This window comes from Cyprinus carpio, chromosome A1, assembly GCF_018340385.1.
Source record: "Cyprinus carpio isolate SPL01 chromosome A1, ASM1834038v1, whole genome shotgun sequence".
In the NCBI taxonomy this organism is placed as follows: Eukaryota; Metazoa; Chordata; class Actinopteri; order Cypriniformes; family Cyprinidae; genus Cyprinus; species Cyprinus carpio.
The window spans coordinates 20,706,211-20,778,299 of record NC_056572.1 but is presented as its reverse complement, the minus strand read 5'-3'; the positions used below and the strand labels follow the sequence as shown (position 1 = coordinate 20,778,299).

Genomic DNA, 72,089 nt, shown 5'->3' with positions numbered 1-72,089 from the left:
TCTCTTTTTCAGGTCAAATCTGCTTTGTGCATGTGTGTGTGAGAGAGAGAGGGAGAGAGAGACAAAGAGAGAATGAAATCTTATCTATCTGTGCAAGAGTGCTGTTATATTCAGTTTAAATTAGCTTTTTCAGTTTTTTAACAAATAAATTAATTTTGAGTACCTTATGTTTCAGACGAAATGTTTCTGGTGGTATATATCAAAGGTAATATCATATATACTGTATTGGCCTATACCAAGAGTAATGTTTTCATTTGTAATCTATGAGGCATTCTCTGTTTTATATCTAAAATTAAGTCAAATGTTTTTGACATATAAAATCCCCATAGCAAACTTTGTATATGTTTATATGTAAATAATATCTATGTGATTATATGTTTTATATGGTATTATATAGTGCGACCATTTCAGTTGATATTCAGAAGATAGACTGGATTCATTCATTTCCAATTGAGAGCTGCATGGGAGCTTTAAGTTCTGACCCACTGCAGATGTGGATTGTCGAAACTGATTGTTGTTGTTTTTATTTATTTATTTATTTATTGACTAGGAAAGCTACTTTTTACTAGAGACATGCAGTGAAAACATGGTGATGAAAAGGCTTGGTTATTTCTGCAGATGACCTTATTGCATATGCATTTGTTGGAGTTTCCATTCAGATAATTCAGAAAATGTATGGGAGGAGAGTATTTAAATGAATAACGCAAGGTGATTACCAAGATTTGTTGTAGTCAATTTACTGGTATTTGTGTCATTATTTAACATCCAAAATAATATTAACCCATTTTGCGTGGCTACTAGATTACCTGCACCTGATCATCTGCTTTGTTTGTTTGCAATCCTATGCTAATATGTGATGCTCTTGGTAGTTTGCATTGGTCATTATGGAAATGATCTGGGGTTTGATCCCAAAAGCATCATTAGCCAATTATGGGCGCAAGTTCCATCATTATCAGCATAGTTCAACTAGTCTGTGTTTCCCTAAGCCATAATTCCAACGAACATTCCCAAACAGCACCTCAAAGGTGTGTGTTTGGAATGACAACGGTTAAAAAGCATAGTTTCTTGTTTGTATAACATGTGGACTTTAAATCTTTATCTTCAGCAAAATAAGCAAGCTGACATTCAGTACAATGCACATCTTTCATTTCTCTATGGAGAAACTTACCTGCCTACTCACCTAATTCATTTCCTGCATCCGTTCCTTAATATCACGATCCAGATTAGCATCCACCTGCAAAAACAAGAGAACTGTTACCAGCATGTTAAGTCCATTGAATTCAACTCTGTTTCTGATACTTGCCCTTATGCCTCTTAGCTATTCTTCAAACATGTGAATAAATTTACCTCTGAGTCCTGTCTGTCTGTTGTGCTTACAAGGGGAAAAGAGAATTAGCCCTAAGATGCCATGTCCATAATTTATAGTAAAAAATATGGCATTGATTTGATCTTAAACAGATTATTATAACAGAAGTTTTTACTCTACCAATTGCGTGACTTCATTAACCAACGTGGTTGAATGACAAATTTGCTACAATATTGTTTCGGGAAACCGTTGTGACTAGCTAGTTGATTTCTTTGACGATGCATTGTATTTTCAGCAAGTTATGTGTTGTACAGGAAATACACCCCTGGCTGTGTGTTCTTTAATTTGCACATTGTCAGTAAACCACCTGCAGATTTCATCGCTGTGATTATGGAATTGTGGTTTCACACCAATTTGCCCTGTGTAGTAAATCTGGCCCATGTGCTCTTTGTGTGTGTGTTGATCATATGTTATACTTAAATAAAAGTCCAAATTAAATTTGTTCATCATATAAAGAAGCATTCATCAGTATAAAACATATCAGTGGTTCTCAATTCCAGTCCTGGGGTAAGACTGCTCTGCATATTTTGTATGTCTCTCTTGTCTGACGCCCTCGGTTCAGTTCATGGATCTCCCTCCTAACAAGCTGATGATCTCAATCAGGTGCTTTAAATAAGGAAGACATACAAAATGTGCAGACCAGTTGTACCCCAGGAGTGGAATTGAGAACCACCGATGTGTCTCTTTAGAAGACTTGGATTAAACCAGTCACTTGATTCATGTGGTTTTCTTTAATGTTGTCTTTATGTATTGCTTTATGTATTGACTACTTAGACTTTCAATGAATGGATAACATGATGAGAGAATATAAAAAAAATAATAATAATTTTTTACTTATATATTGAAGATAAACGGAAGTCTTATGGCATAAGAGTGAGTGAAATTATGACACTTTTCATTTTTGAGTTAACTGACCCCTTAAAACAAACAGGTAGTCCTATCCCAAATTCACATTACTGATCATGCTAAAAGTTTATATGACAGATAATTAAAAAAATATTATGTTTGTTAGGGACGCATACGTTTTCAGATTGGCTTACATACAGCAAGCAGTTCAAATATTGGTCACTGTGGGACATTCTACTTCCTGTTTCTCAACCCCAGAAAAACGTGGATACTGCAGGATTTGTTAGCAAACCATTTGTGCTGTACAGTTTGTTACACTGGAGAAATAATGAGTAGTCTCTTTAACAGCTATTCACATATACTCATGTGATATTGGAATGCCAATATGCACTGTAGCCTGGCCCTGTGATGGCAGAGTACTGGCACATGGCCAGGAAAATGTGAACCAACCATCTTGCCAGCTTAGATGTAGAATCACCTGGCTTCAGTAATCACAACTGCTATAGAGAATGTAATGTCAAGAGCAGTAGTTGTTAGCAACTGATTGCATTGATATATTGTTTTCTGTCTTTCAGGTTTGTTAAGTCTTTTCAAAGGGAAAAGGAAATAGGGATTAAAGCCCAGGACACACTGCACAATTTTTGGCTGTCCTAGATTAAAGATTGCCATTGTGAAACAATCTTGGCAATTTCTATGATTGTGCCTCCTAATCAGTGGTCCTATGTCGTACAGTGAGGGAGGTTCAAAAACAGCCGTTGTCACAGTCTTGTGCCCAAACATAGCCTACGATAATTTTCTGACAATGTCAGAAATTCAGCATGATCATTACACAGTGTGTTTGCTGCTACTGACCGACCAATAAAAATGCAACATGAAATGCCTTGCTGATTAGTCTCAGCCTCAAATGTGATGCCCACAGACCGTTGGTTGACCATCTGATGCATATGGCACACAATATTGGAAACACATAAGGAATTTCGAAGTCATCATAGGATTGGTTGAAATATACAGGATTTCCAGGAAATGTGTGTGTCATGTTCTTTAATATTCCGCATGGAAACAAAGATGCTGTCGTGTTTACAACTCTGCCGTGCAAAGGTACTCTGATAATTGTTCGATTTTGGTAGGAAATTGGTTATTTTTGTTTTTGGTAAATTATAAACATCCTTTTTATTGTTGTTAAGTATCTTGAGTCAATTTCGTTGTTTTTCTGAAAAAATATTGGGTCGTCTTAACCGTTACTTCGAAAAGCCCCATAGAAACCAAGGCAGAACATGGTATAACACCAGTTACCACTCTTTCACTTTGTTTGGAACGCTCAAAATTAGTTATAACATTCTGTCTTTGTTTACCCGTGCGTCAATATGAAGTTACGGTGGCGGAGAACACCGGCCTGGAGTTATACGGTGTTCTGCTTTTGTTTTACTGTCCATTAAAGTCTACCGCATTTCAATTACGTGATACGTAACTATATACTGTACATACGTAACTTGTTTACTTTCAAACATCTGATCTGTCACTGAAGCACTTTATTAGACAAACAAATTAGATTTGTAATGCAGATTATTCACCAGGCTGTCACTTCTAGTTGGATGTGTGTGAACTCGAATGCCGTAGCATGCATGATCAATCACAGAATCACTAGTACTTACAAATCGAAATTTATCCATATCCTACCTTTTCTTGTAACCGGATAAAATCCATCCATGGCGATGAACGCCATTTGAGATGTTTAATCCACAAGCATTCTAAGCATTCCTGCTTGCTGGCATTCACATTAATTCACAAGTCGCTATTTTAGGTTAGGCTATTTTCATTCAAGTCGATATAAAAGCAATTATGCGATGTCTAGCATTCTTTTATGTTACTGCGCATAGCAAATAAATTGGTTGCAAAACTAACATGTGATTTGGTTGTATCCACTAACATGTGACTTTTGTGTAATTTTTAGTCTGCTTGTTACGGTCAAAAAACAATTAATAGTCACATTTCTATATGCATTAGCCTATATGAGATTATTATCACTAGATCAGAGCCCATTATCACTAGATTTTATACAAGTGTTCCTATAACGATTTTGTAAATGGTGATCAGCAACCAAATATTGGTAATATGGAAGTTACTATCTTTTGCCTTGGCGTGACTTCTCACATTTTGTAGAAAATTCAAAGGCAGAGTACAGTAACTTCAAAATAGGGGTAAAAATAAAGTTTGAGCTCACTATTTTTTTATGTAGATAATTTTCATTACTAAAATATCTACTGTAATTGACAAATTTCCATTGTCCTACCTATAATTAATTTGGCTGGACAAATAAAAACCTTTAAAGTCATTTTTCTAAGTTTCACACTCTAGCGAGTTAAGGTCTTTTGCCTTTGTAGGGCAGAACTGTGACAATTAGCACTTATCAGGATCAACCTTACGCTGGATTTTCAAAAATATGTGAAATATGTAAAGTTCATGGCATAGACTCTTTAAAATAAGTTCAAGAGTTTTACACACCGGTCTGTGATGATGCAGCACATTAAACAACATGGTTGCTTAACCTATCAGTCATATGGCCTCTTGGGCATTCCTTGGCCATTCTGCCATCAGTCTGAAGGTCTGGCTACACAAGACGGTGCTAAAACTTAAAACTGCTTACCTCAAAGTCTTTTCACTTCCTCTTTCACAGCTTCCTCTCTTTTTCAGCACAAATAAAAAGTACATTTTATTCTTCAATAGTAACTTGCATCGTACATTGTGACCATAGTATTAGTGTGCAGTGAGTGCACTGTGACCTCACGTTGTGACCATAGTATGAGTGCACTGTGACCTCACATTGTAACCACAGTGAGCACACATCGTACATTGTGACCATAGTATTAGTGTGACCATAGTATGAGTGCACTGTGACCTCACATTGTGACCATAGTATGAGCACATACTGAGTGTGCTGTGACCTCACATTGTGATTACATCGTGAGTATCTTGATAGCTCATGGTGAGATCACTGTGAGATCAAACTGTTGTTGACTGGGATGTGTGTCAGACAAACACAATTACTGTATACATTTATGTGTGAAGAGCATGCTCTTAAATATATACTGTAGCTTGCCAACAATGTAAGCTACATCAGTCATGTCTGTGAAAGCCTGTAAAAATCTAAAAAGTCCATCATGAAAAGGAATGTTTTAAACATTTAAGCTTATGCTGAAGTGCTGGGTGGCTTGAATTCAAAATTGCACTGCAGGGAATTTAAGGCCCTTGTCAGAGAGAGAAAATAAAGAAATGCAATTTTCTTTTCAGCTGTTGTAGTCTGAATTCTATCTCTAGAGCCCCATGTTCCGAGTTTCTGAATTTTGCATAATGGAAGAGAAATTACAAGATCCTGCCCAGATCTCTGCCTAAATTGTTCCCCGTTCAAACACTGCATGTTTAAACTGGAAGTAAGCTCCAAACTCAATAAACTTGAGGCAAGAACAAGATGATTGAGTTAACAAAGAAAAAAAAAAAAAAAAAACATAATTTAATGGATTTAAAGACAGAGCTCTTCTGCACTTATGCTTGGTTAAACATTCACTATGTTGGTATGTGTATATATAGAATTAGGTCTATTATAATATTCTTAACATACCAATTAACAATTTGGCTTAACCAAATCAACCTAAAAAAAAGAAGGAAACACACACACACACACACACACACACACAAACACACACACACACACACACACACACACAAATGAGTGATAGATACTTTTGTTAGTAAGAATCCAGTAACTGTCCAGCTACTATCGAATGACAATTTAACTAAGAGGAGTTCTGGGTAAAGCTAGCCTTTTTATGACCACCATGTTGCTATGACACTGCTGCACCTTTATTTCTCAGTATACTCCATCCCTATCTCTCTCTCCTTCTCTTTTTATCTACCTCTTGCTCGCTCTTTTAGCTCTCTCAGTGTGAGGGCTGATTTCTAAAAAAAAATAGTCGATTTGATAGTGACAAATACTCAATTGTACCTGGTATAATATTTATCTGAGCACAAGTGAGCAGTGCTGAATACAGATTTAAATTAAGTTTAGCAGTCCTCCAGGCCATCTAACCCAACATCAGTGCCTGACCTCACAAATTCTCTACTGGATGAATAAGCAAACATTTCCACAGAAACACTCCAAAATCTTCTGGAAAGCCTTCCCACAAGTGTGGCAGCTGATATAGCTGCAAAGGGGGACCATCTCCATTTTAATTAATTGCAATGTCATTACAGTACATTTTGATGTCCCCTTTTGTCCATATATTGTATATTATACATTGACAGTACTTCACAGAACGTCTTCAGTATTCCTAAAATCAACATGATGCAACACATTACAACCAATCATATGAAGAATACAGTTTTTGATGTTTTTTATATATATGTAAAACATGTATTTATTTACTTTTTTGCGCTTTATCAATGTTCAGTATTAGTGCAAATTTGACTTACATTTACAAAATGACACATTTTAAATCTCATCAGCCTCTCTTACTAACTGAAGTAAAATAAGTTTCAGTTGAAGTATTAAAAGGACTAAAATAAAAACAAACTAAAACTAAGTAAAAATCTTTAAAAAATAAAATGAATAAAAGCACAACAAAAGCACATGCAATTACTTAAACTTGAAAAATTCAAATGAAAACTACAAACATAAAAATAAAAGCTAATCCAAAATATTAATAAATACTATAAATATAACACTGGTGTAAATTTAGTTAATGTCAAGTCATTCTGAAATGGACGTAGATGGTCATCCTGTACACATTAAAACAATTATTACCATAATATAATGATGCTCTCCAGTCCCAATGTACTCTTACCGGTGACCTTAGCCACCCTTTATTCATCTGGCCTGTTTTCTTCAACGACAACTATCATAAAACATAGACTAATGTACCAGAATTTTAAAAAGGGCACCTTCTGTCAAGGCCTATTTCATTTAATTCAAGTCCTTTCAGCTTTCATTGCATTTCAATTTGATTACTTTTCATTCTGTTTATCAGAAATAGGTTCTCTTTCTGTTTGCTAGACTTTGTTTAGACGAGGTTGCAAGAAATGCATTAGTGTTTATGTTGTTCTCATGCCAGAGAGATCTTCATTTCAGTTGTCAGGTCTTATAGTGGATCTGAAAGCACTGTGTGTGTTAGGCCCATGTTTTATCCTTGATATGTCAAATAAATATGACATCTTACGTTTGTTCCAATTTAGGGAGGCCATAATCTCACAGGAGACTCCTGCTTCCTGTGTAAACGACAATAACAAATTCTCATCAGAACTGTGCATGGGAGAGAGAAGCAAATCTATTCTGTCATATCTGCTGGCTTTTATCTCAAGAGCAGTTGTGTAGCGGGAGGCGAAAGACACTCTGCTGCTATAGTTCAATTAGCACTTGTGGAAGAAGTCACAAATAGCTGTGAATTAGGGTTTGAATGCAACATGGAAAAGCTCCATTCTCTGAAGGTCATACAGAATGTTCTTGATGTGGGGGTGGGGGGGGGGGTCCCAAAAGGAATCATATTTACAAAAAGGATAACATGGCTTAAAGAAAATTAAGTTCTGTAAAAATACAGTAACATGTAAACACATTTACAGAACAACCTGTAGATGTTAGAGTTTTAAACTGTAATTTGAAGTAAAATTTGAACACCCTGTTTTAGTTGGAAAGCTATGCTGCAATTAAATTCCATTTTGTACCTTTAACATGGTGGTATAGAGAAAGCCACGTAAGAATCAAATATTATCTGAATTAGCTTTTCCACAAGCTGAGGTAAATACTAATGTATAATGTCTATGTGTCATACACACAAATACAAAACATCATCATGGCAACACACATTATTGCAGATTAACACACAGGTTTGCCTAGGCTGCAGCCTAGAGTCCCCACGTGTGAATCTACTTCAGTGCGAACAAAAAAGACCCGGCACATTGCAGAACGTCTGACAAAATTAATGTTTTGTATTTTAATAGCCCACGCATTGAAACCGACTCTCTGATGCACTCAAATTAGGCTACATAACATATCTAGATTGTTATTGGTATGTAGGCTATAATAGGTTTTGTAGTTGTCTATAGCCTAGCTCTGTAGCCCGCCCTATGGCCCTGTCTCCAGGTATTCATTAATCATGGAATATTTCCTGAAAGCTGTAGACTTTGTCCTCATCTCTCTGAACCTCTCCTTCTCAACAGTCTCAACAGCAGTTTCAAAGAGGCCAGAGGGTGAGATCGGGACATCATGGAAAAAGCTCTTCTCTTTTTCCTTTATCCAAGATAAAAGTAACCACGGATATCTTTCCATGTCCACCATAGCCTCCATTGAGTAGCTGATGGCAGCACTTTTTTCTACCTACGATTGTAACCAGTAAGGGTGTAACAGTGCACTATCCACTATTGAGTTGATGATGGCTGTTATAGTTAAGATTTTTAACTGTTAGGTTGTTTTTTTTTATAGATGTGTCAGGTGTGCCTTTAACATTGGCTTTGTGTTGGTGTGGTAAAGTTCATGAAGCAAATATACCTTTCCCATAGGCTGTGAGGTGGTCTGGCAAAATTATGCTTGAATAAGACACCTGTGAAGTCACTATGCAACGAAAAAACAGCACAACTTCGACTGAATGAAACTGCAAATTTATTCTCTGACAGCAGAGGCCCATTCTTGGTTGCATCACTCAAAAATACACGCAGCCAGATGATTCAGCCAGAAAGATGCATGGGGCCCTATGAACCATGAAGCCTGGACTAGTTGGCTAGCTAGGGAAAGTCCCTTAGTTTCAGTTCCACCAGTTTACCTACATTGTAACCAGTGGGGTTTAACAGAACATTGGCTAGCTAGGTAAGTTTCAGTTTAGTTTGCACCAATCCTGGGGTTTAAAGAAAGAAAAAGCCATCAAAACATTTCTGAAGATGGTCAGTTCCTCTCAGAAATATATTCATATAAACCCCAAAAACTGGTACAGTATTTTCTCCTCTTCGCAGACTTCATAAAACTTCCACAGAAATTACATTTTGGGAAATGATTGCAATGCAGTTTGTGAGCAATTCTGGGATAGAGATCGGCCATAATTTATTTTAAAGCCGGTCGACCAGTGCATCTCTAGAACCCGAAACTTTCCCACACTGCTGATTTAAAACAAGCAGGCAGTTCTCTGAGTCCTGGCATGCCATCTGAACTCGCCGTTCTTATTTTAGGTTGGTGTGTAGATCGTCGTTCTTCTGCTCTTTTCTATTGTGACAATTAGTGTTGCATTACTGCGCATGTCCACTTCTGGATTGATTGCCTATGGCTACTGTATTCATCGTCTGACCGCATGAACTGAACCGTGATGTTACACCCATAGTAGCCTTGACAGACACAGGGCCTGAACCACAGTGTGCAGATGCTTGACCCCATCCCTTGAGCAAAGGGCCAAATGGGAGTGGAGCTTCTTTACTGTGATTTAATCACAGTGATAAAGTGCATTCAGTACCCTCAAGAGCCATCAGCAGTCATAGGACTGCTGTTTGCCAGTAGAATTTTGCATGTTTCTACACATGCTTCAGACACTGGGCGCATTCCCATAGCATCAACACCATGACATAGCATCCCTCGAAAGGGAACGCTGGTTAAGAAATAAATTAAATGCCATCAAATATGAACTGTCACACAGGGATTTTTTTTTTTCACAGTGTATTATACGATGACTTGTTCTTTTTTATCAAAATGATACATTTAACAACATTTTATTGTTAAATTACATGACATAAGGTTAGATTTATTCATTTTTTAACAGGATTTTACTGTAATTTTCTTTACAATTAAAATTACAGTGTAGCTTGGCTATTCTGCATGACTAAGGTATTAAATTCTAAGTCTATGAGAGACACAAGAAAGAATAACATTTGGTTTCACTGACATTAAACATAACGGTACACATTTTGGTGTGATTTGAGAGCTGTTTGAAAAAAAAAATGTTATCAGTGAATTACTTAAATTTAAATTGCTTAACTTTAAATTTGGCTTCATATGGCTTTAGAAGACTTGGAATATGTGAATTAGTTGTATTAGCTACTTTTATGATGCTTATGTATGGTGCTTTTGGCGACAGTTTAACAACCTTGACTCACCATTCACTTTCAGTGTATTGGAAAGATCAGTGTAAACATTGTGACTAACATCTCCTTTTGATAAAAAAAAAAAAAAAATCATATGGATTTGATGACAAGAGGGTGAGTAAATGATGACAGCCCTTTAATTTTAAACTATTAATTAATCTTCTCTCATCTTTCTTTCTACAAGTCTTCCGTTTGCAACCTGTAGCTATTTGGATGTCAGTATTGTGATTAAAAACCACTTAAGATGCCAGTTTCTCACGCAACATTAGCTCCATATGGACTTACATACACAAGCATTACAGTGTTCTCCCTACAGCCCTTACCCACTAGAGAGAGAGAGAACGAATGAGCGCGGAGAATTCCTCCATCATCAAACAGACGGTTTGTGGCATCATTAACATGTTAATATGAACGTCTCTCTCCCCTCTCGCTTCCTAATTTTCTCACACACATACATTCAGACACAATACAGTTGTAAAGTTATATATCTTAAGATATAATATATTTTAGATAAATTATTTTCTTAGATTTTATATTGGACATCAAGTTGCTTTGTTAGTTGAATATAAGCCACTATAAACATGTTTGTCAACAGAACCACAAAGTAGACTTTTATTCACTGATCTGTATAATGACTGGATTGCTCATTGCATTCTAAACTGCTGTCAGATGGTGAAGCCACCTGAAGTGCTTGAGTAGCCATCTTCCTATTCCCTATACCGGCAGAGAGCATCATTGACTGACAGCCAAAACCCAGACCTAAAATCACCCGATTTCATGCATATCATTCACACAGGATTAGTTTTAAGATATGTGTATGTAAATTATTGGGTGGGTGTGTCAGCTCTGCACTTGCCAACACAGGTAACTGAGCCAACACAAAATATATTGTATTTATGTATGTAATTATGCAGGAAATATTAAACATGAACATATATCTGGTATTAGCATCTGATATTGATTAGAATGTACAATGAATAAACAAATCAATCCTCTGTTACTACAATGCTCTATGTTGTACTGAAATTCAAAACCATGCATCATCTTGGAACTAAAGCTTCATGTCTTTAAGTCTGTACCGTATGCAGTCAGCATTATTTCTCTGAATAAGTGATGATGTATATTTTTTTATGTTCTGACTGAGCAACATCTATTTCCCTCTTATTTCATTCTATGGTGTTGTACTAGCATTTCAGTTTGCATAGGAGCAAAATGTCATGCATGTTTAATTAATTAAATAATTAAACCATTGTTTAAATTGTTGCTGTTGACAAAATCATTATCGAAACATTTGTATTTAGCCTACTGTATGAAAACACTATTAACAGACAATAACCCGACAATAAACAAATAACCACTTACATGCTTAGAACATTTGTATTGTAAGATTGTACAGGTATACTTCAGATATAAAAGTGCTGACTTGTTAGGTGATGTTTTCTCATTAAAAAAAAGTATGATTTCTTATTAATTCAATAGAACTTATGGAAATACTAGGGAATACCAATATGGGGGTGCGGTGGCTTCACTTTTATGACACCATGAGCAATCCAGTTAATTAAGTGAATCGTTAAAGTGGTTTACTATGATTACATAGTGTGTGAGGTTGGCGTGGCAACCAGATACATTGCACACAAATAACTTTTAAAGGCTACGCTAGCAATAGCCTAAACACGTTGAATATAATGCACGATGTGTGTACGTGCTCTGGCATAGTAGACATAGATATATATAAGTAGATGCCTCTTTAGTGACTGTCTCTATGGGGCATGGGTTTAATTTGGTTTGGTCTGTGTATGGTTTTTTACTCTCAAAGCTGTGGAGCCCATTGACTGCCATTATAAGACTTATAGACAGCAACGGTACGAGTTAAAAATCTTTGTTTGTGTTCTGCTGAAGAAAAAAAGTCACCTACATCTTGGATGCCCTGGGGGTAAGCAGATAAACATCAATTTTTCATTTTTGAGTGAACTATCCCTTTAAATATATGCAGACATTCATATGAGGAGTTTTAAACCGCAAATTATTCATTCAGTGACAAATTTTATTTTTGAACATGCTGGCTACATCCATGCACACAAACACTTGATATTTAGCTAATTTTACTGAAAATGGATGACTAAGCAGTTTATATTCTGAAATCTATTTCTAGGTTTTGTTCTGTGTAAATCAAATAAAACGTAAATTGTCCTCCTCCTGACATAAATGCAAGCACTGAGCCGCTATAACAAAGTGTACCCTACTGCATAACACCATGAGATTGTCCAGGTCATCAAGTACAAGCACTGGCATCTTCATCTGACTTTATTTGCTTAGGTTCAGATTTCTCTGCAGATGCTGTATGTTGTAAAACAATATCCCTTCACGCCATGCAACTGGCAGGCAGAATATACCATAAGCTATTATCTGCCAAAAATTTGTCATGGGACAACTTCTTAGACAAATGAGATTGGGGAAGCCATAAGTAAGTTTGATTTTATTTATTTATTTACAAAATAACTGTTCAGAATGTATTAAAATTACTAGATTATGCATATTTACTTTTAAGTTACTTTGAGTTATATTGTGTTATGTTGAAAAAATATTAACACATATTTAGTCAAATCTTCCAATTGTTGGACCCCTTATTTGTTATTATTACTATTATTAATTTCATTTATTTATTACATTTTTCTAGTTTTGTTCATGTTTTTTGACGATGATAGCATGTCATGCATTCTGTCCATGTTGGCAGTTAATTTGGCTATTGCTTCTACCAACTCAGAAATGCACAGGATGCACAGTCAGAAAATGGGAAGCATTTTCTCCTCCCCTTCAAAAGTTGACAAGCCTAACTATCCACAATTACATGGATCATTGCATATTAGCATTTGCATTTTTCTTCCCTCCTGAACTGTCTCAAAACTGCATCTATCTGTAACAGCTGAAAATCATTGCTTTAGATTAGCTTGTACTTTTATTCACATTTATGCATTTGGCAGATTTACTTTATTTTTATTTACATCAGTTCTTGCATTACCTGAAAATCAAACCTATGACTTTGGCATCAGTAGGGTCGTGCTGACATATTTGAGCTACATGAGTGTTATACTATATACAGTATTGTTATACAGGCATAAACGGCACTATGTCCTCCTATTTTTTCTATTTGTATAATCTCATAGCAATTTATAGCAATATACATATATATACATACACATATATATATATATATATATATATATATATATATATATATATATATATATATATGTATATATATATTGTGACGAGTGGGGCGGGACCGAAAGCCGTGGGAAAGGAGCGAGGCCTGTGGAGTTAATGAGAATGCGCGACACCTGTGCCACTCACCGGTCTCGAGTCCCACGGAGGAGCTCCGGAAGGATAAAGGGAGGAGCGACGAATGTGTAAGACGAGAGAGGACTAGGCCTGGGTTTATTCTGGGGTTTGGTTTTGTTTGTGCACGGCAGTCGTCCGTGAGGGGCTGTCGCGCTGTTTTGTGTTTATTTGGTTATTAAAGTTTCATTTAAATGTTCGCCGTTTCCTGCCTACTTCTTCCCGTGCCTATGAAGGTTTTTATTGCATTACACTGGTGTCGAAACCCGGGAGGAAGGAGGGACGCACTGCCGAAGATCCCCCGCTGCTGTGGTGAATTCGCGGTGCCATCAAGCAAAGCGGAGCAGTCTGCCACCAGGGACGCTCGAGGCGGCAGGCTCGAGTGAGTTGCCGGGGGCAAAATTTAAATTCGAGCAGAAAATTTGCCTGATGCGTTCTCATGCAAGGCAATCAGCAAAGAGCTTATTGACACATCCGGACAGTGTTGGGGAAAGTTACTTTTTAAAGTAATGCATTACAATATTGCATTACTTCCTAGAAAAGTAACTAATTAGGTTATTAATTAATTTATGGAAAGTAATGCGTTACATTACTTTTGCGTTTCTTTTTTAAATCTTGGCAGGGCTTGCTTGCTTTGGTTTTAATATAGAAAGTTATATTTTTGGCAAATGTAAAAGCCCTTTCACACCAAAATCCTCAGGCTGAAGGAAATGTTCAACACTCTTCAGCAATAAAAAAAGAACAAATGTTAGTTTATCTTGAGTAATTTTTGCTTATTAGTATGGATGAATTGGATCATCGATGGTCAGTCGCAAAGACACTGGTTAATAAAATGGGGTTAAATATATAAAGGATATTTGAATTATTTAACATATTTCATTATTGCAGGTTTGCAGGTTTGCGTCATATTCTGAGTTGTTTTTAATAATTTTATTAATTGTGAGGAAAACTGAATCTGTTTTTTTTTTTTTTTTTTTTTTTGTGAGTGAGATGAATTCTGATAGGAAAGAAAAACCAAAAGTGAGATCTCTTTAACATCTCAAATATTTCTCCTAGACAGAAATAAGGTTACTTTAAGATGGAATGGAGATTTTTGCTTGAGTCTCCTGCTTCTCAAACTTGTCTCCTGAGACAAAAACTCAAACACTTTAACAGTGGTCTCCTTTAAAGCTTTAAAGAGATCTCAACAACATCACACTGTGCTCTGATATTTCTCCTTAGCTAGAGAATCTGAAGGTCTCACATTTGTCTTCTCCAAAGTTTCAAACAAGATCTCAACAGCATCACACTGTGCTTGGATATTTCTCCTAGTCTAAAGACTCTGGTGGTCTCAATTTTTTTTTCCTCCAAAGTTTCAGACAAGATCTCAACAACATCACATACTGTGCTCAGACATTTCTCCTTAGCTAGAGACACTGATGGTCTCACATTTGTCTTCTCCAAAGTTTCAAACAACATCTCAACCACATCACACACTGTGCTCAGATATTTCTTCTAGTCTAAACACTCTGAATATCTCATATTTGTCTCCTTAAAGCTTTAGAAGAGATCGCAACAACATCACACACTGTGCTCAGATATTTATCCTTCTCTAAAGACTGGTTGTCTCATATTTATCTCCTTTAAAGCTTTAGAATAGATCTCAACAACATCACACGCTGTGCTCAGCTATTTCTCCTAGTCTAAAGTTTCTGGTGGTCTCATATTTGTCTCTTTTAAAGCTTTAGAATAGATCTCAACAACATCACACACTTTGCTCTGATATTTCTCCTTAGCTAGAGACTCTGATGGTCTCACATTTGTCTTCTCCAAAGTTTCAAACAAGATCTCAACAGCATCACATACTGTGCTCAGATATTTCTCCTGGTAGTCTCATATTTGTCTCCTTTAAAGCTTTAGAAGAGATCTCAACAACATCACACAGTGTGCTCAGATTTTACTTTTTAGCTAAATAATCTTGGGGTTTCATATTTGTCTCCTGTAAAGCTTTAGAGGAGATCTAAACAACTTTACAAAGTGTGTTTTATGTTGTGGAGATGTGCATAAGGTGGGGGATCTTAATTTAGAGTTAAAGGCTATATTGAGAGAGAAATTATGCAGAAATAAGGGTAATGTTACTTTTTATAGGAGAATCTTTATGTACGTAGGCACATAATTTGTTTGTACTGGATATCTTAATTAATCAAACCTGATCTACAGAAAATGTAAACCTTGAGCTTTCTTTGGTGAAAGGCACATAAATGTCTTGATTATTAATTGACTAATTTGATTATTAATACATGGTAGAAATGTTTGAGCTAATATTGAGACAGTTGACTTGGTGACATTGTAAAATTATTGAGATCACTTTTGAAATTTAGAGGAGACAAATGTGAGAACTCTCAAGTCTAGTGTAGAAATATCTGAGCACAGTGTGTAATGTTGTTGAGATCTCTTCTAAAGCTTTAAAGGAGACAAATGTGAGAGATCTAGAGTCTGTAGCTAAGGAGAAATATCTGAGCACAGAGTGTAAAGTTGTTGAGATCTCTTCTAATGCTTTAAAGAAGACCATTGTTAGAGTTTTTTGTCTCAGGAACCAAGTTTAAAAAGCAGGAGACTCAAGCAAAAGTTTCCATTCAATCTTAAGGTAACCTCATTTCTGTCGAGGAGAAATATTTGAAACGGTAAATAGATATCTTTTTATTTTATTTTTCTTCCCTCTGGTTAGCTTCAATGTCATTTATCCACACCATTTCAATGAAAGACAATACATGCATTGTCATATTTGAAGTTGTTTTATGTAGACAGTGTTTTATTGCACAGTGATTTAACAGAGGAAACCATGACCTATTACAGTACATGCATGCACAAATGGGCTGTCCAATAAAAAATTTTAATACTAAACAAAGCAAAAAATAAATAAAAAACCCTTGGGACACTAGTTTTACATTTGTTAAAAAAAAAAAAAAAAAGGTATTGCTCTTATACTAAACATCTTGCACTTGTAAGTCCTTTCTAGTGTGTTTGGAAAATGTAGTGTATACAATGCTGGACACTGAAGATACATTTAAACATTTTAACTAGTAACCCTTGATATTCTGAAATGTTTGATGCTATTTAAATGATAATTTTTATTATTTACAATATTAGTAAAGGTTTAACGTTTATCCTAAAATAAAAGTGAAGACATCTTAAGACAAAGCTAATATCTCAATGAGACATATAAGAGAATCACCCCTTAGTATCCTGAGCATAGAGTAACATCTGTCAGAGCCATAGCCTTGTGGGCAGCACATCAATTTACTTCAGACAACATGGGTTTGAATCCCAGCTAAAGGTACGTTCCTGCTCCTGTTTAATTCTCACCTGCCCAATTGTTTCTTGTCTCTACTCCTACTGTCCTGACCATTAAAGGTGAAAAACCCCATTGCAATAAAAAAGCAACAGCAACCTCTGAGCAAAAAAAAAAGTTTTTATAATGGAGTCTTGCAAGAGATTACAGCAAGACAATAAAGAGATCTCCCATGTTTCTCACACGTTTCTCTCCCATTGTCATTTTGGATTCCATTCTTTCAGAACTTTCTCAGTTGTGTCTACTTTTATTTTTTATTTGTATTTTTGGTTTTTAGGTGTGAGATATTGTTGAGACTAAAATGAGAAATAAATGAGAATCACAACTCTCCTGAGGTTAGAAAGAGCAACCACTGAGTAATAAAATATTCCTATAACAGAGTCTTGATAGAGATTGCAGCAAGACAATAAAGAGATATTCTGTTTCTTCCACCACATTCTCTGTTTTCACTCTTATTTTCTCAAATATTTCTCATGTCTCATTTGTGTCTACTTCCTTTTCTCCTAAGGATATTTAGGATAAACATCTGAGACATTGTTGAGACTAAAATCAGAAATACATGAGAATCCCAACTACATCTCCTGAGGTTAGAAAGAGCAACCTCTGAGCAATAAGATATTCCTATAATCTTGATAGAGATTGCAGCAAGACAATAAATATTATATGTAACTCGCGTTACTTATTTGAAAACGTAACTCAGATATCTTCTTGTAAATTAAAAAGTAATGTGTTACTCTACAAGTTACAGTACTTTAATTTTTTTTTTTATCTGATTACGTAACTTCTGTTACTTGTAATTCGTTACCCCCAACACTGGATCCAGATGTAATAGAAAATGGGGGAGCGCATTAATGTAGCTGTCTGGGGAAGACGGTAAAATTCACCGAGTTGTGTGTGCCTCTGTATGGTGCTGTGAACCCAGACACGTCTGCGTTTGGCTTTCGGGCATTTTGGGGACTTCCACAACAGGAAGGTTGATTACTTGTGGGATGTTTCTCACCTCAGTAGTGTGAGTGAAAATAGTTTGAATAGTGAGTGAGGCGAAAAACATCCTGCGCGTAATCTAGAGTGAGTGATACGATGAGCATATTCACTTCGCATTTGGTGCGAACACACCATTAGATATATAATCACTAAGACTCAAAATTTTGCGTTTTTAGAGAGTAATCAGCTTGGTAAAATTTAAAGTAAATCTCTGTGTCTGTGACCAATATTTACTGAGCTTTGATGACTGATTAACCAAATAGTTAAAAAAGTGTCAAAACTTACGATAACTATTAAAAAGAATAGCTGAGCATAAATTAAAAAAAATTTAATTTAGGCATATTGTTTAAATTGTTACTGCCTTGAGTTATTATTTTGGAATAAATGGAAAATGCTTAAAAACACTGACTTGATGAGATTCATATTTGGCTTTAATAAACAAAACATTGATTAGATTGTTAATGTAAAAATATGAAATAGAGGTTTTGTTATTGTTATTTTTTTTCTGGTAGTGTAAGTAATGTTTATTTTACCCAGAACATGTGACTGGGACAGGAATTTACATTTAATAATTTTTTTAACGACGTTGCCTCCTCATCTCAGAACAAATACATTGTCCCATGTTAAATTATATGAAGAACTACTATTTAGAAACTTTTGTTTGTTTGTTTTTCTACTGTGGTCATAACTTGACCACAGGGCACCAAATAAAGTTGGATGTTCACTGGTGTCCCTTCTCAAAAAAGGTTGTTCTTTGGTTGAATTTGAATTTTTTTGTTTAATTTATGTAACCCTCGTTCCCTGAAGGAGGGAATGGAGACGTCACATCGGTGACCGACGATTTGGGAATCTCACCTGAGAGACCAATCTACTTTGAGTAAACTAAACGAGCCAATGCGCATTGCGTTGATTGCATCCAGCTGCTGCTGATCGCATTAAAAAGACAAACCGTAGTCTTTACAAAGACGCACCAGTGAATGCTTTTTAAGGAAAACCGCTCTTTTAAGTGCTGAAGAGCAAAGGGGAGATGGTGCGTGCAACACAAACAGGGCATAGTGCAGCCTGATGTTTGCAACCCACTCGACATGGGAAACCTCCACCACTGTAGCAACGTTCCACCTGCTCTGAAGCTCCCTAGAGCACACTGAACTCGTTCTGTTTCCACAGCAAAGCTTGACAGGAGCAGAATGATATTATCGCTCAGTTCTGATGTAAAAAGCTGAGTATGCATTGTACCTGCTGCCAATTTATACTCGTGCTGCGATCAGCGACAGCAGCTGGATGCAATCATTGCATGCCAATGTGCATTGGGTCGTTTAGTTTACACTCGAAGTAGATTGGTCTCTCTGGCGAGATTCCAATTTGTAGGTCACTGACGTGACGTCGAAAGTGACCAACTGAAAGGGAACTAAAATTGATTTTAACCTTAAGGCCTCTGTGCAGCATTTCAGATGATTCTGTGCTTTTATATACAATAGGTGCATAAGACACACTGTTTTTCTGTATGTAAATTCCCAAAGCAGCCCCAGGTGTTCAGTTTAGCACCTAGACTAAAGATGAAGGCAAGAAACCTACAGTACAATAGCAGTTCTCAACCAGGTGTCCAGTGCCCACTAGGGGGTCACTGCAAACCTTCAAGGGTGCCACAAGTCTTAAAAAAATAATTTAAACTTAGTGAAAATAAATTAAAATCCAGAAAAAAAAAAAAACATTTAAATAAATATGTACATGATTAAAATAATATATCAGATTAGATAAGAGGGCTTTGAATATAGTCTTGGACAAAGAGGGTAATTTTAAAAAGGGGTTAAAAAGTTTGAGAACCACTTACCTAGATGTTGTATGTTTGAATGTGATAGCCTTAAACCATTCCATATTTTTAAATGAAGGATAAAATAATATATATTTATATGCAGCCAGTGTTCTCATTATCATAAACTAAACAAAAGAGGTATACATTGCTATTTATACAAATGAGACACTTAGAAAACTAAACATCTCATCTCACAAGGGACCACTTCTACATCTGTTTTTCATGTGTGAATTAATTATGCTCCATAAATAACCTCCCTGGTTTTACTGAAAACGTGAAAACGTTTGTAGGAAAAGGTAGTTGATATCTTGTCATGAGCAGTATGGGCGACATTAACTGAGGGGTGACCTCCTTGTTTGGCTGGTTTGAGCCCGTCATGCTTTCCTGGTCTCATAGCACTGGGCTCTCTGAATGGCTGTCATTTCTGCTCAATCTATACTTTTTATCTTTATTTAAAGCCCACTATGGAGTGTCCTGCCAAGCCTCAAAACAGATGCCAGGAAGCTTACAAGTTTGTTTTCCTGTTAAGCCATGGTGAGCCTGTCTACGTTTCAGACACTACTGTCGGATTTCAAAAATGTCATTGCTCTTCCTGTAGTTTATTTGGAGGCTTTTTGCAGCAGAAAGCAAAGCCGCTTCAGAAAATTGTGTAGGTGTCAGAATAAATAAAAGCAGTGGTGAGGCATGACAGGGATCCATATCATTCAGTTATTTTGCGTCAAGGAACAAAATTAGTTTCTACTATGCATGGACTTGCTGTCAGAAGAGACAGAGAAAATTAAATGATATTGCTAACTCATATTATTCAATACTTTGTCACATTATTCATATTTATCCATAGGTGAGTCAAAGTTCATTTCTGATGGATATTGAGTCTTACAATTGTAATTGTGTATGATTAGGTTTCAGGTTTAATTTTGGCTATGAAAGATAATATGTGAACCACTTACTGTATGTCCAATTTATTAATAAATGTATAAAATTACTATACTGTATTTTTTTTTGAAGATTTAAATAAAACAACAATTATTGAAGCATGTTTTACAAGAAAATATTATTTCAGAAAATATTAGTTATTATTTTTACCTCAAAAGTTCAAGTTTAATTTAGTGTTACTTGCAGTATCTTTGTAATTATTTGTGAAATATAGTAGCAATTTCTGAGTGGAAATTATGTCTATCGTTTTTTTCCTTTTTCCTTTTTTTGTCTATCCAGAATGGGTAACATGATTTTAAATTTTGCCAGTATGAAACTATAACTGAGTATGGGGGGAAAGTTACTGATAAACATGCATTACCATTCAAACATCTGTAGTTGATAATATTTTCTAAATGTTTTTGAAATTTCAGTAAAGTAAAAACAGTAATATAAAAGAAATATTATAAAAATTAAAAATAATTGTTTTCTATTTTAATATATTTTAAAATGTGATGTACAATGATGGAAAAGGTGGAAAAGTCAAATGATTCTGTAGAAATCATTGTGATATGCTGACCATTACTTGTTAAAAACCATTACAGCTTAAAGGGGTCATATGATGCAATTTCAAGTTTTCCTTTCTCTTTGGAGTGTTACAAGCTGTTCGTGCATAGAAAAGATCCCTAAAGTTGCAAAGACTAAAGTCTCAAATCCAAAGAGATATTCTTTATAAAAGTTAAGACTGGTCCATGCCTCATTTTAAACACGCCACTACATCTCTACGTCACTGTGTGGGAAGATCTGCATAACACTGCCCAAATGTTTACGTAAAGAAATAAGGCGTAACTTTGATTCACGCTGTAGTACTGTTGCCGTCGCCATGTCGTGGAGACACTGTGTTTCGTTGTGAAAGCGAAACTACTTAGTTTGGCCTTCCAAAAGAGAACACAACTAGACAGTTCAACTCTAATATTCAGATGTGTGCAGTGCATTTTATGGAGGACTGTTTCCTGAACCTGGGAGAGTAGCCTACAATGCCGTCTGTGCACAAAGGCTGTTTTTATAAAGTGGGTCAATTCCAACTTTGCAAAGACGCAAAGTCTGGCGCTTCTGACTCACAGCCTGTAAGTACGTTTTCATATTTAAACATTTTGCCACTGATGATTCAAACGTAAGTTTTAAGCAGTGTTGAGTAGCGCTTGTTGCTTGTCGTCTCTCCGATCACAAATGCAGACATGGTTTTATGTTTACCTGGCACAATGCGCAACGGAATGTGTAAAGAGACAGTATAAGTCATTATAATCAGTAATTACGTCCCCACTGGATGCAACAAATGTTTCGTTTGTAATGGGTTTTATTGGTTTAGTCTCGTCGCACCGGGACACAACCTCACAGCATGGTAAGGGGCATAACATTTCCGTCACACGCTTGAGGTATATTATTTTGAGCACTGTATTTCTCTGCAGCTCAGTTTACTTTGTTTTTCTTTTTCTTTCTTGTCTGTTCATACTCTTCACGGGCATAAGTTGTGTTTGCTGAGATGTATGTAGCTCCCTCGGGGCATAGCGCCTAAAAGACCCTAAGCTTCTTAACTTATTGTGATGTTAGAATTTTGTTATTCTTTTTCTTCTTGTGTTGTTCTTTTGTGACCTGCAAGACAGACGAGGGTGCAGGTCATAACAAGATGTTCTCCGGAGAGAAGGTTTTATTTTAGCCAAAAACAACCAAGGTCAGCTAATCACTAAATTAATAACATCACTAAATAGTCTCCTTGTGAAGTGCACCAGCAAAGTACAATCAGAATATTCATGAACTGTGGAGAGGAAAAACAACACACCACTCCACTTGGTAAAACCTGAACCATTTTTAATCTATGTATCTATGCAGAACCTAATGTTCAGCCTGCTTACACATCATCACCATCTGAAATGGCTTTGCTTCAGCAGACCTTGATAAACACATCACAAGCTAAACTAGGACTGAAAAATAAACAAAATTAAGGGTGGGCTGCTAACATGTGCAATCAAGAATAATTAAGTTGGGCTATTTGCTTGAGCATTAATTAGCACTTCGATCATCTTGTTCTTGTTCAGGCTTGTAGACAGAAAAAAAAATCTTTGGCTGTACATTTTACTTTTGACAAGTATGGAAACGCAAAGTGAACAATGATTTTAAACACTGATAATGTTAAAGAGAGTAATCTAATTTAATACCCTATTCCCAGGAATGGCATATGTGTGTGTTTATAAGTGTGTGTGTGTGTGTGTGTGTGTGTGTGTGTGCCATCAAAAACCTCTTGTTATAAAAAAAAAAACAATTATAGCAATTAATTTCAGAAGGGAACTCAATTGAACTTGCAACAATAAATGACTGACAACCCAAATTCTGCTCCTAAGCAGCATAAGCATCGCTGCGTGACCTTGATCATGTGATGCGGGTTGCCCCTCAGGGAAAACCCCTTGGTCCTGAGCCACCACTGCAAAGGTCTCATGTACAGCAGGACAAAAGATATCATGTTGGACGCTGCTGCCATCAGACCCTGCAGTCTCTGGAACTATTACAGTGAGTGACTGGCCTAGCCTCACACTGTTTACGGCTGTAGGAGTAAAATAACACAAGCAGGAGAAAAATGTGCCTGCATCGTTGTTGAAACCCATACAACACCAAGAAAAGTGGTTCTCTGTACTGGAGAAAGCAAACTCTTCTTGGTGTTCAGATTTAACCCCAGCTCATGTGAGTGAGAATGACATCTCAATGCCAAACTACCATCTGCTCTGATTAAGCTAATATCAACCAATTGCTAATGTAATTCAATGTCCTGGAGTCGCAGAGGAACCAGAATTATACCCACACACTGGTGAAAGTGCAGTGTGACGATGCTAGGCTGAAAGGAAGAACCTGAATATTGGAACGTTTTACCCCCAAAAGCAAACATCAGGAACTTCCTCTGTTGTGAAAGGATGGATACGTGTATGTATCTTCTCTGTTGGCAAACCAGTCTTCGGATCTGATTTAAGTCACAGCCTGTTTCAACAACAGCATCTTGAATGTGAACTTTTTGAAAACGATTCAGTCTGCACAGACCTAGAATCGGACGCAACCCCCCTTCATCATGGAATGATGAAGTACTGGATATAGAACCCAGACACCCTCTTGAGAGGAGGAACACATTCTGTGGTCTCCTTGCTCACAAGAATAACTACTCACTGTTCTACTACCAGAGCCTGCCTGCGTTCTGTGGCCTCCTTGTTCCAGTGAGACACATTTGGCAGAAGTTTCCACACTGCCAAGAGGTCTACTAAGGGAACCAGTCTCTCGAGACTGGCCACTGGTGTATTTGGAGTAGTCAGTTCAGCGTCCTGAAGCAGATGACTGGCAGGGAATGTTCTAGTGCCGTACCATTGCCGGGTGTCAGCTGGGAACTTCAGTCAAGTTTTAAGTTTCAGGTTTCAGGTTTATTTATCATGTGTACAATGTCAGTGACAATTTTCACATTGAAATGCTTAGGTTGGTATTAGCGCGCTGTCAATGTGGCTGTCTGTATGCATTCGCTTTGGATGTGTGCGCTTGTCACTGCACACTGAAAACTTCTCACAAGCGCTTGACAATTCTGTCTACTATCCCGTGCGTCTTTTAAGCTCGCCCTTCAGGCAGTCTTATCGTCCCGACCAGGGGCGGCGTTTCTGTATAGCAGAGTATGGCATTCGCCATACCCTAGCCCAGTCAGGTGTGCTGTGGAAAATTATCCAAACTTCATATCTCTGTTATATTTCATTATTATTATTATTATAAATCAATGCTGCTAGCCTTCCTTATGTCTGTCTGAGGGATTTACAAATATTTATCCAATGAACAGCAATTAAAAGAGCTTGTTACTAAAGCTTGTAACGCCATTCTCAAACTGTCGGCGAAACCTCATAACTTCACCCCGCCTCCATTCAGATATCCACTTGTTCGCAATGTAAGGGTAAATAAATAACTGTGATGTTTGAAAAAGTACAGCGTTTTGCTTATTCAAACACTATGTCTATAAAGGTCAATGTTTTTGTGTGTTTGAAGAGAGGAGAAGAGTCTTAGCTTTTGACGTCTAGTTGTAGCCATATACTTTTGTACATTTTAAATATCCTGTGCATATAACGCTTCATCAGTTCATGATATTTTGGCCAAGTGTATTAAGCGACAAGAGAAACTATAGCACCCATATAGCTACAATAAAAGTTATAACCTGTAAGTTGATGAAAGTGTTTAATGCGATGCACTTGCTGCCTCAGATACAGCTGTTCTAATGACAGACAACACACAGATCTCCGCCATTCGCTGGTCAAAAACCAACTCCATTTAATGTTAAGTGCAAGTGTCTGATAAAGCCACAGTACCAACTCTGATGACATTTAAATGTTATCCCTTTCTGTCTTTTTTCCTATATTTCAGTGCTTAATGATGTGCTGTTGGATTTTTTAAAAAAAACTGTGAGTTACACCCCTAATGCTAACAGCAGCAGAGCTAAACATTCCAGATAGTGCACACTTGTACACATCGGGACATTTTATGAATAAACACCGCAAACTTGTACAAACTCCTCAAAGTGTGCCAGGCGAGAGCATGATGGACACAGTCAGCTCTGCTCCCAACACAACCATCATGATGCTTAATGTTTAGTCATTACTTTACAACCAGATAAAAAAGCTTGTGCTTTCTGTTTTTTTTTTTTTTTTTTTTATAATAAACTGTATTGGAAGTATCTTATTCCAATATCGTCAGGTACATCAGCGAGTGAGCAGACTCACTATGTCATTTTGATGGACATAATAAAATATACTTTCAAGAGCCCTTGATACTAAAATACACTTGATACCTGTCAATACTAAAAACAATGAGATGAATATGGTCACCATCATCTAAGAGAAATCAGCAGTTTAACAGAATTTTCTCACCTTCAAGGATATGAAATAAAAAATTCTGACCACATAGCATGACCACAGAGCATCAAGGAGCACTTAGCTCACCTGAATAATTCATTTTAAAACACCTATGGAGCCACATTTATGACTTCTTGTGTCACGTTGCAGGGGTTTGCAGAAGGAAATTAACTATATCAGCAGAAACTTTCTCTAACCTAGGTCACTGGCCCCAAGATGGTTCAATTGCACAGGCCTTTAACCTTTATTTCACATTGAAGTGAATCTCCCAACCAGCAAGTATAAACACATGTTTCTGAAAGCCTTTGTGTGGGTTGACTTCTATCAGGTTTTTTTTTTTTTTTTTTTTTTTTTTTTTTTACGTAGGGATGTGCTTCAAGGATTTCTTTCTATAAATCTCCCGTGTTTTGCTGGATGGGAATGATCTAAAAGCCTTTTGAAAATCAGCATACACGTGTGTCCTTTAGAAAATGGGATAGAAATCTCAGTTTGAGGAGATTTCTCACATGTGTTCAGTTTAGATATACCTTAATATATCACCGCCATGTGGATAAACACCTGTTTCAATGTTTACCCAATACCTGAAGTTAAAGGACTTGTTCTCATTGATCTCTCAATGATCTTATCCTCTAGCTCTAAGCTAGTCCCTCTAACAGCGACTGTAGATTACCATTCACTGACCCTGGATCTGTGATCAAAGCTTCTTATTCTATCTGTGATCTCTGCTGATGAAGGCTCAGTCTGTGTCCAGACCTCTAGAATTCTCCCTCCTTTACTTTTGGTGTGCGATAGGGATCTTAAACACTCCACCAGTGTTCTGCTTTTATCTGACGCGAGCGCTAATGTGCCTCATTACTTGCCTAGCCTGTTCCTCATGCACTGTGGAAGAGCGATGGATGGAAGGAGCAGAAGGAAGGGAGAGGGGGCAGAAAATGAAGGGGGAGAACTACCACAAGCTTTAGAGTAAGAGAATGCTCCTTTGGGGTTTGTTCGAGAAGCTGTGGATTGGTGAACTCAGCAAAGTGTAAAGTATGCACATTTTTCTCTTGCTGCTGTTGTGGTTTTAACAAAATTGTAAAAAAAAAAAAAAATAAAAAAAAAAAAAAAAATCAAGTAAAAAAAAAATTTAAGTAACCACAACAGTGTGCTTTAAAATTATTTAATATAATTGTGTAAAAATGAATTTAGTTGATTACAACAGTGTTGTTTTTTTGTTTGAAATGAAAAATGAAAAAAAAAAAAAAAAGAAAAACATTTAAAATGCATTTAATGCACCTTAATACACCTCATCTTATTTTATTAATATTAAAACGGCTTCACTACTAATATTTGAACAATGGCAGGTCATGTGGTGTGATTACCAAAAACATGTGACACAACCAATATGCATAAATCTACAGAAATCGAAATCAGAAAATGATATCACATAGAAAACTTTTTTCATGACCTGCAGTATTGACTGTGTGTCATTGCCAATATGTCAGATAATCATAAGATAATTTGTAAGACCTTCAAGACAAAGCTTTCATGTGGTACAACTTCCCAAAAACATAAACATATTTATTTATATATAATTAATAATTTGTGATATTTATAAATATATTTTTATCCTGAAAATATATTTTTTAAAAATCTGAAAATAATAAAGATGATAAAAAATAAAATGGTAAAATTTATTTTTTACTACATTACACTGTATGTTTAGAGTCATTAAAACCAACCAACAAGAATAAAAAGACAATCGGCCCAGATGAGTTCCAAACCTCTCCTTCAGTGACTATATGCAAAAGGGAGAGTTTTAGCAACTGCATCACCATAGTTCATGCCATCAAGAGAGTCAGGAGGGGTTGAAGTTGCGATGGGTGTGAGAATGTGTTTCACACTAGAGTGCACAGCAAATAAACATACTGGAATTTGTGTGTGTGTTCACGCAAAGCTGGTTCACAGCTGGCTATGAGAGAGAAATGCAGTGCGGTTTTTCTCCTTGACAGTATGAAATAAGAGATGGGACTGTGGAATACAATATTTATCAGGAGAGACAGCTTTAGTATTTTTTCATAAACACACACATTTTATGTTTGCTTAGTAGGTTCACACAGGTAGCTTTGCTAATGGAGACTCTTAAAAATATTAACTTTTCAATTCAAAACTTGAAGTTTTTGAATATCTTTTCCAAAGTGAAAAGTAGTTCTTGCATATAATATGAAAATTTAATTCATAAATATCATTAAATTATTTTAAAACATGAACTTGCCTTGTCAAACTGTCTGATATTTTAAATGATTTATCAACCATAGTTACAAAGTCCACATGGGTCTTCTCTATGAATTGCTTATGTTGCAGTAAAAGTGTCATTAAAATCTATTATTTCAGTCTTTTAATTAGACCCCCCCCCCCAACGCATTTTGTGTGTGTGGGGGGGGGGGGGTGCACATTTCATAGTTTAGCATAAATAATGTTTATTTCAATTGCAAAAGCTGTCAAAAAGATGTTACACACTTTCACAGTTACACCAGCTGAAGGGACCCAGTCATGTCATTCTCAGCTCAAGATACCTTGATTTAGACAAATCATGGAGGATCTGTTTTTAAAATTGTGCGCCAACAAGGAAAGATGGTGTAGAACCACTGCTCCCCCACATGGCGATTGCATGTACTGTCTCCCTCAAGTCCATGTTTACAGCCTTAGAAGGCCAGGAGTCTCTATTGACTAGTCTTGATTCTCTTTCTTTTACACACACACAGACACACAATGTTAAAAGAGCTCTGTCACGAGCCTTTTGGTGTGTGTTATGGGAGCCCTTCCTGACAGGATGCTTTTGAAAAGCCAAATGTCAAACGCAGAAGTTGTGGACAGGTAAGAAGGTGATTGACACACAAATTCACAAGTGACTAAAATTCACAAAAAAATGGCTCACCGGCAGGGACAAGGTAGTATGAATCCCCATTACTGCCACTTTGTTGACGTAGTGCTCATAGTGCAGAGCCCTTTTTACAACTGGTATATACAGACAGAGATTGTTGCTGTAGTTGACAACTAGCCTTTTCATGCTTATTAGGGTGATGATCTTCTTCCCTTGTCCTGGGTATAATGACCAACGCTGAGCATATACAAAGATAATGATGAAAATATGTTGAAGACATCAAGTTGAAAACCTCATTAGCATAGTCCTTAGATGTGACCTTCAACATGATATGGGGTATAAAGCCTCTCGGTGTATGTGTGGGTGCGCGTGCACCTGTCTTTTTATAGCAAGATTCAATAAAAGCTGCCCATGGTTGGATTTATCTTACGAGCCCTATGATAACAATCAGGATGGTGTACAAAAGCATCAAGGGTGCTGGTCTTTGAGCTGCAGATGCACAGAATGAGTTTGATAAATGCCCTGAGCCCTGCTAAAAAGAGTGTGGCATTCAATGGCTGTCAAATCTATCATTGTGTGGTTAGAGTTCAAATAAGGGTGTGATATTGTAGGTGTGAAGGTTGAAGCAGTACATATACACTTGCAGACACACTCACAGTCCTGAGAAGTTACATAAAAATGTTTTTTCATTGAGAAAAGAAAATATGTCATTTGGCAAAACCATGAGAGCTGATGATTTACTTGTTACCTGGACAACATGGACAAAAAAATATATATATATGTGTTTGGTTCTTTGTGAACAGAGAACCTCTTGACACTGATGATTCATTTGTACTTCTACTTTTACACTGATCAGTTTGTGGTTTGCTCTCATAATATGTGTACTTGCATTGCAGAGACCAGTTAGGGTTATTAGAATTCTATTCTGAAGAATTTCACACAATGGGGCCAAAACAACACAGGCTGCCTGTATAATTGCTTTAAAAAATCCAGTTGACTTTAACAATCAGAGCATGTGAAAAATGATCAGCATGAATGTACTTTTCTTCAGACCCTCTTGAATGATTTAGTAACCATTAACGTAAATCTACTGCCAGTCTACTGTATTTAATTATCTCATAAAGTTAAATAGATTTGGGTGATTATTAATATGATATTATTTATTATGATATTTTTAATTACCAATTATTTTTATTTTAATTTATAGTTTAAGATGTATGTATTTATGTATTTATTTATTTATTTTGTTTTACATTAATGTTTCTTTTTTTAACATTAGGCAGCATTTACTAATACATTGCTTATTGTTAGTTATTGTTTGTTAATGCATGAACTAATTGTAAGGTGCGACTATTTATTTATTTGTTTGTTTGTTAATTTACTATTTCAGTGTTAATATTTTATTTCAGGTTTAGTTTTAGTGATTTTAGTACTGCAACTTCAAAATATGTCAGATGACAAGGCAACATGTCTAATTTTATTTATAATTTTATTTCTATTTATATTTCAGCTTTATTTCAAAATTTAATTTTAATAATTCTAGTTCTAGTTTTATTTAATGATAACAACACTGGTAAATAATGACATTATAATAATTCTAACTATTCCTTTAAGAGGTCTAGTGTGTGTTTACGTGGCAATATTTCCACAGATGTTCAAGTAGGGGTTGTGTGCCCTGCATTAGTCCAAAAATTTAGCCTTGTAAATATGCAAATACTAATGTTAACCCAGAGTTTGTTCAAGCTGTTTGTGAATAGATAAGTTCCCTAAAGTTGCAAAGACTAAAGTCTCAAACCCAAAGAGATATTCTTTATAAAAGTTAAAACTCGTCCACGCCCACCTAAAACGCCGTTTAAACACACCCCCACATCTCTACGTCACTATGTGGGAAGATTTGCAAAACACCGCCCAAATGTTCACGCAAAGCCGCCGCCATGTTGTGGAGATGCTGTGTGTTTCATTGTGAAAGTCAAACTACTTTGTTTGGCCTTCCAAAAGAGAACACAACTAGAAATCAGTGGTTAAGTTGTATTTACAACACTGTTCCAGAACAGTTCAACCCAAATATTCAGATGTGTGCAGCGCATGTTACAAAGGACTAGGACTGTTTCCTGGGAGAGTAGCCTATAATGCCGGTCTTCTGACAAATAATGCTAACTCACAGTCTGTAAGTACGTTTTCATATTTAAATTAATTGCCATGATGCAAATGGGAGTTTTGAGCAGTGTACAGTAGCGCTTGTTGTTTCTCAGATCACAAATGCAGACATGGTTTTATGTTTACACAACGCGATGCAACACAATGCGTAAAAAGATAGTATAAGTCATTATTATCAGTAATTATGTCCCCACTGGATGCAACAAATGCCTCGTTTCTAATGGGTTGTATTGGTTTTGTCTCGTCACACCGGGACACAGCATCACAGTAAGGAGCATAACATTTCCGTCACACTGGTATTCAGCCAATCACAATGCACTGGATAGCTGGCCAGTCAGAGCATACCTCGCTTCTCAGAATGATGAGCTTTGTAGAAATCGATGCATTTCACAAAGGCAGGGCATAGAGGAGAAACAATAATGTACAGCATGTGTAAAATAATGTTTTTTGAACTTTGAACCGCATAAACACATTTCATTACACCAAATACACAAAATAATATATATATATTTTTTTTTAACAACTGCGTGAAAAGCCAAGTTTTGAAGTTAGAGTTAAAGTTAGAGCTGTCTCCCAAGCATAAAGGTCACAAGTAAGAAGCTTTGTTTTAAATCGATCATTTCACAAAATCTATCTCAAGAGGCTCCAAATCTGGAGTGTGAATTCTGATAGCCACCTCTATGGATATTTTATAGGGCATTGATTTGAGTGACGCAGTTACTCTTCCTCTTCTCTAAGTGAAACATTAGAATGCTTCACTAGGCTCTCTCTGTCTGTCTTTCTCTCTCTCCTCTCATTTTCCTCTTTTAGGAAGAATGTTCATTTATAGACTTAAAGTGACAAGCTACACTAAAAATCTAGACAGAGATAAATGACTTTACTATTTTTAAATATTTCAATTGAAGGCGTGACAAACAAATGGCTTGACATGTTTGTATAATGCACACAGAAGATATTGGCTTGCCACCCAAAACAGAGGTGCTTAAAGGGAAAGTTCACCCCAAAATTAAAATTCTGTCATGATTTACTCTCAAGTTGTCTCAAACCTCTATGAGATTCTTCCCATATTATGGAAGTCAATGAGGTCCAGCAACTGTCTGGTTACAAACATTCTGAAAAATATCTTCTTTTACGTTCAGCAGAAGAAGAAAAAACCCATACAGGTTTGGAACAACATAAGGGTGATTAAATTATAACAAGATTTTCATTTTTGGGTGAACTATCCCTTTAAGCAAAGATAAAACTTAAAGCTCTTATGGCATTAATTGTTCCAGGAAAAGCAGATATCAGTAACATCATGCACTGCAAATCTCTTCATGTTGTTTTCTTAACATTCAGTTCAGGCCAATGGTTATGAAAAAACCTAGCACTATAATTCTATAAAAATTTGACTCAAGGTCAAGGCAAGAATTTAGAGATGCATGGATGGATATTTCGGATTAAAGTTGTGATTGATTACAGGCCAGGTTATCTTTACATGTAAATTTATTGTAGGCATACTTTAGGTTTAAATGTGTTATTATGTGTTAGGGCTGAGGTTTGGATTTAACTGATGAATGTGAATAAGATTGAAGTATTTTCAATAAAAGGCCGGAAATAAATTAAAGTACACCATTCATGGCCTTGAGTTGTTGCTTTTAAACAGATCTGTTGAATTTTTCCACATCATTCAAAGATCAATGAATGTATTAAACTTGCAGTGTGAAAGAGCCTTGGGCAATACATGATGTTGCCAGCTTTTAATCAAAGTCAGTGTCATTGTTTGTATGTCTAAAAGCTGCATTCAGTGATTTTTAAATATGTAGACAGAAAAATGTCAACCCTTCATTTTTTAATTTTTCATTTTATCTTTTTTGTTTTATGTCATTATTTGTGTGTGTGTGTGTGTGTGTGTGTGTGTGTGTGTGTGTGTGTGTGTGTGTGTGTGTGTGTGTGTGTGTGTGTGTGTGTGTGCAGTAATTCACACAATAAATGAAAAGGTAACACTGTATTGAAGTGTTCATAATTACATCAAGTAATGCTAACAATTTAGGTATTGGGCTTGACACTGAGATCAATATTATTTTATCCGGTTAACTATTTTTTGACCCTGACTTAACAAAAAAAAACTGTATTGAACTGATATTATTTTTGTGTAGTAACATGTGTACCACTTAGTGTTACTTCCATAAATGTAAGAGAACATTTGTTACTTATCTCATATTAAGAATGTTCAGTGACATATATTGTTAGCTTAATAGTTTGTACAGTTTATTCATAATACAGCATTGCTTTTTTTATTTGCATGTGTGAAATGAACACCCATTTGTAAATGTATTAAATGTTTTGTTCTGTGTAATGAGACAAGAAGTCAATTACCAACAGAAGAGTAAAACCAAATAATCCTACTCCCAAACTCTATTGGTTGAGTGATTTTCCTCTAACCTGTCCTCGACACTGATGTTTCTTTATAATGAATCAGTTGCTTAATCCCAAATCCAAATCTTCTAAAATCCATCAAACGTGCATGTTGTTTTGTGTCTAACCCACTGGAAATAATCCTGTATGTAAACAACATGGAAAACTAAAGCGCTCTGGAAAATGAACAGTAGGATTTGACAGATGTACGGAGAAAGACTCATTAAGACTTACTGTAATTAGATGTAAACAGAGGCTCATCAAAAGAGGTGAGAAGGATGAAAGGATAAAGGATAATTCACACAGAAAGAGCAAAGAATAACTCTCTGGCAGCAGACAGACATTAAAAGATATAAATAAGCCTAAGCTTAATGAAACCTGTGTCAGACAATGTCTCTATGAATCTCTGCAGAGCACCACCGAAGCAGGTTTTGTTCAGTTCCAAATATTGCTGAAAATAGATTGACTTATGTAGCTCATTAGAGCCAGAGCGAGGTATGATGACACTAAGCTCCAAAGGTGGAGAGCTGCAAACACTGAGGAATATTAACATTTTGGATCTTTAGGGATCTTTCACATCTTTTTTAAACTGGTGCAATGGGTTTGTGTTGTAGAAGATATTACACACTGTTTTATTACACACTGTCATGTGTTTATCTGAAATCCAGTATACATATCCCCTTGTGTTTCAATGCAACATTATTAAAGAAATAGATTTATTTGTTGTCCTAAATTTTCTGAACTAAGATACAATTAATACAAATGACTTTTGTTTGTTTGTTTGTTTAAAGTGAGCTTAGAGTTTATAAAGTGCACAGCAAAACTATTTACTGCTAAAGTCATTTACAGATAAGACCTGCATTATAGAAAGTATGCGCAAAAGATCTTCTAGAAAACTTGGCTGCTTTTATGCATGTTTATGTATCAGGACTAATTTGCAGGGATGAGCGAGACAACGCTTTACCCACCCTTCTCTCCAGATGAGCACAGCTGAAAACAGATCATCTGAATTTCTGAAATGCATTCCGGTTTATTTTTGGAATCAAAGATTAATATTTGATCAGGTCAAATACTTCAGACAAGACAACAGGAATATGCAACGGAGCTCAGTGTTTGGGTTATGCATAATTCATTATTTTCAGCGCTCATTTATGACGGCATGGTAGAACAGGAAGGGTGGAAAATAAACAGAGGTGTTCAAATGAGGTGGTGTGTGTTCTGTACGTCTCATGAAATGAATTAAAACTAGGGTAAATATTTGGTGGCTAGTCAGGACTATTTAACAATAGTCATTCACAGATATTTCCTTACTGCATGAAGAATTGCTAAATGCACCATGTAGTACACTGTTACAAAAAACGGGAAAAAGTAAAGACTAGTATCATAATTTTGCATTTTTGCATTTCCATCTGACCCAGAGCCAACATAAATTGTGAAATAATTAATTGACTGGACACCTTGGCCTCAATTACAAATACACCCACGCAGCGTGTCGCTCACTTTTCAGACAAAGTCATCAGATATTCCTAACAGCATAAATTATAATGTATTAGAACAAATGTAACTAAAAATTAGGATATATATATATATATATATATATATATATATATATATATATATATATATATAAATGACAAAGATTATTTCCACAAAAATGTAATCTTTTATTGTTATTATTATTAATTATTATTATTATTTCCACAAAAATAAAAAATATAATATTCTCTCTCTTTCTCTCTCTATCTCTCTCTCTCTCTCTCTTTCTCTCTCTCTCTCTCTCTCCTCGTAACAGCACACATAAGCTTGTGGTATATTATATGCAGCGAAATATACATCTACCTTTAATAAATAGGATTTTACGTAAATACCACATGCCTTGAGGTCCTCTTTCCTATGTTTACAGTCTGAGAATAGAGTACTTTTAAGATTACAGACAAACAGTGTGCTCCAAATGGCATAAATTAAGCACTGCACTAAAGAGGAAGAAGCAGCTATGATTAAATGTTGTTTCAAAGATACGCTCAAAAATAACCACATTAAAGGTCGTTCGAAACAATGTTTATTCTTAAAAATGTTTCTTTCTGGTTCAGCTGGACAATAGTATTGTGCTTTAATAGTTCTTAGTCACCACTGAATAGCCAACCTGAAGTGTGTACTTATTCCTATGAAAAACACAGGAGTGTTTCTCAAGGACACAGCCTTAAAATCCCAATCCTCCAATAGGCCCTATTCAACCTCATTCTTTCGACACGTCCTTCCATGAAGTTTTGAAAAATTATACATGTTTAAATATATTCATTTTGATATCATTATAAATAAATACATTAAATTAATTCACTATCCTGTTATCAAAAGGCAACACAGCAATACATATTGGGGGGAAAAAATGCATGCTGATGCTGTAAACAACCCATGTTTCATGCAGTCAAACTCTACCGCTATTCATTAATTTGCATATGGTTTGCCAAGTGCTACAAATGAACAGCTACTGCAAACACACTCTGGTCCTGTAAACAAAAAATAGTGAAAATCCTTCATCTGTGGTTTTATGAAAGCCTTGTTCATTATTATGAAATTCTAAAAATCTTCACAAATGCCTGGATTTTTGCAGTTTTGTAATTTTTTATAGCTGTTGTTATTATGCTGTAAATCTGTTTGATCTGTTATTCCAATAAAGAAAGAGAAAAACGTATTCATTTATTTAATAACATTACACTTCTTTCCTAACTCCCTCCATTTGATGAACTGAACTAATAAATAATTATTATTTTAAAATAAATAAATTGTACAATTTATTCTAAAATTCTCAAAGTCGGACAGATGACAAAAATTGTGTTATGAATAACCACATTTCAAAGTCATGCAACCTTCAAATGAACAGGGCATGCATGATTGCTTCAGAATGAAACACAGCCAGAATAAGTCTAAGCAGTTATATCTTCACATGGCACAGCACAGAATATGAGGTCAGAGGGTGAAAAAATAAAAAATAACACACATCTGCGAGCAATAAATGTCCGTTTACCGTTCAGCCCCATGGCTGAGAATGCTGCCTAGCTCTTGACCTGACCTGAAAACAGAGTTGAAAGAATGGAGACCTTTACTGAATAAATAATAAATGAAAAGCTGGAACAATAGCACATAATTGTTTTGTGTGGCCGACCTTGTGATCGTGCTGCACATGTGAGAAATGTGAGTTCAAAAATGGTTGCTTGATAGCAGTGCTGAAAGAGAAAGGATGTGTGGGGAGAATAACATTTTTGCTTCTATTGTGCATTAGGAATAGATTTCCAGCTGTAGCGTTCCAACTTCACGTTCATTTGCATTTTCAGAAAGCCTTGCTGAATTGTCATTGATAAACTGAATGAATGAGTAATTCAAACGGTGCTGCAGATGAATGTCATCATTTGTGTCCAATATTGTAGCCCTCAATGCATGGTACATAAAACAATCGTCAGGCTCATTCATTTCTGGCTTCTGCAGTGGACCTTAACTGAGAACAAATCAAGAGCTTTTGTTTTAAAGGAAACTTTCAATGTGACCCTAATTTTTGTATGTACTGTTTCAGGTATTGTAGCTGGATATAAAGTGACGTCAGCTGTTCAAGTTTAAGGTATCCATTTATGGACAACAGTTTATCACAATTTAGAGTGTAAAAAACATCAAAGATTCAAGCTTGAGACTTCCATAGAAGACGTTCAATATGGAAACACGTACTACTCTCTAAGTCACATTCCGATTTACAAAATTATTTATTTATTTCATTTTTTTTTTTTTTTTTTTTCTGGCTCCACCCAGCTATGTGGATCCTTTTTCACATTTACAGAAGTGGAACTCATCATAGTTGTGTGTAAACTATGGCGAAAAGAAGCTGCAATAAATGTCATGTTTTTAAAATAATACCATAAATATATTTGTGTGTGTGTGTGTGTGTGTGTGTGTGTGTGTGTGTGTGTGTGTGTGTGTGTGTGTGTGTGTGTGTGTGTGTGCAGTAATTCAAACAATAAATGAAAAGGTAACACTGTATTGAAGTGTTTTCTCATTTGCCCTAAGAACAAAAGAAAAAGAAAAAAAAGGAATCACAATAAATTGTCATCACAGTCTGTGAAAAGGGTGAAAATAATTAGTTTTCTCCTGGGTGCAAATAGTTTTTTCTGAAATAATTATTTGTTAATAAATAAATGCAAAGTACCATTCTATTGACTAAATTAAATACAGGATTTGTTAATGTTCGCCTATTCAAAATATATCCTAAAGGTAAAGCTGCACATTAAGAATTGAAGATTTCATTTGGAAACTTGAATCAGCGAGAAAGTACAACAGGGATCTGTAAAAAAAAAAAAAAAAAAAAAAAAAAAAAAAAAAAAAAAACACTTACATGTAAAGGAATTTTCAGTGAGCGGGCAGTCAGAATTTAGAGAATAAACATAAAGTGAATGTGCAATAGAAAAGTGTGCTGCTTTTTATTGCCTCTATATTCTTGCTGGCTTAAATGTTCCTATTTGAGGTTGCCAGATAATTTTCTCTCTTTCAATTCCATTCAGTTCAACTTTATTTGTATAGCGCTTTTTACGATACAAATCATTGCAAAGCAACTTTACAGAAAATTAAGTTTCTACAATATTTAGTAGCAGCTTATCAGTGGTGACTGTCAGTTTATGTGCATACGGCAGAAATGTTCAGAAAAATCAATAAAAGAAGTAAACAAACAGACTATTAACACTTTTAACAGCAATTATACAATCAAACTTATAGCAAAATGTGGTAGTTCTGTATGTTGTCTCTGGGTTAGCATCATCTGAGGTCCTCTGAGGGGTTGGCATCGTCTCTTCTCAGGTGTTCTGGATCCAGACTGGAGCTTGTGTAAATCCTAGTTACCACGGGATGTAAATCAAATAGAGACATAATTAGCATAGCTGCTGTTCCAGCCAAGTAAAATTAATTCGTTTAACCCAAGCTAAAGAATAATAATGCGCATTTTATCAGATATAACTGCAGTCCAAAATTATGAGATCCATATTTGAATGCTTGGCCAAAAAGGTGTGTTTTTAATCTAGATTTAAACAGAGGAAGTGTGTCTGAACCCCGAACATTATCAGGAAGCCTATTCCAGAGTTTGGGAGCCAAATGCGAAAAAGCTCTACCTCCTTTAGTGGACTTTGCTATCCTAGGTACTATCAAAAGTCCAGCGTTTTGTGACCTTAGGGAGCGTGATGGGTTGTAGCGTGGTAGAAGACTAGTTAGGTACGCAGGAGCTAAACCATTAAGCGCCTTATAAGTAAGTAATAATATTTTGTAACTGATACTGAACTTAATAGGTAGCCAGTGCAGAGACTGTAAAATTGGGGTAATATGATCATATTTTCTTGACCTGGTAAGGACTCTAGCCTCTGCATTTTACTACCATTTTACTACCTGTAGCCTGTTTATTGAGGATGCAGGACAACCAGCTAGCAGTGTGTTGCTTTTTTATTGTCTAGAGGTCATGAACGCATGAACTAGCTTTTTTCCTCTTTAAATCTTTGTATATAGATTTGGTTTTGAAAGCCGACCCACCTCTATACCTTCTATTCAAGAAAGCAAAACCATTTTTCTTTGGTTTATCCCTTGCCAGACAAAGACTGAATTTAGCCTTGACCCAGGCTTAAATTTGAAACTGATTTCTCCACACAATCCACAGCATCTGCTATGAGACTCCCAATTACAATCTCTCCTTTCCTCTTTCTTTCTTTCTTTCTTTCTAACTTCTTGGAGATATCCAATTTTCCTCCACTTAATGGCCCTTCCTCGCTTTATCTTCTGGGACACACAGAGATCTCACAGATTGTTTGAGGCCTGCAGTATCTCTGTGGCTGATGTCTGTGCAACCAGATACATGAGATGACACACTTAACACCTTGCACCTCTAATCACACTAGGATGATGCCATTAAATTATATTACATATATATTACATTTTCTGGTTTTTGGTGGGATCCTGAACAGGATATACAGTATGTTCATATAGCTCAAATGGTAGAGAAGGGGGTTCTGATAGCCAGGGTTGTGTAAAATTTGCAATTGGACAGGAAGAGAAAATTACTGAATTCAGTTAACTTAATTGTAATTCGAAATTATCATAAAGAGAGTCAACATAGATAATGCATTATGAGACACTGTTCTTTCATCCTGGTCAATAAATGTTAATCAGAATGTCTGTTAACACTACATGCAAAGAAATTAGTTTACATTAAAGTGTAAATAGCCCGTCTTGTTGACAAATACCATTTTGTCCGGGTGACTTTGATTTTAATAAATATGATAATATACACTGAAAATGCTATCATTGCATACTGTTTTACAATGTTCTATAACACACCAAGTATTGTAAATACCTTTAGCATTATTTACTTTAAATAGTATTACTTACACTTAGTGCTAAGAATATATATATAATATATATATATATATATATATATATATAATATATATATATAATATATATATATATATATATATATATATATGTCACATGTAACATCCAGTCTATCACATGATGATTTAGAAATCATTCTAATATTCTGATTTATTATGAGTGTTGGAAACAGTTCTGCTGTCTAATATATTTGATGAATAAAAGGTTAAAAAGAACTGCATTTATTAAAAAAAAAAAAAATAAAATCTAATAATATATATTCTAATAATATATTTTTCTTTACTATCACTTTTTATCAATTTAACACATCCTTGCTGAATAAAAGTAATGATTTTATTTAAAAAAAGGAAAGAAAAAAAAAATTACTGACCCCAAATTACTGACCAGTAGTGTATATTGTTATTACAAAATATTTATATTTTAAAAACATAGCTTCTTTTTTTTTTTTACTTTTTATTCATCAAAGTATCCTAAAAAGTATCGAATGTTCTGAAAAAATGTTAAGCAGCAGAACTGTTTCCAACTTTGATAATGAATCATCATATTAGAATGATTTCTAAAGGATCATGTGATAATGATCCTAAAAATTCAGCTTTGCATCACAGAAATAAATGATAATTTAAAGTATAATAAATTTAAAAACAATTATTTTAAATTGTAATAATATATCACAATATTAATTTTTTCTGTATTTTTGATCAAATAAATGCGGCCTTGATGAGCAGAAGAAACTTCTTTCAAAAACATTAAAAATAGTAATGTTTCCAAACTTTTGACCTGTACTGTATATATATATATGTGTGTGTGTGTGTGTGTGTGTGTGTGTGTGTGTGTGTGTGTGTGTGTGTGTGTGTGTGTGTGTGTGTGTGTGTGTGTGTGTGTGTGTGTGTATGTTACATATTTCATCATATTTCCTAAATTCAATTTAGTGTGTGTAAATTGCACACACACACACACACACACACACACACACACACACATACACACTCACACACACACACACACACACACTAAATTGAATTTAGGAAATATGATGAAATATGTAAACTAGTTATAATTTAATGTGGTACTTTCAAGCATATCTACCCATCCATCTATCCATCATTCTTTCTGTCTGCTAGGTTTTCAGATTTGCTAGGTTTTTTTAATTTTTCAAAACCTTTAAAAAAGGATTTTCTAAGCCAAAATTTCTCATTAAAAATTGCAGTTATATTAATTTATTTGAACTTGAAATTTGAAATTAATTCCAAATTTGAAAAGTGCACTGCATTATAATTTAAGACATATCTCAAGATATAATATATTGCATGTATATATGTGTGTGTGTGTGTGTGTGTGTGTGCTTGCATGCGTGCGTGCGCGCGTGTGTATTTGAGTATGTATGTATACCTTGAACAGTGTCATTTTGCTTAAAAGCTTGAACCAGCATGTGTAATGTAAGACATACATTCAATTTATTAAAAAAAAACAAGGTTGTTAATTCATTCATTCATTCATTCATTCATTCATTAATCTCGTTTTGTGAGAAGTATATTACAATTGTGCTATAAAACTTTCGAATCTGCTTAAGAATGTCAAAACAGTCTATTACGTGCAGCACTGCTTATCCCAAAATGTCAAAATGCATGAAATTAAAAAGGGACTCACATTCATATCTTGTCTGCTGCTCACTGTGAACATATCAGCCCTGTTCATACACTTTGAAATATTACACTCTATGCATCACCTTCTCATCTTTGTGTTCCTGTCACACACTGTCATCTCTTCTTTTTTCTTCTCTGCCGAGGCCCATCACCCTTCTATTGTGTCCTCTCTTTCTCTATCCCCTCTCCTTCATATTTCCTTTCATCCTCGCTGCCCCTTGAGTAGGTTTTCGACTCCATCTAAAGGGGCCATTTGATCTTAGGGGCAGATTTTCACTATCTACAGTATGTGACCTTGCACTGACTTTGTCAGCGACTGTGTGAAAACAAACACCTTGAAGCCCAGTTTATTCATTTGCTGGATGAGAATTAATCACCCTATGATAGGTATAAGCTAGGAAAGTTTAATTAGCTGTGATTAAGCATGACATGGAGTATTAAAAAAAAAAAACTAAATATATATATATATTCAAGCCATTTTAAAGCATAAATATGTCATTTTGATGATCAAAGATGAGTTTTAAGGGATAAAACTAGTGACTGTGGGGTAAGAGTGCTATTGTTCCCAATATCAGGTAATCACAGCTATGCTATTTAGACCAGCATGCATAATTGTGAGTGTGATGATGTTCAGTTCATTAAACATATTACAATATTACCTTTTTGTTTAGTTTTTTCTATTTTTGCTTTGCAAATGAAAAAAAGTTTTAAACAAAACCACAGCAGAATTAAGTTGTGTGTCTCACACAATAACGCACAATAATAAAAAATGTTTGTGAATAAATCTGTTTTTGAACAAATTGGTTGAATGAGTGATTCAATGACTCACTCATAAAGACACATCAGATGCATCAGATAGCCTATGTATACTTCCACAATATATAGCTGGCGAATAACATTATGTGAAAAGAGTAATGATGTCCAGATTCACAGTGTTCATAAAACAGTGGGCAAAATGTACTCAGATGACCTATTATACTCCTGTCAGGGGTGTGAGAGTTTGTGAATGAAAGTAAAAAGAAAATAACCTTCTACCTTTGGACACAGCTCTTCACTTGTTTCATTTTTGAATGAATCAGTGTTTTGAACAAATCAGCTGAGTAAATGATTGAATTGGTGTTTCTCAATCTGAAAATCTGCATCAGTCCTTCTGATGCTTCTAGGCTAGGGTCCTCAGCATTAAATGCTAGAATGAGATCCACATGGCAACAAGGGTGTTTCCGCACCCTTGGCCTCGCACAAAAATAATATTAAAAAATAATTCGTGAAAAAGACTTCATATTAATAATCTTTATATTATCTGACTTTCTAATAATGTAAAACAGTGAATAACAATCATCTGTGGTTTCCCAGTAGAGCGCATTATGGAGAGTTAGAATGTGAGCGTGATAGCAGGTTGCAATGGACACGATCAATGCATCCTTCAAAATATTACAAATTAAGCATGAAAATAAGGCAAGGTATGCAGCTTTATTATATATGCATCCAATTTCCTGCCACCTACTGGTGTAATGATGCAAACTGCTAAAAAAAAAAAAAACAGACAAGCAGAGTGATACAACAGTATAAAATCCCAATGCTGTTGGACTGTATATTAGTAGTCTTCATGCGCACATTGACCAATCAAATTCAAGGAATGGAATGCATTGTTTACAATAAATACAATCGTACTCATACTATTCTTAAAATGAAAAGCAATTTAAACATGCTGGTCAGATTTCAAAACCTCATGCAAGACATTGTAATGTAATCGTAATTTAAATGACAATATCAAGAAGCTGTCCCTTTTCTGTTACAACTCACACATTCATGCTGTGTTTTAAATCTGGAAAATATACACAGAGATGTGCTAACAGGCACACACACTTGCCAGTTTTATTATTCTCTCCTGAGCCATAACTTGTCTTCAGCACATTAAACGTAACCGTAAACAGAAGTAAAGGAGCAAGAAATTTGTGCTGACACCACAATAAACAGCCACAGTGATGGCAGAATGAACATTGTTTTGGGTCTGTTAGAAATAAGTGCTGACTTAAGAATGTACTGGAGGAATTATTCTCCAGGGACTCAACATAAAAGAAAAAAAAGCAATCTGACTACATATGGGGGAATGCACATAAGCATTTATCAAAAAAAAAAAAAGGTCCCACTTTATATTGTGTCACCTGTGTAGTAACTAGAGGTGTACGTGGTATGTAAGCACACATTGGTACATACATCTCTAATGTTTGTGTAACTACACATATGTAACAACCCACTGAATGGTATGTGTAAGTACAAATGTGTAAGAAGACATTGGTAACAACACTTTTTGGTAATGAAAGTACAAATGTGTAACAGGACTAACAGCACTTTTTGGTAAAGATAGGGTTAAACTTTATATTAGATTTATCATGTAATTACTCTGGTGTTACACAGCAGTGGCCACCAGTAAGTTAGGCTTTACATATAAATTGTGGTTGGTGTCCAGAATGTTACACTTTATATTAAGTGGACAGTTCCTGAGGAGTTACCATGTAAATACACTCGAGATCCAACTCCTCCCACATGTGTGTAGTTACAAAAATATTACAGCTGTAGATACTATATAACAATGTGTACTTACACTGTGGTTACATACTATGAACATATCTAGTTACTTTGTAAGTACACATGTATTAGGGACACAATATAAAGTGGGGCCAAAAAAAAAGAAAAGAAAAAAAAAATTGTGAAAGGCATCATTACAGACAGATTTCTGAAGCAGACCTGGAAATAGCTAATAGTATATTGTCTATATTTATGCAAACCATTTTGTAGCAGTAACCTCTAAACAGTTCCCCAGTGGTGTGCTGAAACTCATAGATTGCTTAAACTTAAAACTATTCCGATAGCTGCATCATAAATGGTGCCCTCAGCCCTTGCAATCTTCCTCTGAGGTTAGTAACTAAAGTTGCAATGCTGCTAGCTTAACTAAATTTTATATCACTTGCTCGATATTTTAGTAAATCGCTTAATCTCTACTGGTCTCTCAGAATTGGTGAATCTGATTCATTCTAGTGAATCAGTTCAAATTGATTGCTTGCTTACTGGAAAGTCTCATTCATTTATTGAACCAATATTTGTCCAAATGGTCCTTTATCTCTATATGTAGTATTGGAAAGTCGGATTCATTACAGTGTACTATTGCCAGATTTGTCATGTAAATTAAAATATTTTACTTTTCAAGTTATATGGATCTAATTAAAGGGATAGTTCAGAGTTTGTAGTGTGTAGCTAACTATATATTTCAAACAGTAGCTTTGCCAGGTACATATTCAAAGCAGTTCCCTCAACACAATTCACAAGCACCATTCTGAAATCTTAACTGACAAATGGGATACCCTGCGGCCTTGTGGACTTCAAGAACACATGCGTCAAAGGCCACAAAAACAAAAGTATGCATTAATTGCACTTGGAACAAGGCCTGGGATATTTCATGGGCAGACAATAAGTTTACCCACACACACAACCTCTAGCAGCTCACATGCTGGTGAAGTGATTTTGAACAATGAAAAGGTGATCTACTCAGGGCAAGATCAATTAAACACAAAGGCCCTCTCAATCTTAGCCAAGGTTATGCTTCTCAATAACTAATGATAATGTCTTTATCGCACGGGCTTCACTACATAATACGCTACTTGTTTATTGCAAGACTATAAGAGACATTGAAGTCATTTGAAATCATGAATTAGAGCTAGTCACTCAGTCTAGTAAATGTACTGTGCTCTAATGTTGGGGAAGGCTGTTTAGATCTCACTCTTGTCTACCTGACATTTTATCCATTATGTGTCACCATTTAGGTTATTTGAAATTTTAAAGTTATTTTGCATTATATATTACTGAACAGTAATAATAATTATTATAATTTCACAAGTGGCTGAATAGTAGCTCACTAAAAGTACAATAAAACAGTTGTTAATTGTTAACATGTGTGTGTGTGTGTGTGTGTGTGTGTGTGTGTGTGTGTGTGTGTGTGTGTGTGTGTATACACATTTTATTATTTGTTACATGTATCTACATTATATATATATATAATATATATATATATATCTATTATATATATATATATATTATATATATATATATATATATATATATATTATATGGGGGGGGCTGTAATTTTTAGATACAGTTCCTGAATATATTATTATTTTTATATTAAAATATATAATTTATTAGATTCCATTATTATTTATAATTTTTCAATGGTCATTTAAATGATACCAGATAAAATATTACAAGCTAACTAAAAGGTTACATTTCCTAATGTAAGTAACACCTTTCGAACAGGCGGTGCACAACATCAGCACAAAATGACCAGCTGACGGAAACGTAACACATGACTTTTATTTTGAAACGTCTCAACTCGGAAACTGGGTACACATGTGCTTTGCTGTGTTGCCAAACAAAACTCGTGCCCTGAAATCACGAACTATATGTTGGCTTGTCAACCGCCATTAAATCGTACAAGAAGAAGAAGAAGAAGACGAACTATATGTGAAGTAAGTAACATTAAACGATTTAATAAGGCAGATAATTAATTGCGTGCGCATTTTGACACCTTACTATGTCTTTAGTTCAGCAAACCTGACGCGTCATGAAGATATTTAAAGTGTTACTTTAGTGTTACTTCTTTATATATCAAGGGTACAAGTAATGATGGACTGACCTGTGTGTCTCTCATTCAGAACTATCCAAGCCAAACAACACAGATATAACTTTTAATCTTTTAACTTCTCCAAAGTTAAAATATCTCTCATCAGATTACAGGTATGACGGTGGTGAATTTATCGTTTGCTGCGGCTGGATTTTTAGGAGCATATCATCTGGGGGTAACAGAGGCGTTACTGAGACATGGAGATAAGCTGCTGTCCTCTTTAAAAGCCTGTACTGGAGCTTCAGCTGGTGCTCTAGTGGCCACAATAATGATCACTGCTCCTGATAAACTACAGGTAAAGCCATTCAGTTACATACTGACCTGTAAACACGAGTAAAAGAAAAAAAAAAGGATCAAACTTAATTTTATTATATTTGTAAATGACTTCTTGCTGACAAATAGGAAACACCTGATGGTTTGAAGGATAGTGGCAAAGACTGGTAAATATTAAAAATGATAATTAATATTTTAGGGCTGAAGCGTTGTCAACGTTAACGCATGCAATTACGCACTGATCGCACATTGTATTTATGCACAGGCACAGACATTTCCATACATTCACGTTGTTTCAACACACATTCACAATAATGTTTTGATTTGTCATGTTTATGTTGCTGTGTTTAGTTATATGGAATGGATCTGTGTACTGTAGTAGATATATGCAGTCAGCAGGCGATTGGGTTAGGGTTTTTTTTTTTTTTTTTTTTTTTTGTGGCATCTCCATGTGGTACTCCTAAAGTGACTAGTATCAAACTTAAGGCCATAAAAAGTTTTAAATACGTTAAATGGTATAAGAAATGTCTTAATTATAATTTCAAGAGGTCTTACAGTTGGGGACGGAAAGACAAGAGTTGCCATATGGCTGGATTAACTTCAAAGGCAATGATGTCATTGAACAAATATGATTGCTGCACGTTTCAAGTCAAAACGCAGCGCGGATGTCCTTAATTAAATGTATCTAAAGAGAACCGACTGTCCAGAGAAACGTGTCGTTGGTTATTCCTGACAAAGCAGCGTTTATGAACGCGGAGCTGCTTTGTGTACAGCCGTTACCAGGGAAACCACAATATTTCAGTGCTCCTAAAGCATCACCTCATGGCAGAGAATGAGTTTGCATCTCCAACAAGCCTTTCTTGCTGTTTATGGTCAGATCAATGCAAATATCAACTCATGTTTTTACGCAGCAAACACATAGGATTGTAAATGAGAAAGAAGTTAATCCTTCTGAAAAATCTAAACAATTAAGACAATAATATTTACATTTACATTTACATTTAGTCATTTAGCAGATGCTTTTATCCAAAGCAACTTACAAATGAGGACAATGGAAGCAATCAAAAACAACAAAAGAGCAATGATATATAAGTGCTATAACAAGTCTCAGTTAGCTTAAACGCAGTACACGTAGGAAGGGCTTTTAAATAATATTATAAATAAAAAGAAAACAGATAGAATAGAAAAACAATAGAGCAAGCTAGTGTTAGAGGTCTTTTTTTATAGTAAAAAATTTTTCGGGCTAACAAAAATCTCAAGAGTACCTGCCCAAAGGGCTACCAGGGATTTTTAAATTTTGCAAGCCCTGGGTCCTGTTCGGTATCTCAACTTGACTTCTCTAAAATGTAAAAAAAAAAAAAAAAAAAAACTTTGCTATTGCACTGTACACATACTGTAGAATTCAGAATTTTTTGTTTTCTTTCATATGTGCTTATATGGCCTCCTTGTATCATTTGGTTCTTTGGTATCCTTTTGGAGTTTCTAAGTGTCCTTTTTTGGAAAGACATCTAAATTTATCTTGAAAAAATGCTTGCAAAAAATTAATTTTTGAGAATCACCCTTCAGTCTTTTGGTTTATTTTGCTGGATATAGCAAATGATGACAAATTGAACATTTGAAACAAAATAAATGGTCTATGCTTAATTTCATGAAGTATGCAATTAATCGTGATTAATCACAGAAAAAGGGGATTCATTTGATTAAAAACGTTAATCTATTGACAGCCCTTGTATGTATATATATATATATATATATACACACACACATATATATGTATATGTATGTATATGTATGTATCTATGTGTGTATGTGTAATTATATATATATTATATATGTATAATATATATATATATTTTTTTATTAAAGTGTTTTGAAATATCCTATTAACTAGCAACACCTCATCTTCCTGGAGGTGACAAAAGCAAAACACGAGCGTTAGCACAAAGCAGTGTTTGCAGTAGGTTCAATTTATTAAAGTCTTTGATGTTTATTAAAACATATTTCAGAAATTGCTATAATATTATTTTATTTTCATGGTTAACATGGTTAAAAATGCCTCCTTAAAATAAAGCACAGACATTATTATTATTATTATTATTATTATTATTATTATTATTATTATTGTTATCATTAAAGTTAAAGCTTCCCTCATAATGCTTTAAAAATAGACTGACCTGTATGTTATACAGATTGATGTGTTCCCTGTCAAGCTAACAGATCCACAGAAAATACATATTTCTCACAGTTCCATCACCAGGGCTCATACACACTAACTGACTAAGTTATTTCTTTACCTATATGTTCTGGATTTGTGTTTCCACAGCATTGTAAGGAATTCACCTACAGGTTTGCCAGCAATGTAAGGAGCCAGAGGTTTGGAGCTGTGACACCAGGATATGACTTTATGCTTGAACTGAGGTAAATGCGGCTCTCAGACATAATTTTTTGATCGAACGAAAAATGATTCAGTGGGTTGTTGAAATTAACCCCAGAGGGCTTTTTGTCAACCCTTTTTTTTGCCATGCATAATTTTAATCAGAAAGAGTGTCAGGGTAAGATATTCTACTCAGCTGTCTCTTTCACACAACTTATATTCACCTCATTTGAAATCAAATTCAGTTTCAAAATGGTGTTAAAATATTGCAATAGATTGTACTGAGGCTGGATCAAAATGAAGAATTAACTCAAAATTTCTGTTACTGTTGTCATGCTTTGATGTTTTCCCTTTTATCGATGCAGTGAATTTTAAATAAAATGCATTTGTAAAATAATTAAAGCTCTTCGTGGGTGTCCTGTGTCTTCAAATTGGCATTGTGGCAGCTTTATTTTTAATTGCTGTGAAGCATCAGTCTTGCTGAAGAGAGTGGGTGTTCTTCTGCCTGTATTATTATAGAAATTGAGTTCATCTCACAGATGTATCATATAAACAAACCATATAAACTGAGTATGAAGGCAGAAAAAAAAAAGACAAATTAATTAGTAAATAAGAAAAACTCACTCTTCAAAAAATCATTTAATTATAAAGTCATTGTATGACTTTATTCTGTGGTAGTGCCATAGCAGCAGTAGCTGGTCTTCTTGTGGTAAGCCCTGGCCTGCGCAAAAAAATAGTGGCGCAGGAGGCTTCCACGGCACTCTGGAAGGGCAGTACCTGTGGCCCTTTGTTAAGGATCCCAATTCGTCGGTCATCTGACGTGACGTTGAGAGAGAATGACTGAAAGGGAACGTCTCGGTTACATATTGTAACCCTCGTTCCCTGAAGGAGGGAACAGTGACATCACGTCCTGTCACCACAGCTTCCTTACCACCATTGAGCAGCCGGGTCACTGGCTCGGCTCCTCAGCGAATACCTGAATATCCGCTGCACCTGCTGCCTACTTATACTCACACTGTGATTAGCAGCAGCTGGATGCAATAATTGCATGCCAATATGCATTGGCTTGTTTAGTTTACACTCGAAATGGATTGGTCTCTCTAAGCGAGATCCCAATTCGTTGGGCATCCGACATGACATCTCTGTTCCCTCCTTCAGGGAACAAGGGTTACAATACATTTTCCGATACGTTCCGATACAATACGTTCCAATACGTTAACCGAGACGTTTTCAGTCATGTGACTGGCTCAAAGACCTGGTGGGCAGAACAGCCATAGAACTTCAGCACAAGCTTGTCAATTTTCCATTTGTTTCCATTCCACAGATATTAAGATATTTTGATGACTGGACTTGACTCGAAGATATCTCTAATAACAGTTTACAACAATAATAACAACAGTAATTTTGCCAGAAATGCAAGCAGTAATTTTGTTTTATTTGTTACATTTATAATTTTTATTGCATTACCACTAGTACTTTTACTGCTAATAAAATGGATCTCCAGGGACCCCCAAAAGTATGTGGGCCCTTAGAATCGTCCTAAGTCCTTCACCCCCCTTAGTAGCTCCCCTGGTTAGGGGGATGTTTTCTGCAGCAAGAGTTGGGCCAATTTTTTTTTTATTGAATTAAATCTAAATGCTTTATTTAAAATGTATTCTTTTGTTTTCCAAAGAAGATAAGGTCAAGAGTTTGCAACTATGTGAGGTTGAGCAAATAATGACAATTTAAATTTTCCAGTGAACTATTGCTTTAAAGATGCACTGATCTAGGTCTCATGTACTTTGAAAACAAAGCTTCCAATATGTTCACATTGGAATTCACTGTGTTGCAACCAGCAAATGGCATCCAGTGTTGATTTAGACAGAAAAGAGGAATTACCATTTAAAAGGTGCAGTCATTAATAGGGTAACACAGACCATTTTGATCAGGTCATACAGTTAGAAACTGGCATACATCTAGAAAAAAAAAATACATGAAAGGATGATGCCAAACATATGTAAAAATGTTCCAGGGCCACTAAGGGGACAAATGTTCAATAAGCAGTAAAGTATCTCTATAACAAATCTGCGCAGTGAAGCACAAACTCCATTGATAATTTCCTTCTTTATTGGAGTAATTTTTTAAAGAGAGTTGATTAGGCATGTTCTTGATTAATTGGCCACCATGAGTATTAAGCATTCTTTCCAATATTAAGTTGAAAGTGCTCTTTAAAGAGAGAATGTGTTTGTGTATGGAGGTGTAAACTGATGTGATATACAGAGCTGAGGAAACACCTTGACCTTGAAGTAACTTCATGCAAGTTTTCCAGAACACATTTGTTTGACACATACATGAAATAAATTTTTATTTTTTATTTTTTCATATTCAGCCTCACACAGCTGTTGAGATCTATATGAAAGAACTGTTCCTGGCTCCAGTAGAATGAGGTTTGAATGATCTGAAGATAGTGCCATTCTGATGCTATAATGTGTCACCTCCTTAGTACTTCTGAAATCACAGATACTGCTGGCATGATATAAAACGGTATATTTTTTTTTTCTATTTCTGTTGAAGGAAATAATATCTGTGATGTGCACAAACCTCTGAAGGCTTCTGATAATCTTGACACACCACTTGGAGCGAATAGCAGACTTCATACATTTTGATGAAATATCCTTGGAATGAAACATTGAGTGGATTTCTCTTTCCTTATTTCTCCTGCGTTACCTCAATGGTTTGGCCAGCAGATTGTGTAATTACGATATAATGTTGAGGGAAAAATGGTTTTCACCGAGGTTGTTAATTATGCAGACACAACAAATGAGCATCTGTCCTTTGGTTTTCCTCTAGGGAGGGTATCGAAGAGATTCTCCCGCCCAATGCCCACCAGTTAGCCAATGAACGCCTCCATGTTTCAATAACACACTCAAAGACACGCAAGAACTGCATGGTGTCCAGCTTCACCTCAAGGGAAGATCTCATTAAGGTATTCCAGCCTGGGGTCAATGGACAATGATTTATCTTTCAATGCCCACAACCCAAAGAGAACTTGCCTATTCAATTAAACACATCATAAGTGCTGTCACTGGACCGAGTTATTGCTGTGGAAAATTGCTGCTAAGTTCATTAATTCATTCCCATCTGAAATAAAGAACAAATTGCACTGGTGCTTCAGTAGTTCATCTAACATAATGATACAATTTGCATTTTTAGCTTCTTTTTCCTTCTTTATGGGCAAATGAAGCAGCAAAACTGTTTTCAACATTGATTATCAGAAATGTTTCTTGAGCATCAAATCAGCATATTAGAATGATTTCTGAAGATCATGTGACACTGAAGAGTGGAGTAATGGAGTAACAGGAATAAAGTACATTTTAATGCATTAAATTACTATACAAATTATTTATTTTAGCATTAATTTTACATTGTAATAATATTTCACAATATTACTGTTTTTATGTTATTTTCTATTAAAAAAACACAGACTTTATAATCATAAGAGACATTGAAAAATCTTACCGACCTCATGATTTTGGACAGTAGTGCATATAATTTTTTTTTAGCAGTACACACACTTGTTTGTATTCAAGGTGTAAGGAAAATTTGTTTTTAATTCGTATGGCAATGTTTGGACCATAAGTTTCCACATGTGTGAAACTAAAGATTGTTTTTTTCTTTATTACAGGCACTCTTATAACCTACTAGTCCTCTGTCTGTCCATTCTCCTGATGTTTTATGACTGTATTGTTTTTAAAGGTGCTCTTGGCCAGCTGCTTCGTGCCTGTCTATGCTGGAATGAAGCCAGTGGAGTTCCAAGGGCAGGTAATGGTGTCTTGCGACCAACTCTCTTGGCTCAGTACTTTATATGTCTCTGCTGAGAACTGCTGTTTAGATCTGGACTGTTTAATTTATTTAGATGAATGAGCAGACCAACTGTCTGGTTCTGCTTGTTCTCTCCACTGACAGAGGTCTGATAAAACTATTAGCAGCCAAATGCTGTGGTATTTACAGCCAAAGCAGTCTGGTGAAGTTCAAGTGTGTAGTCGTAGGAAAATATCAAATTGTAAGATTATTTTAACATGATGAATTTTTTTGTGAAATAATAAAATAAATAATAAAATAGACTAATTTTTGATGAAATAAAAAAGACCTCTAACACTAGCTTGCTCTATTTTTTTTCTATTCTATCTGTTTTCTTTTTATTTATAATATTATTTAAAAGCCCTTGCCATGTGTACTGCGTTAAGCTAACTGAGACTTGTTATAGCACTTGTATATCATTGCTCTTTTGTTGATTTTGATTGCTTCCATTGTCCTCATTTGTAAGTCGCTTTGGATAAAAGCATCTGCTAAATGACTAAATGTAATGTAAATTTTGTATTTTTTTGTTTTTTATTGATTGAATTGTATTTATTTGTAAGTGGTGGTTGCCAGAACTTTACAAATTCAACTTAAATTTACAGTAAACTGAAAGAATGTTAATATACCAACCTATTGAAGTATTAATATCTGTGTTGTACATTTACACTGATAACCACCAAAAACGTGGTGATGAGAAAGTCATATGTTGGATCAAAGAGAGAAAGTAAATACAAATATATAAGATGCACAGTTTTATTCATACAAAATACTAAACACCATCATGGCAACACACAGCAGTAAAATAATGCAATAAACATTCATTTAGTTACATCAGATGTAATATAAAATCCTAATGTACATAACTGATAACTGATAATAAGAAAAAAAAAGTCTCACACAGGAAATTCTGGGAATGTCAGTTTAGGTTTTAGGCAGCCTTTCTGTTATCACATACACAAATGCACATCCTTGTGTGTCTCTACTGCACATCCTTATCCTTTCTTCTTCTTTTTTGGACTGGATTCTTAGTTTATCTCAGACAGATTGGCAACTTCATTGTAAAATAGATTGCTGAGGTTGAAGTCCACTGATGTTCATTGAAATGGAAATAAAACAATATACTGACTACTAAAGATTCATTAAATTGATAAAGTGACAGTAAAAACACTGAATACTGTTACAAAAGATTTCTATTTCAGATAAATGCTGTTCTTTTGAAATGTTGATTTATCAAATATATGAAGCAGCACAACTGTTTTCAACATTGACAGTAACAAACCTTTCTTGAACATCATCAGCATTAGATTGATTCATGAAAGATCATGTGACACTGAAAACTGGAGTGCCATCACAGAAATAAATAACATTTTAAAATATAGTAAAATAGAAATTGGTTATTTTAAAATGCAATAATATTTCTCAATATTACTGTTTTTATTGTATTATCAATCAAACAAATGCAGTCATGGAGAGCATAAGACACTTTCAAAGATTCTAAAAATCTTATTGACCCCAAACTTTTGAATGGCACTGTATATGCAGTTAAAAAATATAATTTTCCTCAGAAATGGATAGATGGGGGATTCACAGACAGTCTTCCTATTCTTCCTGTGGGACGCACAATCACGGTGTCACCATTTAGCGGCCCTCAGGATATCTCCCCAGCTCATAAAGGCATAAGTAAGCTTCACCTCAGACTGGCCAACATGAGCGTTGTGGTAAGTTTTTAGCATAACAATTATTTTGCATAACTGTTTATTGCTAAAATTTAAACAATTCAAGTATTTAAATATATATATCCTTCAAAACTGATTTAACCTGACATGTTTTGAAATTTCAACCATTTTCCACCCTCAGTTCTCAAAAGACAACATCATAAGGCTGAACCAGGCTCTGTTTCCTCCCTCATTACCCAGACTCAAAGCACTGGAACAGCAGGGATACCAGGATGCTGTTTACTTTTTAAAGAAAGAAAGATGGATGCAGTAGCTGATTTTCTAATTTTTAGCGGGTTCAACACCTTGAATGTCTAAAACGTGGTATATTGGCTCCACTTTCCTCATAGCAGTTCCTCTGTGGTGTGCAATATTTGCTGAGTTTAGTGTAATAATCATACTTTGATTCAGTGTCTGCTTTCATTCTTCAGATAAATGCATCAGTGAAATGCATCATGTATTTTGGGAGACTGAATGATCATTTTCTACTGCACTGCTTTAAAATAACTCCTGTTCTCAGGGCACTTACAATACACAGTGATCCTTACAAATGACTAAATAAATATTTCTGAAACTCTTTCTGTTGAAATCTGTTTATAATGGACTTTAAATCTCAGTCAGATCCATGAACAACAACTCAACTTTTGCTGCACGTATCAATGCAACGTTTCTGTAGGTCCTTGAGGACAACCGTGGAGAACAAACCTTTGAAGTAAAGCCACTGGAGAGGCGGTTTGAACTCGAATCTCCCCGCCTTAGAACAATCGCTTTACCTGCACTTGATTTTTTTTGTCTGAGAATGAGATTTACATCAGCAGGCGAATCTAATGAAGTTATCACAGAGACCGTCTTCTCATACCTCATATGCATGATGTCATGTTCAATGTACATTTTCCGACATGCTGCATGGTTGGTTTTTGTGCAGTGCAGCAATGTGCATACACTCAAAAAACAAAACAAAAAAAAACACTTTTTGGCTGACCATGATTCATTCATGGACAGTGGTTCCACATGACTGAATCATGCTACTTGGACATGTCTAGTTTTAGTTGCGTTTACTCAGTTTGCTTTAGTTCATCCTACAGTACATGAAATATCTGAATAGAGATAACATTTTTTCCATAATGTAGAACCACTGTCCATGCTAGTTCAACCAAAGTGTTATAATAATAACATATTAACAAGTATAATACAGCTTTTCTTTGCACATAATTTTTAACATAATAGAACATTACACAATCTAAAAACTTCATAAAATAACACTTTATTTCAACATTTTCTCTCCCCATATCCACCACTGTTCAAAGCATGATGAGAAGTATAAAACTAATTTAAAGCTACTGGATTGAATCACGTTTTATCAATCTGCATTGTTAAGCTCAGGTTTTGTTTTTTTGTTTTTTTTCTTAATAATTGTATTATTGATAACATAAATGGACTAACCTAAAATAATAAAGCAATAAACACTAAAATAGAATATAAAAGTGCTGTCTGTATACAGAGTACCCAGGTAGGAAAGAGACATTGATTAAACCTTGTAAAAGTCAGTATCAGCCATCAATCAGTTTTCAGTGTTGAAACAACATCCACTATTTGGTTGATTAATCAGAATGTTATTAGAAGAAAAATAAAACATCCATTCCACACTGAAATGCTCACTCATCTTTTCATCAACATGTACCACCAACCTTCTTGGTCAAAATCATAACGTTTTTTCTACATTGAAGCATTGGAAAAATCGAAGTTCTGCACATCATTTGGATCATATAGTCAACTCCCACTGCTGAGGTAAAGGTAAGCGATATCATGCTTATCATTAATTAAAGCAAGCATGAATCGGAAATGGCGACTGAGTTCTTCCTAAAACTTCCCTGGTCTAAAGTCTAAACTCTATCAGGTGCCAAAAGCAAACAGTGCTTCTACTCACTCGCATGCAGTGTGCTTTAAAACACCCAAAAATCATTATGCTAATCCATACTGAAATCTCAGATGACCAGGCAGTAATTCATCTTTTATGAATTGTTAAAATATTGGTGTCCAGGGCACCGTGAGCCTGTATGAATTTTTTAAATCTTAAACAGTGCTCATGAATAAATACGGCTGCTGAGATCAAGTGAAACGAGTTGGGCCCAGACACAATATTCTCCTGCATCAAGACTCTCACAGATTGTGATGTATAGCCTATTGAAATGAGGTAAAATAAATAAATAATTAAGAGGAATTTTATTTTGTTAATCAGTAAAATACTGAATGGTTGGATTGTTGTTGTTTGTTAATTGTTGCAATCTGATGTGAGTGCAAGGTTGTAGGAGGGAAGATAATAGTGCCAATCCCTTGCACAGATTCACGTGACCTCATGAAGAGACATCGTTGTGAGGGAGTATGAGGTCTCTGCAGAGCATAAGTGGGTGTTTCTAAATTTGTGGGCATTTTCACATGGTGGGTGTTTCTACATCATGCATTGAAAAGTATGCCACTTACCTGACCCCACCCCTAAACACAACCATCACTGTAACATGAGCAAATCTGGTAACGTGGTTGAAAGCACCCCTCCATTTTTGCCTCGCCCACCAATCTGGTAACTCCCATTACTGTCCTGCAGAGACCTACTGAAGTGACGGGAAGGGACAATAATGTTTTAGAAAGATTACAAGGACACAATTGTGCATTGAAATCATTTATAATAAATACAACAATGTTCTATTCTGCAAATGAAGCCAGTTTCATGTTGCCTTTAAATACTCCTGTCTTTATCTACTGGGCAAATCCATGAACTATATTTTGTTTATTGGGAAATCAAAGTCTAGCCTCTTCAGTAATTTCAGTATTTTAAACAAGTGAAACCTGCATTCATATAGGTTAATTGCACTGGCACAACATTCAGCCGCAGGTAAAACACATTTGCAATCAAACAAACTAGCAGAACAACCCTTAATTGTTAATTACAAGAAAAACATTGACATGACTGTCAAAATAAGCCATTCTGAAATATAGCTTAATGTCATTCAGCAATTAAAAAAGAAGGAAAAAAAAGAGAATCTCCAATCTCAGTTGACTTATGGGAGGAGCGGTTTTCAGTGCAGAAACAGACTATTGATGCAAAAGAGAATATGTTGTTAGATGGCAAATTAAATCAAAGTTTATGCTTTGAATCGCATCTGCCGGAGGAAACGACCAGAGTGAGTCAGAAAGCTGAACAGAGAGACAAAAACAGCTGAACTGCAATAAGATTCTATTGTTAAAACGAACTTGGAGTCCAAACCAGACACCCTCCCCTCTCATCATCTCTCCATTAATACATATTTACTTATCTTATGAAATTTCTAGGTTTCAAATTCGTACATTTTATTCTGCCCTACACAGAATGTCAAAACAAGTCCTGGTATTACATCTGTCACCTTGCTAGTGTTACCTGTTTCTCCTCATTCATATTCTTCTAATGTGTGAATATCAGTGGTCCCATAAGACAACAAAATACAGAGAATGAGCGGTGAAGGTTGTGTGGTGCCAGGTGCAGTGAATAAGGCGACTCTTTATGGTCCACGTGGGCATTGGCCTTGTCAGGCAGTGTGGCGTTAATGATAATTTTGGGCTAAATTGCCAGAGGCTGAAAGTGGTTACAGGAAAAAACACATAAAAACACAGGAGCCCCGCCAAAGCCTAACTCAAATTAACAGCAGTTAATGTCAAAGCAGAGGACAGAGCTGACTCTATCTGCTTCACCGCTCAGATAAACAGTGAATCTGGCTGTCTGAGTCATACACATTGGCAGCGTATAGCTGAAACACGTCAGTGAGGAATCAGAGGTCAAAACTGTGGAGGTGCTTGTTTACCATTAAAACAAAGTATGCTTTAGTGTATTAAAAGTGCACAAGAAAAAAAGTGCACTTTATAATAATGACATATTAAGGTTTACTTTAAAGTACAGTTTAAACCATTGTTATATTAATATTTTGTCATGCCTTAATGCTTTTGTCATGTCACTTATTTTGACATAACAACACACATAGCACATGAAAACTGTACTTTAACTTAGTGTGTTCTTGCATTTTAATATATTTTAAATGCACTAAATTCCAACTTTATCATTTAAAATGTGGTATTGCAAATGCATTTGATATAAATTTAAACTACATTATCATTTAATTCTAAGTTTCAGTTCACATTTAAGTACAATATATTCTATTAAAGTATATTATTTCCATACTATTTTTAAAGGAATTCTTAAGTGTACTTTGTTTTTCGCAATGCTAAATTTAATGCAAAGCTGCAGTGTAAATTCAGTGTCATCAAACAGAATAGCAAAAATAATGTCTTATTGACTCAGCTGCTGTAACAAAGCATTACTGTAGTGTCACAGAGTTCATATAGATTTTTTTAAACCAAAAATAAAATAAAATAAAACTTTAAATTAAGAAAAAAAATTCCAACTTCTAAAAAGTCATTATAAATAAAGTTTCTATAGGCTTTAGAGACGTATCCTTAAGCAGAGCTCATGTTCTCTTTTGGTGCCTTTGATCATTTAAGCCAAGCCGACCTCCTGTAATGCAACTGATTGATCTCTTCCCTCTGCAAAAGCACCTGGAAAATCAGAATGATTGAACTTGTCTATTTTGACATAGGCCTAGATCTTTTTCGTTTTGAGGAGCCCCATGGTTCAATCGCTTTCAAGGCTCCCCTGGGTACCGCCATCTGCTCTTTTAGCTATATCTTTAAAAGTCAGTATCTGTTCACATAAAAGTGATACAGTTTAGTAGATAGGCTGTAAGAAGTGGTCAACATATCTTCAAATTTGATTCATAAAGATGCTAGCAAGAGTTACTTGATCATATGTCAAGTAACACCCACTTGAAACTATTTTAAGAAGCCAGACTATTTATTCAAAGTTGACATTCTTAAATATGAAATTAACCTCATACAAGTGACTATCAATATCTGATTAGCAAATATGTTAAATATTCCAGAAACAGTGATAAATACATAAAGCCATAATGCACAGCATAATACCAATTAATATCACATCTGGCTTGTGAAAAAAAAAAAAAAAAAAAATGTATATATATATATATATATATATATAATATATATAATATATATATATATATTCAAACCATCTTTTTATTTCCTGACACAGACCATTTTTAATGTGATTAGATTAGTGTAATGAACATGATGGTGAGTTAGTGGAGAGCCTCTTATGGCTGGCAAAAATTGTAAACCATTCAGCCTGATTAGGCACAAAAATAAGCAAAACAGATTGGATACCCAAAATACCACAAGAAAAACCCTTAGAGCACCAAAGCCAGTAAGAGGCATTACGGATATTGAGTCGTTACCGGTTACAGGCTAGATGAAAGCTTACGAAAATAAAGGTTTAATTACTGGTTCACAAAATCCCTCACCTTACGATGTTCAATCAGGATGATACATCTCCAGACTAGGAAAAATACAGAACTCAGAACAGAGAAACTGGCTGTACTTACAAACACTGTTGCCACAAATTACCTTAGATGTGCTATCTTGATACAAATTTGGCTAGAAAATGTGTGCAGTATTGTTTTGCCTTTCCTTTTCCTCTCTTTCTTCCAAACCTGTATAGAATAATATCATTCTTTAGATTGTTTACAGTGAAATTGCACACTTAACCCATTACAGTTCAGTCAAATAAGCCAAATTTTGCAGCCAAAAACTGTCCATCGATTTATGAAGCACAGCTCACACAGAAGTCACTTTCTGTGGTGAACATGGCGAATTTGAGTGAACCCACTGTGAAGTCTGCATGGGGAAAGTTTCGCCCTTGCAAAAATCCCAATCGATTCCTTTTGAAATCACTGCATTTCATCCACAAAATTCTCTAAACAACATTAAACGTGACCACACTTTTTCAGCTAATGTTATAGGGACAGTTCACCCAAAAATTTAAACTGTCATCTTTACTCACCCTCATTTTGATCTGAACCTTTATGGCTGGCAAAAAGGTTTTTCTGTTGAACATAAAAGATATAAAACATAAAATTCAATGGTCACCAAAACTGTTTGGTTACCATATTTATACATATGCTTCTGTGAACCAAAATATCTTCTTTTGTGTTCCACAGAAGAAAGAATGTCATACAGGGTTTGGACGACATGAGGATAAGTAAATAATGACAGAATTTAATTTTTATGTGAATTATCCTTTTAAGTATTACATGCCCTTCATGTGCATTAAAGCCATTGGATTTTGAGTACCTGACTATTCTTTTTGAAGCTTGTTTCAAAGCTTCTCAATCTGATGATCTCGTTCACATGTGCAAAGCTGACTGAGAGATGAGCAGCAGAGCTGGAGCCAGGGCTTCCATGCTATTTGCAGAGGAGAAACTGTACTGGAACAGGCTTCAGACTCTGTGAATGACAGCTAACTGCTGCCCTTATGACCTCCAGAACTGAGTAGAACTGGGGCTTGGTGTCTGGACTCGGGGGGTGCTTTCTGATGGGTCTCTTGACAGGTCATAAAGCAGCGGAGGGTCATGGCTTGATGCAGAAGCAGATATGAGTGTGGAAGCAGGCAGAGCTGTTCTCTGGGTAGAAATCGAGGTAAAGAAAAAGACCTTCCAGATTGCATCACCTGTAAAAACAGGAAAGCTAGCTTTCAAAATGTAAAGAATCAGTCATCACCTTTATCTATCAATTTCACAATCATTTACAAAAAAAAAAAAAAAAAAAAAAAAACCCCTTATCTAATCTTATCTACCCATTAAAATATTTTACAGAAAATATCATTTATAATTTGTACATATTATCTTGATATATTTTCTATTATCATAAGTATTATAATAAAAGTATATAATAGTCAACTAATCAATATCAATAAAAATATTGATTAGGGATTGTTAGGTAAAAAAAAAAATGATGCACTGTACGTCACTTTGGATAAAAGCGTCTACTAAATGCATGAATGTAAATGTAAATTAAATGTAAATGTAAATTGATCATGAAAATGGCTGACAAGGTTTTTTTTTTGTGCTCTGCATGTAGAAACTTTGTCAGATGTCAGTTCACGGTAAACAAAAATAAAAATAAAAATATATGAAAATACATAGGGTAGGACACTTATTTTTTGCTTTTCTTTAATATTTATTATTAAACACTTCTGCTCTAAAAACATTTGAATCATCTGCGCTTTATCCATAAAGTAAATTTAACCTTTAGCAGCAGGATATCATTAGTTTCTCACACTGTTCTGTGATCCTGGTCCACTCTTGTTCCACTCTCTTCCATATTTTGTTAACTGTTGTGGGTTTCTTAGCTTTAACTTTGTCGTCAAGGATTTTCCAGAGATTTTCAGTCGGGTCTAGATCAGGACTCTGGGCTGGCCATTTTATTATTTTAGTGTATTTCAAGGAACTCCTTTACCCCTTTTGCTGTGTGACAGGGGGCATTGTCCTGCATGAAAATTGCTGGCTGACTGGGCAATGAACACAGGGAAGCATGTTGCCGCAGGCACTAATAATAAACATTTGCCTTCACTCTGCTATGTCACTGTATAAGAGGGCTAACTCTTGCTGCAAAAAACATCCCCCAAACCATGACACTTCCTCCTCCACCTTTCATTGACTTCTTTACACACTTTGGGTTCAGTCCAGTTTGATGACAAGCATAATATTTCCTATCAGACCCAATTAAATTGAAGTTGATCTCATCACTAAAGTGAACTTTGGACCAGTTCTTTTGTAATTATTAAGATTGTCAAAATAGTTAGTAACACTTTACAGTAACCTTCCTTAGTGCATTAACTAGAATTAACTAACTTGCAATACATTTGTTTAAGTATTTAATATGAATCTTTGTTAACGTTAGTTATTGTTGGTTCATGTTAGCTCAGGTTCATTAAATAATAATAACAGACACAAGTTTTAATTTAAAAAATGTATTAGTACATGTTGAAATTAACATAACTATGATTAATTCATTCTGTAGAATATTTTTTTCATTGTTACTTCATGTTAACTAGGTTAACTAAGGAATTTAATTGTAAAATGTTACCAAATAGTTATTAGTTACAACCCGTCACAAGAGTGTATTAAAGTTAGGACTCACTGTTAGCTGGGTGCCATCTGATGGCATTCAGTTGGGCATAAATTCATGTTCAGAACGCTCCACTTGCCCTTGCAGCAGAGGAAAGAGATCATGACCATCAATGACTCTGTAATGAAAACAAGTGGTAATGCACTGCAGTTGCTAGCCTGGTTACATGGTCATTATATAGGTATATATTACTGGCCTAGTTATATGCTCATCTTATTAAGTGACTGAAAACCCATTCTAATCTATTGACTTCAATATATCAAAATATTTCAATCTAACTCCAGATTAGTAGCATCCATTGTATCTACATCTGTTGTCTCAGTAACCAAATCCTTGACTGGCAGATCTTGTTGCTAGGCAACATGTTCTTACCTGTCACTGGGTATGGAAGCACCAGATAAATTCAGCACCATGGGGAAAATATCCATGTTGCTAGAGGGCTCATCAGTGACCTTCCCGGCAGGTAAGACCCCTGGCCAATGGAGAATCCCTGGTATCCGAATCCCACCTTCCCAGTTGGTTGACTTGCCAGCTGCTCAAGAGATGGCACGGAGAAACAAAGGGGTTGACATCAAACATTATTACTGCTCACCTCATATTTAAAACTGAAAATAATGCTGAAATGTGATGCTTTGTTCACAAGGGTTGGTAAACTGGCTCTCATGACTATTCTTAAGGACAAACCCTTGGACAGAATACCTTTGTATATGCCACTACAGCCCCCATGCATCTTTCTGTGAATGGAAATCTCCTCCAGGTGAGGCCCCTGATCTGAAGTCATGTACACCAGTGTGTTACCCTTTAAGTTTAAGCGCTCCAAATATGCATGATCTGACCCAAGAAAAGCAACAACACTGTGAGAAGTCAGACTGACAATTAGATCAAAATTATAATACTAAAACCAACCTGGTGTAGCATTTAGTGATAACCACTGGAAAAGTACATATTCCAGTGCAATGCAGTATTGATTTTTATCCAAATTGTCATTTAGGCTTTGTTTAAATCCATAACACTAAGGTTGAAACTTTTGCAATTCATTAACACAAAGCACACACTATTACATAAAAAACATACAACTGAAAAACACCACAAGCATTTTACAAAAAACTAACAAGCCGAAATAAAGGGAAAGAAGAGGGATTTGTGTTTAAAGAATGTTCTCTGGTTACACTTATGGTTCAAGTGATGATAGAAGAGGTGTCTTTAAGTTGTGACTCACTGCAGATGTAGTGGCATATTCTATTATTTAATTGTAATTGGCTTTCTTCTTTCTTTTTTTCATGCATTACAGTATTTAAAGCTAAAACAGTATTCACCCGAAAATGAAAATTCTGTCATAATTTACCCTTCTGTCATTCCAAACCTCTATGGCTTTCTTCTTCTTCTTCATTTTGGTTACTAAACAATTTTGATTAAATTTCTCATAATATCTAATTTTATGTTCCAAAGAAGATGATGACAGAATTGTCATTTTTGGGTTAACTATCAGTTTAACTCTAAGCCACTCCACAGGACCAAAGCTTGAAAAAACAACTTAAACCTAAAACTTTAACACTATTACTTTGTTTCATTTAGAAAATGCAAATCTAGCTTATGACTTTACACTAATAAGTTTCTGCAATTCAACTGTCAAAAATAACCTTTTATTCTACCAGTCAAACATTTTGACACACTTGACTAAATATTAGTCATGATGCTTAAAACTATTATATCTAAAAGCTTATGCTTTAATGCTAGAATAATGCAAGACAAATATAAATTGCACCTTAACATGCATTTCTTTAAAATATCTTCAAAACTTAAAATTGCATAATCCAATTATCTGGTTACCAGTTTGCTGTTTGCAACAGACAGAAAAATCATTTCATTCCTTCTGCTTATTCCCCTGCTATGAACAATGTCCTTTTTGTATTTATATAACTATACTCATCTGTTATTAGGTTTTTTTTCAAAGATATTTTTAGAACCCATTTATTGTGCCCTTTTAAGGGACACGCTCATTGGTTTGTGATGAATTCTTTCTCGGCTCAGCTCCCTCAGAAGATACTTTTTTAGCAAATACAAAAAGGACACCTTAATTAAAGGCAAAAAAACAACATAAACAAGTAATACAGTTAATAGACCACTTATTGTACTCACTTTAAATTATCAGTATATTTAGATTATTCCCATGACAAGTCAAAAGTGAAGAGACGAGAGGCAAAAAGTCCAGTGTGGACTTGAAGGAATGAGAAGAAGAGCAAGAATGGCCTCTCTGAATTCCTGTAAAAAAAAAAAAAAAAAAGAAAAAAAAATCTTCACATTACCATTTGACACAAAGCACTAGATTAGAGCCTGGCTGAAAGGAATTGGCTTTTATGTGAGTTTTTACAAGGCTTTGATTTACATTAAGGCAATGTCTTACAGTGCCTCACAATGCACTGCAAAGAGAGCCCAGAATTCAACCTTGATCATTACTATATGAATCTTTTATCGGTTCTGCAGCTGAAAACATTTATTTTTTTTTTCAACTGTTTGTTTGTGATACAGGTAAGGCTGACAATACACAGGGCAACTTTTATGAGCAATGTTGCTTGGACATTTTCCGATTGAGAATGAGTAACAAATTTCTATCTGGATACTTTAGATCAGCCGTGGGCCCTGTGTCTCACCTGGTTGCCCATTGATGGCAACACTGCCCAAAGTTGCCCGGCAAAATTGCTCAAAAATTTTTTAGGTGTGACGTGGGCCTTGTGTTTGAGGCTGAAAGATACTGTTTTTCTTTTAAAGCAATAGTTCACAGAAAAATGTTCTGTCAATAACATTCTGTCATTATTTATTCACCCTTATGTCATTCAATCCCATGTGACTTTCTTTCTTCCGTGGAACATAAAATGACTATTTTTAAAGAACTGTACTAGTCATTCTTTTCCACCCAATGAATCTGGTTCAAACTTCAAAAATGACACAAAAGCTCCATAACAGTATCATAAAAGTGGTTCATATGATTTCAAATCCATTTAAAATCTTCTGAAGCCAGGCAATGAATGGTGATTATTATTCTGAAAAAACTATACTTTTATGGTGCTTTTGTGTCCTTTTTTGATGCTTGAAAAATTTAAAGCCTTAAGGCTGGAATACACAACATGACTTTTGCCTAGATGTTTGAGGCAATTTGCAGTTTGGGGGACACTAATCCATCCAGTCAGAGGATTTCAAACATGTTTGATATTTTTTTAGCAGATATTTTAATATTTCAGAACAAATATTGTTTTCATTTGTCATGCATCTAGAAACAAGGTGCATGTTTCTGCATGTGTGATCCTCAGTCGGTTACTGTATGAGCCCCAGTTTTCCTCTATAACCACTTTCAAGTGTATGATTCATAGTGTTTTAAAATCTGTTTCAATTTTAGTTTTGATGTGAATTCCAGCATTTAGTCGATTGACCTGTAAAATTTTCAAAATTTCTCCTTTTACATGAAAGAAATAGAGTAGTACAGGTTTGGAATGAAAAGGACAACATCATAATTAAATTTTTTGGTGAACATCATACTTGGCTGTATGTCACGTCACTTTCACTTTTTTTTTTCTTTTCAAAATGGAAATTTTGTCATTAATCACTAACCTCCATGTCGTACCAAACCCGTAAAAGTTTGTTCATCTTCGGAGCACAGTTTAAGATATTTTGGATGAAAACCGGGAGGCTTGTGACTGTCCCATAGACTGTCATATAAATAACAGTGTCAAGGTCCAGAAAAGGCATGAAAGTCGTCGTCAGAATACTCCATCTGCCATCAGACGTGCAATCTGGGTTATATGAAGCGGCGGGAACACTTTTTGTAAGCGAAGAAAACAAAAATAATGATTTTATTCAACAATTCCTTTGTCAACAGTATCTTCTGTGTCTCTCCATATCACTGTATGCTGGGTATGCTCTTCTGTGTCATCCGTGCCACAAGGATGCACTGTTTCTACGTGTATTTAGCTTTGATTTGAAAGAAACCAGCGAGATGATACAGAATGTGCGAGAGATATGGATATGTAATTTAATGAAGGATGCAAAATTATCTAAAAACCACTAAACCCATTCTCTGATCTAACTGTGATTCTGAACATGACTCTTTCAGCCCCCTTTTGAACCAAACAGTGATTTCCTACAAAAGATGATAAGCATTTACTGTTTCCTGAAAAGTGAGTTAGCAAGCTGCATACTCTGTCACTCCCCCTGTTGCATGCATTTTGTTCTTAATGTTTCTTATTTCTTAATTATTTGCTCATCTGTAGAACTGCTAGCTTTTCATCCAGTGGTCTATCATGTAATATCACTAATTTCTGAGACACAAGACAACACGAACTACAGAAGTGAATAAACAAACAAATCAATAAATCAATCATGGAATTATCTTGGATTAATCACATGTTCAAAGCTTTTGGCAAAACCTGCTTTTACCCTTTTCTCACCATTTTTTAAATATGTCAACATATACAGTCAGATATGAATGTCATATCTAATATTTATTATACATTTTGACAAATCTAGCATATAAATGAGCTAATTAATTAAAAAAATAATACTTTTCTTTGGCAAGATTGCATTAAACTGGTCAAAAGTTACAGTTAAAATACATTTAAAATAAACTGTTCTTTTGAACTTTCTATTCATCACAGAATCATACTATTCACAAAAATATGAAGCAGCACAACATGTTTTCAACATTGATGATACTAAGCAATGTTACTTAAGCAGTAAATCAGCATATTAGACTGGTTTCTGAAGGATCATGTGACACTGAAGGCTTGAGTAATGACTGCTGAAAATTCAACTTTGCATCACAGGGAAAAATGACATTTTTAAAATACAGAGATCAGTTATTTAAGATTGCAATAATATTTCACAATATGTAGTTTTGATCAAGTAAATGCAGCTTTAGAGATAAGAGACTATATCAAATAATCTTATAGACCCCAAACTTTTGAACGATATATCTTTCATAAATATTTACAAATAGAAAAACATATTTTAAATATGCATACTTATATTTATACTTGTCTTGACTTTAATATATCTATAGGACGTATAAAAGAATAGAGATGTTTAGTAATAATTTTGATTAAAAAAAAGGTTAATACAATAAAATGGTATGGGTGTATTAAGAGCATTCTATTAATAATCTTGAATTATTTTTACAGCAGAAATGTTGCTGTTTTCAAATCCAATGTCAAGTTAAATTGAGGGACATCTTTTGTCCCATGTCCCAGGAATCAGTGATACCAAATTATAAGAGCATGAGCTTGTAACCCCAGGAGGGCTTAAGCAATCAATCTACCTTATAGATGCTATTTAACTGCATATCAGTCCAAAGATATAAGTGCCAAGTTAGCTTGCACATCACTGCACACAATCATGAGATTTTATAGGTTGTATAATACAACACTGCTCTGAGTAAGTCCATTGTTTAAAAATACATTTATATAGAATTAGATATTTTTGAAAAGATAATAGTCCAATTTGTCATTAACAACACTGGAATATCTGAACAATGAGCTTTTTGAAATGTGGAGCTGTTTATATACCTAATGAGATACCAAACGATTTTAAGGTTAACAGTATAACTCCAGTTTACTGAAAGATGGTGATCTCGATACCCTTCCCTCCGTGCAATTAGAACGAACAAGAGATATTTTAAGAATTGTGCAACAACAGGTGACCCTTGTCATTCCCGTGGCCTGTCTGTCAGCCCCCATGCGTATTGTCATTGGTCACGCCTGAGGCATTTTCCACAGTGACATACTTTACAGGACCCTGTTACCAGATAACCAGAGTTATGCAAGTAACATACCAATTACAGCAGTGGAATAGCTTGCTCTTTGACAGCCTTGGCCCCCTGACGATGCAGAAAAGAGAAAAACTCCCATGCGCCCATGTGCTGCCATACCTATGATATCCAAAAAGAAAAGAAAAAATGTAAATGTGCAGATACACTGAAAAAGCTAACCCAATGTTAAAAAGACAAACTGACCATTTTTTTTTTTAGATGTGTGCTGCATAAATGTGACTAAAGGATTAAACAATGAATCTACTGAAGAGTATAAATATAAATTCAAGCCTCCCCCATTACTACTACTACTACTATTATTATTAATAATAATAATAATAATAATAATAATAATAATAATAATAATAATATCATTATATTATTATCATTATTGTAATTATAGATAATAATAATAATAATAATAATACTTGTCCTGCTAATTATCAGCAATCTCTCATACACAGAACACTTTAAAGGGCATCCATCATGCCCCTTTTTACAAGATTAATATTAATCTTATGGCTCTCCTGAATGTGCCGGTGAAGTTTCAGCTCCAAATACCATACAGAGAAGAGTGTCATTTTTGGGGCGGGTCTAAAAAGTGCTGTTTACCTTACATGAAAATGAGCTGCAACTTCCCGTCCGACTCCAGAAGGGGCGGAGCCTAGACGTCTCTGCTTTGCATATGGCAATAAACAGAGAGGAGAAGCAACATGAGCGAGAGTGAGAGGACCGGTATTTAGCCGTACATGTACGAACTGGACTTAGACCCAGAACAAGGAGAGACTACAGCAGAAGAAACAATAATGTGAATGAACCAGAATGTCTCGGAATGGTACTGTAGTTTGAATCATTTATGGACTTGTATATGCTTTGTAACGATGGATGTGACACAGCCGATCGCACGCAGACAAAATGACAGACATGGCACAACACATTTAGAGCTGAGGATATGGGCCTTGTTTTTTGAGCCTGGTTTGGTTTTATGAAGATTGAAAAAAAAAAGACTCTGGATGGATGGATTTTTATCATTCTAAGATGGCTATGTACACACAATTCCAACACATATTTCTGTCCAAACACCTTGCAAAAGTGGATTTTGCATAATAGGTGCCCTTTAACACTAGGTCTCAACAATGCTTTAAAAACTGCACATGTAGCTTATTTCAGCAGTACTCAAAGTGCAGTAACTCCAGCACTGACCTAACCGGATCTGCCTGTGAGGAACGCCGCCCTGCTGGGAGTGCAGAGCGGCACAGCAGCTGTGTTGGGTCAGTTTCATCCCTTCCAGAGCCAGTCTCTCCATGTTAGGTGTCCTGCAGACCAGAACAACCACAATATAACACAGTCTCATTATGCCTGTGAGAGGGATGTCTATTCACCTGGGTTCCAAACTCATGGAAGCCTGTTTACTCAATGGAATAATACGGGTTTTTTTTTTCTTTTTTTCTCTCTCTCTGAATTATGACTTAACATCTCACAATTCAGTTGTTGTTGTTGATTTTTGTTTGTTTTTTTTTACAACAAAATGCATTTTAGACTTTATCTATCAATTCTGTGAGTTTATACCTCACAATTTAGACTTTTTTTTCTCAGAATTTTGAAAAAAGAACTGTGAGATAAAAAGTTGCAATTACCTTTTTATTTATTTATTTTATTTTTTTATTCTGTGGTAGAAACAAGCTTCCATAACAACTTTATTCACATACTGTTTATGAACCCATCAAAAGTAAAATCCCATGCAAGTCAAATTTGGCTTGCTGATCTTGAATCGTTCTTACACAGCATCTTCTGATACTACTGGCCTAATTGTACATTATTTCACATGCAGAACACATAGATGTAACAACTAAAACATAAAACGTGATCCACATATCATAAGCAGCCAGTTAGTATCGATGAACACACCTGAGGTTTGTGTTTCCGTAGCATCCAAGGTCTCAAATTACTAAATCATCCACCATCATAAAGACAAAATTAGGTTTTCTACCACTGTATGCATCAGCAGTACAGAAAAGCAGCAGGCCAAGGGTGCAACAGATCCACGGAAGGGGTTTCATTGTTCACCCTGAAAGAGCAAGGTAACAGAAATTGAAAATAGATGGACAAACAACACTGTGTACTTCAAAATGTCTATAATTATATATATATATATATATATATATATAGGCTATAGCCTTATGTGTGTTTGTAAGTGTAAGAATATTACAGTTTTTAAGTTTTACTTTATTAGTTATTGTTTAGGCTATTTAATTTTTTATTTATTTAATTTTAGTACTTTAGCACAAACTTCAGTTATTCTTAATTTTTCGTTTAGTTTTTTTTTTATCTAATATTATACAATTTTGTGTTATTAATAGTATTTTAATACATACTTTTAGTTTCAGTAAAAGATTACAACACTGCTGGAAGCTTTGAAAACTTAATGTGAGCTGCTGAATGGTAGTCAGTAACATTATGAGACTATCAAATAATGTATAACTGAGTGATGGCCGAGCGTGCAACCTATCGGCAACCTATAGGTTATAATCAAATTTTTGCATTAAAATGGCTATTGAAATACTAGACTGGCCTATTCAATACGTTTTGAGAACAGACTAAATACATTTTCTCCTAAAACGGTCGGTCTGCCGTGGCCTAACGTGGCCTTCATCCAAGACGAGAGAGAAATGATCTGACTGCTGCCAGAAACATCAACATCGCTGCAGAATCAGATGGCAGTTAATGCATAACACGCTCTAGTTTAACGTTAGTGTAAACAAAGAAGGTGAGCGCAGAAGATCACGTGCTTCACGCATGTTAGATTGATTGTTCAACTGATAGAGCGTAAATTACGTTTCAATAATGAACACTTTTGACCTTTAACCTTTTGTATGTCCACACAACACAGCGCTTTTCAGTTTCAGCTTGATTTGAAAGAAGCGCTCAAATAAAATGTCCACGTAGAACCCGGAAATGTCGTGTGCTGTAGCAGCAGTGATTTTCAGGAACCCTGTTTTCTCCGAATAATAGGTCTTCCAGCTTCTGCTATCTTGTTGGGAGACTTTCGCATTTGTTGTGTTGGTCTGCCACCACATGCTTAGAGATTATAATTATAGGTTTTCAGTGAAACAGCGCCACCTCTGGCTCATTTTTAATATACAAGGAAGCCAGTCTTCCACGCTCTGTTTCGGGATTTCTGTGGTCTGCCGTTTTCATGACAGGCAAGAGATCATGCTATGACAAGCTTGTCAAAACACCCTTTGCAACCGATAATGCCGCTGCATATTAGCATAATATTTAAATTTTACCTTTTAAAGCTCACACATCAGAGCCTGACAGAAATTGCTCTAAAATGAGCTCTTTTGAGGTTTATCTCATTGTGCTGGGATCTGTGCGTTGATGGGAAATGAGCTCCCTCAGTGAAAGTGTGTGTTGGGTTGTTTCTCTTTTATATTAGGCTAAGCATGTGACAGATCCCACAGATTTATTTTATACAAACACCAGCAGTCTCACGCTGTTCAGCTCAGGAATATTCTGAATCTGCAATCGACAGCACTTTGTGGCATAATGATTACCAAAAAATATTAAATTACTTTTTCAGCATTATCTCGATAGTATTTATTTAACTCACTCTCTCTCTCTCTCTCTCTCTCCTTCCCTCCCTCCCTGTTTGGTTACCATTATTCTTCAAAATACATTATTTTGTATTTTGCAATCGATAGAAAGAAGGTGATGCAGGTTTGCAACAAACAATTTTCATTTTGGGGTGAACTATTACTTTAACATGCATTGAACCCAAAATATCCCATTAATTTCTCTTTTCTTTCTCCCTCAACCTGGTGGACCATATTCTGTTTGTTTCTCTGATCAATTCTTTTGCTCTCGACCATTCTCTTTCTACAGCATCTTAATAGTATTTATCCATCAAGTTGACTAGATCCACCCACTCTGTTTGCAGACTACACAGCCTAGCATTTATTTTCACAGGATGCATCCAGCCTTATTAACTGCATTATTCTTCTGGTAAACTTTGAGGCCACTGGGCCTTCTGGGGGTCATTTGCTAATATTTATCCTCAAGCGCTCTGACTGTGCTGTGAGTTGCTAACCAGCAGTTGGTGCTGAGCACACTTCATATTAAAGTACATAAAAGGGAAAAGCTAACTATACAGCATAAAACACATCCAGGCCATTTCGCTGCTTTGCTTGCATGCAAATCTGGCTCATGGCCATAAACGCACCAGCTGCCTTTACCATCTGACATGATT

At 35.3% G+C, this 72,089-nt stretch overlaps 1 protein-coding gene and 1 pseudogene across 1 annotated transcript; one reads left to right on the top strand and one right to left on the bottom strand.

Moving 5' to 3' along the window:
* Nucleotides 1-45,456: 45,456 nt before the first annotated feature.
* Nucleotides 45,457-54,565, top strand: LOC109048620 (patatin-like phospholipase domain-containing protein 4). The gene is made up of 7 exons (XM_042757389.1): nt 45,457-45,619; nt 45,881-46,069; nt 48,371-48,465; nt 51,251-51,386; nt 52,157-52,222; nt 53,827-53,979; nt 54,119-54,565. The coding sequence occupies exons 1-7, from the start codon at nt 45,554-45,556 to the stop codon at nt 54,248-54,250; spliced, it is 837 nt and encodes a 278-aa protein (XP_042613323.1). The 5' UTR covers nt 45,457-45,553; the 3' UTR covers nt 54,251-54,565.
* A 5,646-nt stretch (nt 54,566-60,211) lies between these two features.
* LOC109082642 lies at nt 60,212-69,900 on the bottom strand (annotated as a pseudogene).
* Between the last annotated feature and the right edge of the window lie 2,189 nt (nt 69,901-72,089).

What these genes read in the sequence shown, in the direction of transcription:
- LOC109048620 (XM_042757389.1), top strand. Translation starts at nt 45,554, where the DNA reads ATGTTGGCTTGTCAACCGCCATTAAATCGTACAAGAAGAAGAAGAAGA. An exon ending in CAAGGGAAGATCTCATTAAG is followed by an intron (nt 51,387 to 52,156) that starts GTATTCCAGCCT and finishes TTGTTTTTAAAG; the next exon opens with GTGCTCTTGGCCAGCTGCTT. An exon ending in CAGTGGAGTTCCAAGGGCAG is followed by an intron (nt 52,223 to 53,826) that starts GTAATGGTGTCT and finishes AATTTTCCTCAG; the next exon opens with AAATGGATAGATGGGGGATT.